This window comes from Orbicella faveolata, unplaced genomic scaffold (genome assembly GCF_042242905.1).
Source record: "Orbicella faveolata isolate gen_17 unplaced genomic scaffold, um_ofav_v1 contig_1, whole genome shotgun sequence".
Classification (NCBI taxonomy): domain Eukaryota; kingdom Metazoa; phylum Cnidaria; class Anthozoa; order Scleractinia; family Merulinidae; genus Orbicella; species Orbicella faveolata.
This window is the reverse complement of record NW_028301536.1, coordinates 4,095,983-4,167,303: the sequence shown is the minus strand read 5'-3', so window position 1 is coordinate 4,167,303 and position 71,321 is coordinate 4,095,983. Positions and strand designations below refer to the sequence as shown.

At 38.7% G+C, this 71,321-nt stretch overlaps 5 protein-coding genes and 2 pseudogenes across 6 annotated transcripts in view; 2 read left to right on the top strand and 5 right to left on the bottom strand.

Moving 5' to 3' along the window:
* The window catches only part of LOC110052443 (cilia- and flagella-associated protein 99-like), a 16,263-nt gene extending 9,770 nt beyond the window's left edge, over window positions 1-6,493 (bottom strand). Inside the window, exons 1-7 of the mRNA XM_089285849.1 lie at window positions 6,172-6,493; window positions 5,939-6,013; window positions 5,617-5,686; window positions 5,369-5,463; window positions 5,149-5,202; window positions 3,320-3,378; window positions 336-424 (exon numbers count right to left, since the gene is read on the bottom strand). Of these exons, the coding sequence (XP_089141975.1) occupies window positions 336-424; window positions 3,320-3,378; window positions 5,149-5,202; window positions 5,369-5,463; window positions 5,617-5,686; window positions 5,939-6,013; window positions 6,172-6,279 (550 nt within the window). The 5' untranslated portion in view covers window positions 6,280-6,493. The remainder of the gene's footprint in view (window positions 1-335; window positions 425-3,319; window positions 3,379-5,148; window positions 5,203-5,368; window positions 5,464-5,616; window positions 5,687-5,938; window positions 6,014-6,171) is intronic.
* A 454-nt stretch (window positions 6,494-6,947) lies between these two features.
* Window positions 6,948-15,735, bottom strand: LOC110052525 (uncharacterized). Its single transcript, XM_089285844.1, has 11 exons — window positions 15,352-15,735; window positions 13,640-14,666; window positions 13,054-13,196; window positions 12,505-12,595; window positions 11,313-11,398; window positions 11,154-11,187; window positions 10,104-10,150; window positions 9,620-9,711; window positions 8,723-9,028; window positions 8,477-8,579; window positions 6,948-7,559 (listed from the first exon to the last, which is right to left on the bottom strand). The coding sequence occupies exons 1-11, from the start codon at window positions 15,531-15,533 to the stop codon at window positions 7,373-7,375; spliced, it is 2,298 nt and encodes a 765-aa protein (XP_089141970.1). The 5' UTR covers window positions 15,534-15,735; the 3' UTR covers window positions 6,948-7,372.
* Window positions 15,736-17,782: 2,047 nt separating this feature from the next.
* Window positions 17,783-21,579, top strand: LOC110052519 (Golgi-associated plant pathogenesis-related protein 1-like). Its single transcript, XM_020758648.2, has 4 exons — window positions 17,783-17,918; window positions 18,706-18,773; window positions 19,564-19,803; window positions 20,736-21,579. The coding sequence occupies exons 1-4, from the start codon at window positions 17,861-17,863 to the stop codon at window positions 20,985-20,987; spliced, it is 618 nt and encodes a 205-aa protein (XP_020614307.2). The 5' UTR covers window positions 17,783-17,860; the 3' UTR covers window positions 20,988-21,579.
* Window positions 21,148-23,046, bottom strand: LOC110052518 (NK1 transcription factor-related protein 2-like). The gene is made up of 2 exons (XM_020758647.2): window positions 22,687-23,046; window positions 21,148-21,991 (listed from the first exon to the last, which is right to left on the bottom strand). Exons 1-2 carry the CDS (start codon window positions 23,009-23,011, stop codon window positions 21,681-21,683), a joined length of 636 nt encoding a protein of 211 aa, XP_020614306.2. The 5' UTR covers window positions 23,012-23,046; the 3' UTR covers window positions 21,148-21,680.
* A 1,952-nt stretch (window positions 23,047-24,998) lies between these two features.
* Window positions 24,999-37,624, bottom strand: LOC149117769 (uncharacterized; annotated as a pseudogene). The gene is made up of 13 exons (XR_016206223.1): window positions 37,563-37,624; window positions 37,425-37,452; window positions 36,640-36,818; window positions 36,352-36,483; window positions 35,085-35,226; window positions 33,185-33,280; window positions 31,786-32,051; window positions 31,326-31,470; window positions 28,946-29,575; window positions 27,842-28,480; window positions 27,248-27,493; window positions 26,607-26,987; window positions 24,999-25,952 (listed from the first exon to the last, which is right to left on the bottom strand). The product of XR_016206223.1 is annotated as an uncharacterized LOC149117769 (transcript).
* Window positions 37,625-39,726: 2,102 nt separating this feature from the next.
* Window positions 39,727-52,040, bottom strand: LOC149117768 (uncharacterized; annotated as a pseudogene).
* A 1,900-nt stretch (window positions 52,041-53,940) lies between these two features.
* Window positions 53,941-71,321, top strand: part of LOC149117767 (uncharacterized) — an 18,334-nt gene continuing 953 nt past the window's right edge. The window contains exons 1-12 of the mRNA XM_089285831.1: window positions 53,941-53,991; window positions 54,096-54,123; window positions 57,338-57,516; window positions 63,230-63,361; window positions 64,239-64,380; window positions 65,325-65,451; window positions 65,702-65,927; window positions 66,863-67,004; window positions 67,094-67,726; window positions 68,559-69,200; window positions 69,791-70,036; window positions 70,295-70,663. Of these exons, the coding sequence (XP_089141957.1) occupies window positions 53,941-53,991; window positions 54,096-54,123; window positions 57,338-57,516; window positions 63,230-63,361; window positions 64,239-64,380; window positions 65,325-65,451; window positions 65,702-65,927; window positions 66,863-67,004; window positions 67,094-67,726; window positions 68,559-69,200; window positions 69,791-70,036; window positions 70,295-70,663 (2,917 nt within the window). The remainder of the gene's footprint in view (window positions 53,992-54,095; window positions 54,124-57,337; window positions 57,517-63,229; window positions 63,362-64,238; window positions 64,381-65,324; window positions 65,452-65,701; window positions 65,928-66,862; window positions 67,005-67,093; window positions 67,727-68,558; window positions 69,201-69,790; window positions 70,037-70,294; window positions 70,664-71,321) is intronic.

Below are 71,321 nucleotides of genomic sequence, written 5' to 3'. Positions count from 1 at the left end.
TTGCAAATGGACTGTGACGCAACTTCTCTGACGGCAGAGATTCTTTCATCACATGATCATGATTTCAATTCATCATCATGTGATCACTTTTTTCGAATCACGTGAATGAAACCAATGGTGCTTGCAATGGCATGAAAAAAAGGCCATTTCAACAAATGTCTGGGATCTATAGTAACCAGGGTTTAAATTGGAGAGTTTGGGAGTAGACACACCTGAGAAAGTGTAAGGCTGAATGGGTGGGGGATTCAAACCCAAAAAATCATGTCTGCAGGACTAGTACTTAAGGATATTTTATGGGACCACAACACACAATCATGACATTTACTGAACATTACCTGTGGCTGGTTTTGGTTTGCGTGGCTTCTGTTTGTTTGCTAGTTTATCTCCTAAATCCTTAACAAGCTCATTCAACTCTGGTAACCACCTGGACAGTCAAAACAATTAGAAACAAATAACTTAACAAATCACGTTGTCTGTCTGCTGTTCCTAATAACAGCCTACATTATCCATCAACTGTCCACAATGTGTACATACAAAACAATTGAAGGGGTGAGTGCAAAACCATGCTAAGTGACGATTTGGGTGAAAAAAAAAATTTTCGCGAAAGGGCTTGAATTTTTGCATGCGGTCTTCAATGTAATAGAAAAACGTGGTCCTGTATTTTTGTCGCTGGTTTTTGCTTCGTTTATAAAGACGCCGCTAGGAAAACCGAGTGGTTTTTCTGCATACGCAATATCTCGAAAACGAAGCGAAGCTTAGCGGAAAAACTACGGGACATTGTTAAACATACCTAAACAAAACTGTATGGGAAATTTGGAGCGTTTTCGACAAAGTTCACTTTTGATTAAAATACCTAGCGCCCTTTTCCCGCCGAGGTCTTCAAATAAACGAAGCCGGGCCTTTGTTATGATAAACAGAGCCGACCCTTTGTTATAATAGCCAAGCCAAGCCTTTGTTATAAGTCGAAGTCTTGCCTCGGTTTATTATAACAAAGGATCGGCCCGCCGCGACCGCAAGGACTTTGATTTTACTTAGAAACCAGCAAAATGTCAATTTCACGCAACTTATAGAAGCTCAAATTTATTGATTTCAGGTCAAAAGTGGTTAAAACGTTGACTCATGTTAACGCGCGACGGCAAGGATGTTGATTTCTCTTAGAGAGCAGCAAAATGTCAATTTCACGCAACGTAAAAGCTCAAAAATGTCAATTTCAGGTCAAAAAAGGTTTAAATGTTGATTTCACGTTAACCCGTGACGGGAAGGTTGTTGATTTCACTTAGAAAACAGCAAAATGTTGATTTCACGCAGCGTATAAGCTCAAAAATGTTGATTTCAGGTCTAAATAGGTCAAAATGCTGATTTCACGTTAGCGCTTGACGGCAAGGATGTTGATTTCGCTTAGAAAACAGCAAAATGTTGATTTCACGCAGCGTATAAGCTAAAAAATGTTGATTTCAGGTCTAAATAGGTCAAAATGCTGATTTCACGTTAACGCGTGACGGCAAGGATGTTGATTTCACTTAGAAAACAGCAAAATGTTAATTTCACGCAGCGTATAAGCTCAAAAATGTTGATTTCAGGTCTAAATAGGTCAAAATGCTGATTTCACGTTAGCGCTTGACGGCAAGGATGTTGATTTCGCTTAGAAAACAGCAAAATGTTGATTTAACGCAGTGTATAAGCTAAAAAATGTTGATTTCAGGTCTAAATAGGTCAAAATGCTGATTTCACGTTAACGCGTGACGGCAAGGATGTTGATTTCACTTAGAAAACAGCAAAATGTTAATTTCACGCAGCGTATAAGCTCAAAAATGTTGATTTCAGGTCTAAATAGGTCAAAATGCTGATTTCACGTTAGCGCTTGACGGCAAGGATGTTGATTTCGCTTAGAAAACAGAAAAATGTTGATTTAACGCAGCGTGTAAGCCCAAAAATGTCGATTTCAGGTCTAAATAGGTAAAAATGTTGATTTCACGTAACGCGTGACGGCAAGGATGTTGATTTCACTTAGAAAACAGCAAAATGTTAATTTCACGCAACGTATAAGCTCAAAAATGTTGATTTCAGGTTTAAATAGGTAAAATATGGCGGCCGGAAAATAGTGTTAACATCTGGAACTTACTTTGGTTATCTGGGACAATGACTATCTGCACTGAACAAATAAACATCAAATAAGCACTTTTCCAAATACAGCAACGTCTTAAATGGCTAAAAATCACGAGATAAATACATATTTTTCGACAAACGCGATCGTAGCTTTATGTCACGCACCGCCTAACAGTTTAACAAATTAACCCTTCTGCGCAACGTACGGGTCTCCATACATCTGCATGTCCGCTGATCCCAGAAGTTCAAAACACTACAAATCATGCAGATATGAAATAAAATCAAAGCAACCTGGATCACAGATCTATGTTACAATCGATCGCTACTTGTTGGCCATTATTATCTTTAAATGAAAAAAGCCGAAACAATCTAGTTACCAGTTCGAGAAACGCGAGCAGAACGTGATCGCAATGCATGCCGGGAAGGCTCTTTACACCTCGTGCGCGGGAAAACATGGCGGTCGATACAAGACAAATTTTATCACTCAAAAACCAGTTCTCGCTTTCCAAACTTTGACACTAGCAACGCTTGGCAAATGGGCCACAACTCACGAGAGGGTATTTTTCTTGGGCAAGAACTGCTCTTGGACTTTGCTGCCTGGCTCGATCTGACTTCGAACGCCGATAACACGATTACGGTATATCAGCTACCTTCGAAGTTTCAGAACACATTTTGATTCTTTAAAACGTGCTGATGACTTACGGGTTTATCGAGGCTTTATGATGCCTCTCAACCACCAGGCAGGCACACAAGGTACTTTAACACAATGCTTAAGATATTAGTTGACAGAGCTCTAATGCGGCACATCTCTTTTTAGTTCGATGGTATTTCGTTTGCCGCTCGATCGATTCACGTGTTGTGCTCACGTCACAATAGCCGATGTAAACAATCTGTTCCCAGATTTCCGCTCTATATATGCTGCGAGATTTGATTTTGACTTCATACACTATAAACAGTCTGCCTGTTTGCTGTTCAACAAATAAACTCCTAAAGACATGGCTAGGAAAAGCCAAGTATTTTTGCATACGTTATAACTCGAAAACGAAGCAAAAACCAGCGACAAAAATACAGGGCCGCGTTTTTCTATTACATTGAAGACCACATGCAAAAATTCAAGCCCTTTCGCGAAAATTTTTTTTTTCACCCAAATCGTCACTTAGCATGGTTTTGCACTCACCCCTTCAATTATAGTCAGTAAATTATTAATACTTGCCTCAGCAGGGGAGATATCAAGTTTGTTTGGACATAGCTGTGCTCATAATGTTTACACCACTAACAATTACAAAAAAGAAAAAAAATATTATATACTTGTTTGAACTGATGCAACTTAAAGGAGCTAAGTCTTAAAATGTACATTTGTGTCTTGTGTGGTTCCAGAAAATATCCATACCCACCCCACGGAGGTTTTTTTCTAGTTTGACCCCCTACCCCAAGGATTTTCCATTCCAAGGGGCTTCACAGTACTCCCCCTACCCCCTGGAATTGCCATGATTTTTCTACTTGGGCCCCCCCTACCCCTCAGAAATTTCGTATCCATAAAAAACAAGACTTAACTCATTAATTGTAATAAAATTTAGCCGCAGCTGTTTATAGTTACATTGTAGGGAAAGACATACTTTTTCACCGTAGACTGCAGATGCGGCACGTTCTTCATGTCATGTTAAAATGTTTGAACCTGTGTTTAAACTAATAAACAACTGACTTAGAAGCGCTTCACTCCCAAATGGCATAGCAGCTGACTTTTTCTTCATTAAAGGAAGTTTTCATAAAAGAATCTCTTAACGTACATAAAGCTCTTTCAAATAAGCGAGTCAAAGTTTTAATTTATGCATGGTCAAAACAACATATCGAATTACTTTACACACGCAGTAAAGTCGTCACGCAACATTTTTTTCAAAACAGCTGTTTCCCGAATGTCGCTTTATTTTTTTGTTTCACCAAAGGAATACATCAATTAAGTCATACGCTTCGTCTCTGTAGTTTGTTAATGATAGTAAATTCATTTTATGCCTTAGTTTTTTGAACTGTCATACATTTCATACGAGAAACACGCATTGATCAGTCAGTCTATAAAAGACTGAATGAAATCTTGGCTACCGCTCCAATTACAACGCTCCTTGCCGTCCACGTTCACATATAAATTATAGTTCAAGACAAATGGCTTTGAATTGACTTTGTTCACTTAAAGCAAACTATTAACTACATGGATAACAATGAAAAATATGTGATAACTTCGTTACGGCAAGTCTGAAAGGGGGAATAATTTTGTATGAGTATCAAACGAAATAAACAAAGTGCAAATCGCATTTTAATTGATGGCATGATTAATGCTGGAAAAAGCATCTGAGCTGCGTTTAAGCTAAATACAGCACAATCTTCAAAGTATAAAATATCATCAACTTAATTGTTCATGTATGGCTGCACCTCTTCGTCGGCATTTTGTTCAACTTGACATCCAACAAACACAATACTCAGGATTTCTGTCTGTCATACGATGTCGGCAGAAACATGAAAAATATATGACAAAGAATCTAACATTTATTTCTCAATGGATGGAACATTTCTGTTGGTTTGGTTACCTGAATTGGGAAAGTACGGTAGTGTTCATTCAATCGCATTTCAAACTCACTGGAAAGAAAACTCCTTTGGTAGCCTCCCTCCCCTTCGGAAATTTACCTCTTTCAGACCCCCCTACCCCTCACAATTTCCATAACCCTCCGTGGGGGGGGGGGGGGGGGGGGTATGGATATTTTCTGGAACCACACATTGAATATTTTCCCTGATGTACAGTACAAAGGTTATCTACAAATCAACATACTAAAGAGGTAATATTATTATATACATGTAAAAGACCAAGGTCATTGTAAATTGCAACAGAAATAATACAATTTGTTTATGATAAAGAGCAATGAAGTTGAAAAATTCATGCTTATTTTCTCACGATGTACCATCCGTGAATACGCTGTATATAGCCCCTTTACATTAATCTGACTTATCTCTCTTGTGAAGATAATTATACATGTAGCTGTTGTGTGTGCTAACCTCATGTTTCATCCATGTTGTGATGTTCTCTTCATTGAACAAGAATGACAGAAACTGGAAAGAGGAAAGGAAATAAATTTCTGATGTGATTTATAACAGATCTAAACAGTAAAATGGCCATAGCAAACAGTGGGGTGAGGGGTTAGTTACACTCGATATCTTGAACAAGTGTAGACTGTGTTTAAAAAAAAAAATCACTACAAATATTTCTCACCCTTACCTTGAACATTTTATTTGCTTCATGGCTCACAACAAATTTTCTGAAATGTGCAATCCCAAGTTCATCAAGTCTGTACAGTGCTAAATACACCAATACTGAAATTTAAGAGAGATGTACAATGTTAAAAATTACATCTACTCAATTCACTCTTGTTTATTTTCTGCTGAATAAACTTATATAGGTGTAGTTTACATGCTAATCAAATAAAGGGAGCAAGAGCAAGTGACTACAAATACACATAAACTCACCAGTATAAACATTTCTGTCAACACGAAGGGAGGTCTTGCCCACTTCGGCATAATATGCATCGACAACAACCTAATGAAACCACAAGAGAATAACTTAATTGAAATTTAAACCCTGTATTAGCAAACTTTTATCGTATTGATAATTTACGACTGCTCTAACATACATTCTTTCTCTACAGCGTTGAGCCCTTAGAGCAATTCATCGACTTATGCCAACCACCTGGAAGCTTGTGAAGTACAATGTAACGAGTACAATTCTTGTATCTAGCTACGGCTGCAGTGGAAGTTATACGTTTTCATAGTTTTCATGAGTCTCACAAACCTTCAGAATATTGGTATACTGCACACATCCCGAGAAAACTTCTGTTATAAATGATTCATCGCTTTCAGCAAGATCCTGAACAGATCAGAATTAAATCAGAGATCAAATTAGCCGGCAATAATCAAACAAGAAAAAGAAAAGAAAACTCGGCCTTGACGCAAAATGTTTACGCCTTAACATTAAAAAGTAAGTTCCCAGACTGATTTCCGTATTATTGAAGAACGATTCCTTACCAATTTAGTTGCTAAACAAGAATTTAGGTGTTCTAAAACGCCATGAATTCTTGGATTGAAAGAATCCAACACCTCCACACAACAACTCAACAAACGTTTGTGGTCCATGATATTTTCAGCTCGCTAAATTGTCGACGGTCTTGACGAAGATTAACGCCTCAAATGCTCCGTTTCTTCTTCTCCTTTACACAAGGTTGCAATGATCCACCCTGATATGTAATTTCTACACGGGTAAAGCAAAAAACCTCACAGATTCACAGGAAGATATGTATCAACAACGGACGCCATATTGTTTGTCAAACTGTACTAAGCAACAGACTAGTGCCAGTTTCTCTCTTAGTCAAATGATCGAGCCAATGATGGTAACTGTCAGCGGCATGCAGCATTGAGAGTAACACACTTGGTGTAACGGAAGTGTAGCGTACCTCCCGCCAGGGATGGCTTACTCATGGTATGTTAGTATGTTTTGTTCCAATCATTTACTATCGGGTTTCTTGGACTCCCGTTATCTTTTCCTTTGTTAGCTTTTTCTCGGTTCGTTTAGCTTGAGGTTTCGAGATAGCGGAATTCAACTGTATTTTACATGTAATATGAAGCGTCAGTAAAGCGCGCGGGGTTTAAACAGTTTTGAGTTTACCATAGCCGGGCCATTGTCATTTCAAAACTCACATTGGAACTGTTGAAACCCTCCTTTTTACTTTTAGTAAAAAATACATCATCCGTATTTCTCTAAAACAACTACAGTGAGATCGAAAGAAAAATCGACTCTGGACTAGTTTCTTCAAAATAAAAACTAATTTTAATAAAAGCTCACTACTATGTACACTTTACAGCAGCTGTTTTCTGGAAGTCCACGTCTGTATAATGAAATATATTATTGATTAGCACTAAAATCTAAAAATGTTTCTTGGCTATTCAAAGCGCAAAAATCCTCTACGAAACTTTTATGTGGTTGATTTCTTTAACCGGCAGAACTAACTGATTTCCACCAAAACACCTTTGATTTTACCCCACTAGTATATCTTACAAGGTCAATAAATTTAAACTTTACATATTGTGTCCCGATCTCACATTGTCTTGTAACTTTCTGAGTCGGCGAAGGCTCGCATTGTTTCCACCCACCACTACCTCAAGTTTCACAGAAACCGTATTGCTACACCGCATTTGAAAAAAATCACTACAGTACTCAAAGTCATTTTTCTCAGTCGAAACAGTCTTGGACAATTTCCGTAGCAGAGGAACACTTCTTTGCTTGTCTTAAGAATCGTTTCAGCTTGGTCTCTATTTCTTTGTCTTTTTTAGGATATTTCTTCTTCTTTAACAGTTTGTCGGCGAGATAGTGGAGCCACAGCGCGTTTGTGTAAGGCTCGAATGGTTCCCAGTCATTCCTGTCAAATGAAAAAAAGATGTTTAATTGTCGAGAAACACTGGAGAAATTCTTCTCGATGACTATTGGGCTACTGCATCTAAAATCTGCACCCCTCCTCGTCCCCTACCCCCGGTCAAAGGTCGGGTGTTTATTCCCTACCCCTAAAGAAATCCGTTACAAAACAAACATAAACTAAGGAAACCCCTCACAAATACATTAAAACGGCGTACATGTAAAACGTAAATGGTATAATAGTGTTCCGTTTTCCAGAGGGAAGCTATTTTTGTTGCCGATAACAAAATGAAAGGAGATTTAACAAATTGACGTCAGTTTTTTATGCTTCTGACCTCTTATTGATGATAAATTGCGTCATAACATTGTCAAAGAGGCTGTGGAACCACGAGCCGCAGGCGAGTGGTTCCGCAGTAAACTTTGACAACGTTATGACGAAATTTATCATCAATAAGAGGACAAACGCATAAAAAAAACTGATGTCAATTTGTTTTTTTTTACAATAACAAGACCCCACACTGGTCAAATGCTGGGAATAAACGAGGGGAAAAGACGCTTAAACTTGCTGTAAACAAAGATAAGTGAATTTAATTCAAAATGACGCGAACATTGTCAATAGCTTTTCTCGCTCTTTGATTGACTACTTAAAAAAGTCCATAAGATCTCATTGGCTAAAAAGTTGACAGCTTGACAGCTGAAAGTTGAACTTGAAAGCTTGCATAAACTTAAATTTTATCCGTCTGTACTCTTATTGATGATAAAAATGAGCTAATCAGCGCACGAGAAATTAGATAGTTATTGTAAAATATATTGTCCGCGAGACAGAGCACCTTGGGCCTCTCCTCCCAAACGCAAGTCATTGTGAAGTCTGCGTGACTTCCAAACGCTGACGTTATGCTTGTCACACTATAGCTTGGTACTTACTGGTTGGCCTTTTTCATCAGGCGATACACATCAAACTGGTAATCTCCTTTGCCAGTAAACAAAGACTCATCCTCTGCCAAGTTACAAAACACCGTCACACCATCTACACGTAAAACGTAAAATAACCGCATAAAATCAGGACAAAGCTTTCTGATTGGTTCTCGTGTACAGCTGAAATTTCTATGCGCCTCCAACCTTAGCTGAGTAACGAATACTAATTTTTTGTGTCTAAGTTTAATTTACTACCTTTCTTTAGCCGCGAGAGAGTGAAGTCAATTAAGCTCACTCGAACGCCATGACTCTCTACCATCTTCTTCTCTCCAAGTAAAGCACTCTCTACAAACTCGTCACCAGTCCTACAGATCAGGACATTACCCCAGTGGAGATCACGGTGCTCAAATTCAAGTGCTTTCTCGGCCACCGCCAGTCCGAGTGCCGTCTGGCGCAATACGCTCCAGGCCTCCGACAAGGCATCAAATTCAAAGCTCTCAAGGTCTCTGCCTCCATTCGAGAACTCAAAAACGATAAAGAACTGGTCACTTGGGAAGATATCTGAGAAGGAATGCCATTACATAAGTCATGTACCAGCCATACCAACAACACAATGGAGAATTCAGCGTTGCCCATAATTTAGCTTTGGAACTCAAACATGCACTCCTTCTAATTTATGATTGTTAATCTGGGAGCCAAATTTCTTGCAATAGATGTTGGGATAGCCCTCACGCCAGAATACCGCACAACTATAAGGCCCCAGTTAGGTAGGGGAAACAGTTCAGGTAGGGGAAAAAGGCGTCGTTTTAGGCAAATTCTCTTGGAGGTACAAGTACATGCGCAAAAAAAAAAAAGCGTTTTTCTTAATTGTCCAATACACAGGCAAGCAGCTACAACAATCAATGCTTGTACAGATTATCACCCCAAAGAAATGACACGTTTCTCAGTAACACTTTTGGCGAAAGTACTATTGTAATAAGATGAATTGGGTAAGACTAAATCAAACAACAAAGTGATTCCAAGTATGTACTATCTGTATTGTCCGACTGTATCATCTCTGCAACATCACATCTCTCGATATGGCTGCAGTACACTTGTGAAAGAGCTCAGCCAAAGTATAGTTAATGATAGTGCTTATGATATGATCTTTACCTGGTCTATCGTTTTCTGACGTGTGTTGCTCGTTCCATCGGTCCCATTCTGATATAAGGTGACTGGGGTATTGGTCGCGACAACACGTTACACTAAACAAATACATTTGCGATTACATTGATGACTGGAATTAATGCAACACCGATACAAGAAGGGTAAATGAACTTTAACCAGATAGGACGCGTCTTGGGACCTCAGAAATCAACATTATTTTATTTCAGTGAAAGTAAGACTTCAAATTACTTGGAAGTCAAAACAAGAACGGAGAAATTAATAACAACTAACTACATGTCGCTAAAGACAACTAAACACGATTACAAATAATTATGTCCGACATAATTATTTGCAATTGGGTTTAGTCGTCTTTAGCGACATGTATATGTAGCTAGTTTTGTGCACGTCATTATGGTCAGGTTCTCTTGCGACGGGTTCACGTTATTTTAACAAAATATTTGATAAATTCTACATAATCTTTGTGTCAAACCTGTGGACAGTGATGAAGCTTGTAGACATGTTCTCCATTTGTTTGTCCTTTTCAAATGAAAAAGTGTAAAGTGAGTGAACAAATTAATTGATTTGCAGAGGATTGAATGAGAGGGAACAAAAGGAGTGTGAGCTGGGTAAAAGAACTGGTAAAGAGAAAATAGTTGGTCTGTAGACACTCACTCTACTCACTACAGGGTAAAGAAAAGAAAGGACTGTGTACAAACTACAAGTTCTGACATCTGAAACTAGAGAGGCTGAGTAGCCTGACAGCTGACTTTTAAGTCGGGACACGTACATACGTGTAGATGAAAGACAAACTAACTGACTGATAGACTAACTACAGCTGTAACAGGTTTTCTTTTTTTTTTTTTTTTTTTTGTATTTTTTTTTGTATTATTTTTTTTTTGCTAACAGGTCGACTGTCTCTTTGACAACTTTACAGACTGATTAATCCGCTGAAGGACTCTGTCTCAGTCTAACTGTCAAACTGAGCATCCATCTGTCTTAGTAGCAGACTGTCTGATGAATTCACTTAAACACTGTACTGTCGCATTGGTTTACTCAGCTGCACTGAATTATGCCTAGTGCTACATGAAGCTATAACTGACTCTCATAAACATCTACTGTCTAAATAATACCACCCTGTCTTACTGACTGAGTGATGTCCACTGAATAACTGTCTGACACTGACTGCAAAGCATTATAATCCAATTGGACTTGATTCGTGCAAAGGTATTCACTTGAAGAACTTGTGATCCTTTGTTATTATGCTAATTCGTAGAGACTGTACAGAAATCAAATCTTTGCATCATTTATTCACTTTGCCTTGAGAACGGTGTCACAACGACGCCAAAACGTCGGCTTTTAACGTTAATATTTGCCTGCTTATGTTTTAAGAAATCATGAATGATAATGATAATGATAATGATAATAATAGTGATAATAATAATGTCTATGCAGGACAATGAGTTGTCCTTTATCTAAAAATGAGATTGGCATACATGTAACAAAATGAACACCAGTCATCTACATATTAACTTCAACTTACATGTTTGTGGGCATCTCCAAGTAAACTCAGCTCCCTAGTAACATATTATTGAACATGAGAAAATTCATATATGTGTAGCATTTTCATTTGTGTTTTTGTTCAATCTGAATGGTACTTCAACTTATATGTCATAAAATAAAATATTGCAGGAAACCTTACTTGGAAATAACAATCTCTGGCAAGATTTCCTCAAATGACTTCTGTGGTTCATCATTTACTAGAAAATCACCTTCAACTGGGATAATCTGTGTGTGAAGAGACATTAATTTAAATTTAAATAATAATACATGGTATCATTAATTATGCAGTATTAGTAGCAATAGAGATGGTTGGGTTCATACCGTAACTAATGGCAATACAGTCGAATTTCCACTAACGGCCGCCTTCCTAAAATGGACACCTCTCTACAATGGCCAATTTTGTTTTTTTTTTTTCCGTCCCAGAAGACAGTTCAGGTACATCATTTCACTCTTGTTTTGACCTCTCTATGACGGCCACTTCTTCACAAGAGCAATGGCCACTAAATCCATGTAAGTGTGTCCCAAACTACCAAAATTACGCCTCCGCAATGGTCAGTTAACCAACAGCTGATGAATGGTGTTTATTGTAAAAGGTCCCCAAACTTGATCCATACTGTGTGTTTTTGGTCTCTGTTTCTGTTATGTATTTTGATTCTGTTAGGAGGGAGGTGGCCTCATGGTTAGTGCGCTCGTCTCCGGATCGAGCGGTCTGGGTTCGAGCCCTGGCCGGGGACATTGTGTTGTGTTCTTGGGCAAGACACTTTACTCTCACAGTGCCTCTCTCCACCCAGGTGTATAAATGGGTACCGGTGAACTTAATGCTGGGGGTAACCCTGCGATGGACTAGCATCCCATCCAGGGGGGAGTAGAAATACTCCTAGTCGCTTCATGCTACACAAAAAACCGGGATAAGCTCCGGCCTGATGGGCCACTTGGCTCACATGCAGACTTCACCTTACCTTCTGTTATGTATTTTGATTCTGTTAGGTATTTCTGTGCTACAGTCAGCATTCTTTTAAAATACCGGTATAAACATTTTGTACCCCCACTTTAAAAAAACAGATGTCATATTAAACTCCTACACCTGTACTTCCCCATAATGGCCACCTCTCTGTAACAGTCACTTTCATCTGTCCCCTAAGGTGGCCATTATAGAGAGGTTGACTGTAAAGGCCAATGACTTGAAGTCAGCAAATGCCAATACCCTTTTCCATTTGGCAATAGAATTTTAAAAATTTGTTATCTAGACTTATGGGGTCATGCAGTGCGTGCATAGAGCAAATGCATGCAGCCAAAAAAATATTTTTATCAACAAATACACAGTCATGTACCTTCAGTGCAATGGATTGTCCATTTTCATACTGTGCTCGGAAAACCTCGCCATAAACCCCTTCTCCAATTTTTGCACAGCTCTTTAGCAAACTGTAAGACAATAATGGCCAGGAATGAGCCTAATTTAATACTAACGTTGAAACAAATACAATAGTTATTATGATCTTTTCAAAAGTTGCAAATGGGCTATTTTACATGTACCAGTCTGTGAAATGTAACAGTCAGCTCCTGCGTGAAAGCAAGATTTGAGTTGGCCTTGTGATGGAACAAAAATCTGTTCCTGGAACAGATTAGAAAGTAGTTAGCCTGACTAATCCCAGGTCCTAACCCCACAACTGGTTTCTGAACCAACCAGAAGCAAAATTTCACGTTTCCAGATGGCTAAAATGTGGTGGAAAAAAACAAAAAACAAAACAAAAACAATATCTAATTTATTTTTTCGATTTCCATATCACGATTGTTGATTCCATCAAGCAAATAAAAAATATCTGTCATATACCCCTTAACTTTCATAAGTCCAGCAAGCATTTACTGTACTTGTCACAAACCTTGAGTCAAGGAATTCTGTAAATTTAACAGGCCCTTCTTGATCACATTCCAGCAAGACCTTATCAAATGCACTCAATTCTATTGCTTCCTCCACTTCAATGTTGCAGTTTGTTTGGTTCTTCTTGCCAGGAGTTAAGGCTTCCTTTAAAACATAAAATTTCACAATGATGGTGATGATGTGATACGTTAAATTCAGTGTGTCAGTGTAGTTGCAGATCCACCCTTTCTGCTTTTTTCGAGGTTTTGAACTCTCTCCAATTCTCTCTTGCAGTGCATTAATGCAAGATTAAAAGCTTTGAGATCAAATTTTGCTGGGAAAATAGATTTCAAACCAGTGAGAACATGTCAAGCTATTTTTTGCATATGACTTACATGATTGTATCAAACACACACATCAAAAGAGCTTGGCTAATGACAAGGCATCTTGACGTCCCACTTGGTCAACAACCCACACAGATTTATTAAATAAATTTAACTGACTCATAATTTGACATCAGGAGACAGAAAAGATATGATCAAATAAATATTAATGATGATCTAATCATTTATATTTACTTAGTCATGAACATGTGCAATGTGACTCACCACAAATGAGAGTTGAGATTTCCCTCTGCTTGAAACATAAGATCCGTCTCCAGACAAGCTGGCCATGAGATACTTACTCCTATATTTTAAGGGTGTTATCCTTAACTTCTCGAGAGAAACCACACATTCCTTCAACTCCACAGATGATTTCTGAATGCTACATGTACTTGCACCTGATGATTTTAGTACCTCTGAATTTCTATGTTCGCCACATAGAGACTGAATGCTGTTGTGGCTATTGATTGGTTTTTCAGCAGTAGAAGACAAGGTTAATTTCTTCCACTGAATTGGTGTGATTCGGAGTGGTTCCAAGACAACTTTACCTTCCATTAAAAAGGAATCTTGAGAATCTGATTTGCATGTACTTGCAATTGCTGGACAGTTGTCAAGATCAAACACAGGAGTTGAGGTTACATAGGATGAGTGACACCTGTCATTTACTGAAGCTACCTTGTCACTTTTCATGTCAGATGTTGAGTTAAAGGTGCATTTTCTGATTTCTAAGCCATCTCCTTTGCTGTCTTGTGAATGTGACGTACGATTACTAAGCCCAGCACTATCATTAAAACTGAGACATTGATTTGGGGAACCACTGGTTGAATTGTGTGGGTCCAAAACTTTGCTGGATCTATATCCACGAGATAAATTGTCTCCACTGTCCTCGACATATATAACTTCATGAACATGAGAGTTCCTTTCGTCGTTCCTTTCTAAAGTGTCATTAACCAATATAACTTCTTGTTCCTTAGTTCTCACATTTTTGCTATTGTCTAATCTAGAATGTCTCGTGGCTTTCTGTGTTGACACCGGTGTACAATTACTAAACAGAGTCTGCCTTTTCCTTTTGAGTTTTCTTTCTGAGGGTTCATGCTCATTGACGTCATCAACTGACACCCTTGAAATATGGTCATTTTCCTTATCAGAATCATCAAACAAGGAAATTTTTCCTTGATTCTTGAGTGATGCTCCAGATTTGTGGTTATTGGTACAAACTTGTGATGTTGGTACCTTTTTCAAAGGTTTACTCCTAAGCAGGAAATAAAAAGAGAGTAAAAGATTAATTATGTTCAGATCGAATGGACATTATTACTTCTACTCTGCTGAGACTGACCAGTGCAATTTTAGATGTTAAGATGGCTCTCCCTCGTGACTTTGATGATGTGTATACATTCAACAGAATTTATATTTAATGTACTGTAAGTGATCTGTCCTGTATAGGGTTCAAACCTTTTTACAGGCCATCCTTATCCTTATAATATTGTGTCTCATTATTATCGTTTTTTTGTTATCTTCTGTATTTCTTTTACATATATTACTCATTTGATTAAAATTTGTAATACACAATTAAAAAATAACGAAACAAGACATCGCATCAGGAAAAGTATACACTAAGCTAAGAGCATCATCACATGAAAATCTCTTTCTCTTATTCTTTCTTTTCTCTTTCTCCTACAAACGAAATTAGCCACGAAAATCGATACAGTATTATTGCAACCTCTTATGATACATTATGAATCCCCCGATATAAGATTGTATGCACAAACTTTTCTCAACCGACCATAACACCAGTCTCGTAAGCCAAATTACCCGGAATTACCACATTCGACCGGTATGTTTTCAAGCTCTTCGGATGAAAAAGTTCAGCTTCCGAAGTAGCACAGCAAATCAAAATCGCAAACAAGAAAATAAGAACTAACGGATATATTTCTTACCATTGGGACGACTTCGGCTTGAAAATATTTGTAGCAGAACCGGCTTCGATTTTGGAGGGAAAATGACTTGGCTTCCCAAACGGCGAACGAAAATCTTCATCAGGAGAAAGCCAAATTTGCGCCTTGACTGTCCGATATTTATGCCTTCCATAGGTCTTCACTACTGTAGCTTTCTTTGGCATTTCAATTCTTGACCCAAGACAAAACTGATGTACTGTTCAAGGCCTAGAAAGCTTTCACCTTACGACAAACAAATATTGAACACCGAACGATTTTCGAATTTTCCGCTCATTTGCATACCCAATCACTCGCCCTAGTCCTTCTCTTTCTCTTTTGCGACTTGCAATGGTTTCTGGGCTTCTCCAATGGCGATCGCCAAGCAGTGTAAGAACACACGAAAGTGAAAATTGAGGTAGCTAGCTGAGGAGTTGGCATTCGCCGATTCATCCCCATAAAAGCTTTCTCCAGCGACAACAAGCGTTATTCCCCACATCCGGTCCATATACATTCTCTACCTCGATTTTCGCCGGGTTTAAATTGAGAATGCCGAGAAATGTTTTTTTTTTTAATTTTTTTTTTTATTTTACCTTATTTTATCAGTTTACCTGTCTGTGGGTCATGGCCAGCCCGTTTCTCTTTATACAACCCGGAGCTCCGATTCAACTCGTCAACAAAAAGGTCATAAATTACGAGCGGGATCATGGTAAAAACAAACAAAACAGGAGCTCTTCGTCATGTACAGAGCACTCTAGCTCTAGACTCGATTTGCGCCGCTCTCTCGCGTCCGGGGGGAGCGTGGGCTCGTTTCCCGAACAGCGGCTGGAAATCGAGCCTAAGAGCACTAGTACTCCGGCCCTTTTTAAAAACATCACTAGACTGTAGCCTGTTGAGGGGAGGGGGACGACTGTACACAGACTACTAGACTGGTGCCAGGACTTCTTTGTTCGAAAAGTCATGTGACAACCAGACCAGCAGATCTCCAGTGAAGTGAAAATGTTACCTTTATTAATCACAGTCGTTTCCCTTGTTCCAAACTTTGAAGGTAAGTCCGCGAAAGTTTCTCTCAACTAGCTAGAAATCCACAATACAACTTTTCCATATGCTCTTTTAAGAGGCTGCTAGTTGCAGAGTCAAAGAACTGACTTGGACACGCTTCGTCGACCTGCTATAAATACATTTGGCCCTATATAAAGAAATGCTGCTTGCAAACAGGATATTTTTTCTGCCGTATTGGGGGGTAAATTACTGTATACTTGTTCAACTTGGACAGAATTTCTTGTTTTATACTCTGACCAAGAGAGTAAATTCCAATCAGGCTGGATTACTCGCCGAAAATTTAAAAGAACAAAATTTCTGAATGGTGCAAGAATGCATTTTAGGGGAGCGGTGCGCGTGTTTATTTTTCAGCCGCAGGAGGTGCCATCGTAAACTATGATTTGATGAGTGATAAGGGATGAAACATTATTTTCGATGGAGGATTGGACAATGTTTTCTGAGCCGTAGATTTTTAATTTTTTCAGCACCAAGTCACGCAAGAATTTTGTTTCTTTGGTTCTATATGTTTCTTCTGCGAGGCTCGCTTTGCCGATGTTTTTTGTATTTTTCCTTGCACAGGAATTTTTTTAGTAATTGCGTAGCTTTTTAAATAAACAGTAATGATTTAAAAACGTGACGTTTCGAGACATGCCACCATTGTCAAATGTAAATTATTTAGTACAAGATTTGTATTTTTAAAGGGAGAAGGGAGGTGGCTGGCACCTTGGGGTAGCAGAATCAATGGGGCATGTCCCCCGAATGTTGCAATTTGAGAATTAGAGGCTAATTGAAAACTGTACAAAAAATTACAGTGAGGTATCTGAAAGGGTGTTTGCTTTTATTTGCCATAATATTCACAATTTTTCAATCATTTTTTGTTTCTCCAAAAAGGGGGTTTGTTAGCCACCAAATCGACTCCCTCTAAGTTTGTCCCTGTTGCTTTGTACTACTTCTACGCCAGGATCTGGAATAATGGAGGAGAAATCTTAAGAGGTTTAAAACAACCTCGTTCCCACCCCCAAGGCGAGACCGGGAGAGGGACTCTTTGAACGAAGCTGGATTTAAATCGTTGACAGATCTCATCGATATCTTTTGTGTTTAAAGCATTTATTTGTACCCCTGGATGTCAGCGAAAGTAAAGGACTTATTGAGGAATGTACCTATTACTGAGGGCTACAGAGCAAAAGATCATAATTCTAAGCTAAATTGTTATTCCAAAACAAATCATCGATCACAAAACACAAATCATGACTACTAAAATTGCAAACTAAAAAAGACACAAAATGGCTCAAATGGTGAGTCAATATTGCAAAAGCCGAATCACAATTTACTAGTAAAACGGCAAAACAATATCACCAAACGAAAACAAAATTCCTAAGTGCGATCATAAATCAATATCACAGCTTGAAATGCTAAGTAGAAGAAACTGGCTGAAGGGAAAATACCGATTTGTTGAGGTTATTTAGAGGAAGAAATGATGCAGGGATTTCTCATTTCTACGTTTCTATTCCTTGGCATTACATTCACAAACGGTAAGACGACAGCGAGGCATTGAGGTCATGGAAGACTGTTTATAATTCTTTGAGTTCTCCCATTCACGTCGGCAACTTCCGTTTCTGAACATTTGAGTGAACTACGACGAATTCGAGACTGTTCACCTAATTCGCTCAATTAGAACCCAGACCGTCTAGGAAATTCTTATATTAACTTGAGTAATCGAAATGAGTCGAAGAATGAAACAAAAAAGAAATCGTGCTGTATCCTAAACCTTGAATTCATACTTGTCACAAAGTTTTATGCGCTCAAAGTGATTTACCTTGCGTTTGCAGAAAAAGTTATACACAGGCGTACTGAACGGAAAAAATACTTTCTCGATACTTTTGTGTAGTAAGGAATTAGAAAACGGTACTGTCAACAAAATGAAAAGTCGTATAACTTTATTGATATCTGGGTTTGTTTTCAAGAAACCTGCTCTGTTATAAGGCATTGTGTTTTGTTTGATAACAAAATTTATTTACATATTTTTATCCGCCCATCCACTATCGACGGAAACCAGTGTTGATTAAGCGGTTGGCAATTAGCTCAAGTGGGTCACGAAATACAAAAACAAAACTTATATATATGTATATATATTATTCAACCGTTACCTCCTTGTTCAATGTGGCAACGAAACCGTAATACGTAAAAAATTACAGCACGTCTGTGCTTGTTTAATTTACAAAGGCTTGTAAACCCAGCTAACTTCGAGAAAAACTCTTTCCCCATTTTTTTTTATTATTATTAAATCTTTTCCTTTCGTATCGTTTTTTTTTTGTCTAGTGGAAGCCGCACTTCCTTTCAAAGACCAGTGCGTGAAGTGGCATAATACATACCGCTTAAAACACCAGGTAAATAACAACTAGTATTGCATTTTAATCAAATAATAACTTCGTAAGAAAAATCTTACGTTGCGCATTCTGTTGTATTAACAGAAAGACATTCAATTTTGCAGTGCTTCCTTAAGGCGTGAGGCGGATTCGGGGTGGGTGGGAAGGATCGTGACTAAAACACCACACGAGTACATACGAGTAACATATGAGTACATATATATTGTATATTCCTATGTATTCGTATGTAACCAATGTATTCGTTATATAACCTGTATATTACCGTATATGTCTGTATGCAGTCGTATGTTACTCGTATGTAGTCGTATGTTACCCGGTCGTATGTACTCGTATGTTACTCGTGTGTTACTCGTATGTACTCGTATGTACTTGTATGTTACTCGTATGTACTCGTGTGGTGTTTTAGTCACGATCGGGTTGGAGGCGGGTGCGAGGAGGACGAGAAGGCTGGCGCGAGGCGGGTGCGAAGCGGGCGCCAGGCAGGCGCCAGGCAGACGCCAGGCAGGTGAGGGGCATACGCGACTACGGTTCACTCGACCAAGTTTTCACTGGCAACCCTCTTCACCTTTGGGTATGAATGGATAGCGATAGATTCTTGGGCAACCTGACAGGGTGATGATGGGGAGAAAGCTGTGATGAACTAGCCTCACACAGCAGTTGTCTTCGCAATTCCTTTATACTCCGGAAACTCGCGGTATTTTGTCGTGTCATCTTATTCATCTCATTTAACTTTGCTTATCCTCCAAGAGAGCTATATATAATTTTATACGGAAAACTGATTTTATTGTAGGTTGATCCAGTGACATGGGATACCAGCCTTGCCAAAGGCGCGGAGGACTGGGCCAAGTATTTAGCGAACAATAATTTATTCCAACACGCTCCAAACATACAGGCTGGAGAGAATCTTTACTGGTCCGCAAATAAACCCGACGAGCCTTGTACTGCGGCTACAAAAGCTTTCTATGGGGAGGTTAAATATTATGATTTCAATAAACCTGGATTTTCAAAGAAAACAGGACACTTTACCCAGGTAAATCCGCGCTATAGCAGGAAAACGAAGCAGTCGTAGATATTTAAGACACTGATCAATGTTTTAAGTGAACAAACGGCACGTCCACAAGATTTATTTTACCAGTCTTTAAGGGAGCTCAGTCACTGTATTTTGATTTATTTCGGTCACGCACAAAATTTCCTTTTAACTGAAAATAATAGTTTACTAAGATAGAAAAACACTAAAGAGATAATGAAAAACCACAAAGGAACAAGGATGGTTAAGGATGGAGAAGATTGGCACGGATTACAAACGACGAACTTGAAATCATGATTTAAGCTAAGTTTTTCAAGATGCACAAGCCGCGACGTAGCTCCTTTAAGCACTATAACACGGACTTATGTAGTTTAACAATCCCACACTGAACCACTTGAGACAATGGACGAAGAAAAGAATAGATGTTTAGTCAAGAGCCCAAGGCAAGTGATTTGTACGTCACCCTGGGTGTCGAAGTAGGCTTGTAGTAAATGCCATAAACTTTCAATCCAGACCTCCTGGTCGAGCCTTGGCGAGTCCAATTCCTGAACTCACACTTCCCCGCTTTGTATAGGTCTATATAGAGGGAGAATTCAGAGACTGGACTAAGCCATTGTACTGTCACAGTGCACCCTCCCCCCCTAATCTAACTACCTAGTCACCTCTTTTGACGGATAAGCTCGATTCAGACTTCAATTTATGTTAATTTTATCTAAAAGCATCCTTAATGAGTTCACGAGCCGATGAACCCTACAAACATGTGGTATATTCCTAGATAATAATTCCACGTGCCTTATTGGCAGAAAATGCAATAAAATAGCTAATGCAAAATCAGAGCACCCGCATTACCTTGAGGCGTTGCATAAAATCTGTAAACCCGGCGTTGTTTCTAGCTTCTAACAGATCTGCTCTCTTTGTACTGTTGTTTGAATTAGGTTGTGTGGAAAAACACCAAACAGATCGGAGCAGCACAAGCGACCAGGAAGGATGGCAGACTAGTTGTGGTGATTCGGTACTCCCCTCCTGGAAACTTCGTCTCGAAAACGGCTTTCATGAAGAATGTTCTCCCTGTTCAGGAGGGGACAGTACCTCCTCCCCATGCGGGTGGACCCGGTCAGATGTGTTGCTGCCTTGTTTGCAAATTGCTTATGAGTTTTGTGGCCATGGCTCTGAACTTTTGCTTTTAATTTGATACCTAGCGTGAAAGCATTGCCGATAACCTTTTTAAAGCGATAGAATTTACTAATACGGACTCACAAAAAGTAAAATATCTGATACGATATAAATAGAATATACCGTATTCAGGCGATCCTGTCAAGTTCCTTATAAATTTTGCCCCTTTAGAGAAATTTCAACTGCATGTGTTGAGAAAACAACAAGTTAAGCGAGAAAGCCACGGGTAGAATGAATATTAACTTACACGCATTATAGAAAACTTTACTCTAGACTGAAGGAACTTGAAAACAGAGGTTTCACTCTGACAACGCATCAAATGTTTTGCGTCCACATTACGCCGGATGAATTTAAAAACGTAACAATCACCGATCATTTTCGATGTGTATTTGAGGAAAACTCGATCACGAAAATCACTTAATCAGTCGTGACGCCATCGTTTTCGAAAAGCTCCGTTTTCAAAATGCTTTCCGTCCACACGAAAACGAAAAGCTGGTGTTTTCAAATTCTTCCGGTTTGGAGAGGGTCTTCGAAACATGCACTCCGTTTCATGACGGATTAATGTGGACGGCAGGCCTAACCGTAGAAATAAAGCTGCATTTTCAAGTTTCTCCGACGTCGTTTTTGTTTGGGCCCCTGTCGTAATAAAGGCCGAAAAACTTTGTGCTTCTTGTTCAAAACCGCAAAGAGCTTCCTCTGGAGCAATCCTAACGTTGCTTCTGCAAATTTCTGTCTTTTTCTTCTTCTTCATCGCTGTCAATTCCGCTTGTCTTTGAGTTTCCCGCAGCATTCAGGTTCTGTCGCCTCCATTTGATTCTGCGATTCTGGAACCAGATTTTAACTTGTGTTTCATTGAGGCCCAGGTCGGCCGCAAGATAGAACCTTTGTGTGCCAACAATGTACTGTTGACGGTCAAACTCTTTTTCCAGTCGTTCTAACTGATCTGCTGTGAAGATTGTGCGGTTTCGTTTTGGCTTGCAACCAATTTTCGTTTTCCAACTCGTGTGTTCTCGATCATCTGAAAGAATAGCACCCACACATACTCATTCGGTGTTGGTTATAGGGGACGCGGGAGGTCAACTTTCGAAAATTTGCACTTGCATGGTAAAACTGGTTCCTTCATCGCATGAGGCAGCGCGAAGTCTTGTACTACCTCCCAAAGATGTTATGTTACTTAGTGCATGGCGCCAGGTTCCCCCGTCCACTCCATGTCTTTAAAAATGACTGAGACAAGGCTTTTGTTATTCAGATCATCACGCCATATTGAGGTTCCTCTTCCATGAAGAGAAACGACGTAGACCAGCAGAAGGGTATGCCATAAACAAAAACCCTCAACAGTTCAGTTTCTCTTTTTGATCACTTTTCATGTCCTTTTTTGACTTTTGTATCAATGAACAAACATCAAATTGCTTTTGATATAGTAGTTTGTGGATTTCTTTGTTTTGGAAGGAATTCCATAGTCATTCTATTATATTTCAAGAAACTCTGCGATATCAAATGGTTCTCTATAAAACGTATTAAGACATCCAGGTTCAGAAAACGCATTTAAATCGTTTGAAATGAGGTCAAACCTTTTAGAACTGATTTTTGCACGTTTAAAAGCTATGTGTAAAATAATGCAAATAAATAACGCAGTACACTCTTCAAAAGAATGTATCGCTAGAAAAGCACCTTTGATTCCTTAGCTAATCGAAAAAAAGAAACCTTATTTACCTCTAAGCAAGGGCGATGCCAACAGCCTTTCTTCGCCAATTTCGTGGCGGGAAACTCCACACGCTGCGGGTCGCTGTCTGTAAATGGCGGGAAAAACCACGCGGCATGGACAGTCACTTTCTCCCTCGTGCGATATGTTCCGTGACGCATGAGCAGGTTGTTTTTCGTTCTGTTCTGGTAAAACAGGGTCGTGTTTCAGAATTGAGCTGGTGTAAGAACTAGGAATTGCTTGTAAGCCCTGTAGCTGATTATGACAGTAATCTTCGGGGCAGCATGGAACCAAAATATAACCGTGAAAATAACGTTGTGATTGTTGGAGATCCATTTTCCATGCGCGTCTAACTTCTTTGAATGAATGAATTCGCTGAGTGGAATAGGCAAAGGCGAACTTGACGCGGATTTATTGAAGAGTTGAAGATCAAATCGATAAATTAGCGCGCTAATAACACAGTATTAGGAAATGAATTGGTAATAACGCATCTTTATTGCTAGTGAGTGTTAACTTTTTGAGCCATAAATCGTACACGAGTCCTGATTATTGTGATACGCGATAAAGCAAAACTCAGACTTAGACACCCAAGCAACCTACTTTGAAAGGAATTTGTGACACAAAAGGCTCCTCAGGGCTAAAAAGTTCCGTAATTACAATAAATCGATCAAAAACACAAACGTTTTCTTTTCAAAATTGTGTCTATCGCAAAAAATTCATTGTTTTGCGTTTCTTCCACTAATTTAGAATCACTCTGTTGTCAAGGGAACCAGTCTTACCAGTATGTAGGTTTTATTACTTCCCTTTTGGAAGCATAAAATAGATAAACTCTATTATGTGGGCTTAATGACTTAGTTAATTGCCTTTCAGGGACATTAAGTGTAGCCGTGAGGCAAATGATTTATGTCAAAAGCCTTTTAACGAACAAAACATAATAATTTAACAAGAGATATGATGCTGATTACTTATTAGAGAAAAATAATTAAACTGAAGCTTAAATAGCGTAAAACTACATTTTTTGTTGTATATTTTTTTTTCGGAACACTATATGACCTGTACGTAAAAACAGGTTTTTCAAACACGAATAAACTGTACAATTGGACTCGGTCTTTCTTTCCAAAACCCATTGTATTGCGGAAAACCCCGTTTCTCGGGTTACGTTTTATGAACTTTGTAAGCCTTTATTTATTTGAAGGGAGAGATTCTGAGTTTGTTTCAGATAAGTTTATATTTGTTGGTCAGTAAGGCTTATAGCAACAATTCAATTATTACCGAAGGAGACTATTTAAAAGCGACGGCTTAAATCATTCAAATTTTACTTACTTCCCATTGGGACATATTTTTTACCCTAATAATATCGTATCGTAGACGACATCAGTGTAGTCTGACATGACTAGAACAGAAAAATAGTGTAGTAACTACAAAGTGCCAAAATACAGCCAGAGGACACAGGTAGTGAAGTTGTAATAACCAAGAAATAATAATACAATAAAGATTATTGGGAAAAATAATCGTCAGCCCAATATTATATTTTCTTGAAGCTTATAAAGATATTGTTGACTACAGCGGAGAGATTCGCTGACGAACTGTTCATTTTTTCGCATGGTGAAGAAAAAAGGTAGCATAGTTATGAGCGCAACAACAAAAACAACAACAACTTTATTTGTACTCACTCAGCTAAAAATTAAATGAAAAAAATAAGTTTAAAATAATAAAAAAAAGAGTACATGGCTGCCAAATATAACCTTAATGGGCTAATAAGACTGGTCAGCCATCCTTTGGTTAGTGATGTTTCTCAAAATCAATGGCACTTATACAAAATGTTAAAAATGTTACCTTCATAGCGGGTAGTAAGAGGGGAGAAGGTAATCTAAATGTGCATGACGTTTCACGAGCTAAACAAAAGGGCCATCCCTATTTTAAACCAGAACTTTCTGGATCTTTAATATACGATAAATGTACTGCCTGTGTTAAGGCCAAGAAATCAAGATTTGTGCCCGAAACTAAACCAATCAATAACCATATCACAGATAAATTGTGGTCGTGAATTAATTGAGGCTAATGCCTTTTTAGCCGATCAGGATATACGCGAAAAGAAAAAAAACAACAACAACAACAACAACAACAAAAACATTAGACGTTGAAGCTTTCAGGTAAAAAAGAAACGAAACGACAACTTTTGTTCATGCAAATATCCATGACAACCCTCTCCATCATTAAATTAACAAGTTTTCTTAGACACAACAAATATTTTCGAATTATTATTGCTCGTAGCTCAGGTTTCTTCACATAGTGCATTGTTTGCAAAGGGGAGCTAAGAGCGTTTAATGTATTCAATTTTATTTTTGTCATCGACTTTTACATTTTAAAAACTTGTTTCGAATTATTGGCTTGTAATCCCGGGCTGGTAGTTGAGGAGGAGTTGGAAATTTTGTCGTTGTTTATCTCTATAACTTATTTTTAATTATTAATTATTCCTGATTATTACAATGTAGCAATAAGTTCCTGTCTTGCTCATATGTATACAACTTAACCTTTCAGGACCAAGTGAACTATCTGTGATAACAAGCCTTTATACAGGGGCAGTTTTAAACTTATTAAATGACGGTATTATTTCATGAATATTACACATCATGAAGAGACTAATAACGCAACCGTACTATGGTCGCCTTTCTTCTTTCTTAAAAAAGATCAGGAACAAATCGGTTTGGAGTCCAATGCACTACAATATTTAGAGGAAAGTGGTAAAAAAATATATTTAAAATGTCCCGTGCAGGTTGGACAATAATTAGCGAGCTGATGGCTTCCTACTGTCCCGTGACAAATGCAGGCGTATAATAAAGAAGTTAGTTTATGAATTGCTCAAAAGTTTTACGTTGCAAATGCAAGAGTTTGATGTACTTCTTCTTCTAGAACAAAGTCTGACAAAGTTCGTCTCTTTATCTTAACGCTGGACGAAAACAAGCCTCGATAGTGTTGCAGGCTTGTCTCTATGGCAACATTATGGGATCGGTTTTGGTGATGTAATAGTGATTGTATCTCTCTCTTGGCTTCATATCGTCAAGTTCATTTCGTCCTGTCTCGTTATTCAACTGACATTCACCTGTCATCTTGTTGTGGTTAAATGATTTACATTGTCCATTCGCCATGTTTGCACAATATTTCATGCACTGCAGTGAGCTTTCTACAGACTTCTCAGACGATATCACGTGACTAATAAGAGTGTGGTTAGCTTTGGTGGATGTGAACATGACGTTTCCAAGTTGATCAAGAAATTCTGCAAAAAGAAGAAAGCAAACAAAGCCATTGGACCAATACGATTTTTTTTTCACAGTCTTGGTTCAGTATTAGCGAATTTTTGTTCAATCATAGCCTTGCATAGGCGACTACGCCCGCAGTACGAGCGAGAGTCAAATCCGAACTGTCCTACCAAAACGTAACGATAATAGTCGTTTTCTTCGCAGCTAATTAACGAAAATAAAGACAATGCTAAATTTGCCCTGGCCTCTTCTAATGCTTAACTCGAGAATCAATTCTGGGTTTGATTTGACGAGCAGCAGCATATTTTGTTTAAAATAGCGCGACTACTATCCCACCTGGTGACACTACGACAAACTACGAGTGAGTTGCCGGACGCGGGCGACCCATTTTGGGTACCAAATTAAAACTTGGAGACAAAATATTTTTCACATATTAAAATCTGACATGGTTTCGTGAATTATTAATTTTTTTTCGTGAATATTCAATGGCGTCTCCTGCGAGAAAACGGTTGCCAGAATTCAATACCTTTCCTGTTAAAATACATCATGTACATTGATGCCAGTGCAGTGTTTCCCGCCTTTTGATTCCTGATTGGTCAATTCAAATTTCAGGTGCGCCGTATGCAAGGCATGGCCCTAGTCTGCCATATAACATTGCTGTGGGAACCTACCTACTGTGTTTGTTGTGAAGCAGTATTGCCCAGGTATCAGAGGGTCAATTTCCTTCAGCTTGTAAACAAAGAAGTCAGAACATTTCTTAATTTGTACTGGTAATGAATAATAACAACAGTCTTTACGAAAGTTGAAGCAAACTTGACTGTGTACAATACCAGCCTCACGCGACGGAATTCGACCGTTCAACCAACCAGGAGCCTGGACACCGCAGCTCTCTTTCAACACACAAGCACTTTGCATAGCAGCACCTTTGTCAGCTCTAAACCATTTTCCTTCGTAAATTGCACGGAGACGATTTAAGTGCAACACACTCCAGCGCTTCCATATACTGTCGGATTTGTAATCCCCTTTGAACGAGGAGCAAAGGAAATTCGGATCTGAAATCAAAATCAGGACAAACAAATTTTCAGAACCACAGTTACCTTAAAGAATACAACTGGAACTATATTTGGATACTCCGAGTAAAAGTCATGGTGAAATTACCCTCTCGAATGCAACTGTCAAACTCATCGTCAGCTGTTACAGAACGTTAAAACATTAAGAAAGGAAATAAACAACGTTTTTCATAACCATTGAGACTAGATTTGTAGCAACTCATTTGTCCTCTCTTCATATCACAAAAAACCTTCAAACTGACCTTCTACTCTCAACGTGATATTGTATGATGCCTGTATCCCCCCTGTGCTGTTTATAATATCGCAAGTGTAAATTCCTTCATCAGATTGCTGAGCAATGTTGATGCGCAGGCTCGTACCATGACCAGCGGTCTTCGTTTGCAGTACAGCGCCATCTTTCCTCCAACGCACTGTTTTACCTTCCAAAGCATTGCATCTCATTTCCATTGTTTCACCGAGATAACCAGTTTGATTTGAATGAGATCGTCCTGTTAGTATTTGAGAAAGTAGCGAAAATGCACTCAGTGTTAATGATCGCCCCCCAGGAGGATAAAAATTACCCTCATCCCCCAAAATTTCGTTTTTTACAGATTGCGTCTTGACCTAGAAATTTTCATCAAAGCTCCCGATGAAAAATTAGAGATATCTTTAACTCCCTAAAATTAATGCAAAACAATATTTCTTGATCATTTGAAATACATGGCATTCCATTTTTCCCCAAACGTTTGGGAGACCTTCGTCAAGTATTTTCTCGTGAAAAAGTAGATGAGTAGAGTATCAGATTCACTTGATTCAATAGAGTTAACGTCAGAAAGGATTCGAAGGATTACACTCACCCACAGTAAAACATGACTGTTTGGCGTCCTCAATCTCGTGTTCAGTTAAAACTCTGTCATAAAGCTGTGCACACGAAATTCTCCCCTTATATTTTTCAGCTTGATCTGGTACGGCTCCCATAATGACACTTTGTTGAGTTGCCAGCTCAGAAGGCGAATCAATGACTTTTTTGTTGTAAACACTCCCATTGATCCATAAAATGCACTCTCCATCGCCGTAGTTGTAAGACGCGCCAACAAAATGCCACGTTTTAGGTTCAAGAATGCCACTAGTTAAAGTTTTCAAATGAGAAAAGGTCGAGCTGCGTAAAGTTGCGCGGAAACGGCCATCATCAGTGAGCATAAATTGAATGCCGTTTTTTGCGGGACCGTCATAATAGAAGATCGGACCTTCAACTTGTTCGTAGTAAATCCAAGCTAAGAACGTCATCGAGAACCTGGTGTCCAGACCTCCGTTATTTGTGAAATTAATGAAGCTGCTTAAGTTTCCCGAGAACTGGTACGAGCCTCCTGTACTACCGTCGGGGCCTGGCGCTAATTCAACGCCAGGCGCATTCCCTGGGAGATTGTGGCTGTGACTGATGTCTGTTGTTTCCTATTGTCCGTTCAGAGGAAAAAAGGCCACAGGATTTAGTGGAACTGAAAAAGCATTTACGATCATTAGTATTATGTATATCCGTTTCTTAATAGCGAATGGGAAAAGGGGTGTGATCAATTAGCCACAGAATTTATCTGTCGGCAGTGAGTAATCCATCACCTGTTACTGTACAATTTGCGTTTTTTTACGTCTCCCTTAAATTCACCAGAACTATAGATATTCCTGGATGGAGAATGGCTCCAAGAGAGAAAACGAAGATACCCCCAAACCTGCGTACATCGACCTAAAGAAGGGCTTGTCTCTTTGACGTGATTGTTGCTAAGATCTCACTGATTTTCAGTAGCCACCGATCTAAAACGAACACGGATATTTTTGTTGAGCTACACATCGGTAAATATAGATATTTATTCACTTCCAATTTCAGACCTCTTCCGAGCAAGAGAAAATTGAAGGCTAAGAAAGACCTATGTTAGTATTTGATTGGCTATGAATAGCTTCAAACAAACCTTTCTGAAAGCAGAGTCCTCTGACAGCGTGCACTTCTCTCTCCGTCAAAGCCTTGTTGTACACTTGCATACAAGATATTCTTCCTTTGAGAAGTCTATCATCTCCAGTCACCACGCCCATTCTAACAGCCCCAGAAGTGTTCAGCTCATGTGTATTTATATTCTGCTCTTCATATACTTTGCCTTCGATCCAAAGTTTTGCGAAGCCGGAGTGATAATCATAGGACGCACCAACAAAATTCCACGCATCTCGATTTAATCTGCCGCCTTGCAGCATGCTGGAATAGATTCCGGATCTTGTAACAAATTGGCAAAGCATATTACCTCCGGAAACCCAGAAATGAACGCCGTAGTAGTCAGCTCCATAGTTAAAGACGGGACCATCAGTATTTTCCGGAAACACCCAAGCTAAAAGAGTCATGGAGTACCTGGTGTCCAATCCTCCGTTGTTTGGGAACTCAATATAGCTAGTAGAGCTTCCGGAGAACTGGTACGAGCTATTTGGCTGTCCAAAAGGGCCTGGAGCGAGCTGTACGTTGTAGGGGACGCCTGGTGGATTTTCGTGGGCACTCAGGTCTCGTGTGCCAAACTGACCGTTTAGAGGATACACGGCAGTTGGAACTGGAGGGTCTAGGAAAAAGATAGATTAAGCTTTATTTGAAAAAATATATAATAATAATAATAATAATAATAATAATAATAATAATAATAATAATAATAATAATAATAATAATAAGGAGGGTGCTATCAAGCTAAAACTGGCTTTCCCCTAGTGCCCCAGGACCATGGTCTGGTCTCGGCCCTAAGGACGCTAAGCAAACATTACGTGAGGACGATAATAATAATAATAATAATAATAATAATAATAATAATAATAATAATAATAATAATAATAATAATAATAAATAAAACCGCTATATTTCGGGCAAGTCAATTAGTTAGCACTTTTTGCACTGACCTAGACATTAAGTTGGTGTTAACCCCGTTTAAAATCAGGAGTTGGTTTGGGGTCAAGGATCCTATCCCTGCGGATTTACGATCGCGAGTCATTTATAAGTTCATTCATGTGCAGGCTGTAGTGCCTGTTATGTTGGTGATATCAACAGACACTTCGCCACTCGCATCCGCGAACATCTCTCCTCTGACAAACATTCCCAAATCGTTAAACACCTGACAAGTTCTGAAAATTGTCACTTCCTTTGTTCAGAAGATTGTTTTAAAATTCTCGACTCTGCTTCTACAAGCTTACACTTGAAAATCAAGGAAGCCATGCACATCCTTTGGGAGCAGCCGTCTTTAAATTCCTAGGTCAAACATCTTAATTTATCCCTTTTATACTAATTAGTCTCCTTTCTTAGCTTAAATAGTTATACTCTTTTTTTTTTCTGGTTCGCGCCTTAATCCTTAATTATTCTTGTTAATATCTCATTTTGTCATGCTATTCATTGCATATTTTAATTCTATTTCTCACTGTACAACTAACGATGGATGATGTCTCATCCGAAACATGTATTTTCTTCATTAAATAATGAAAACATCGTGTGGTTCATCAAAGCCATATCTTACTTCGTGCTGCTACGAAGCCTTGCTAATATTAATAATAATAATAATAATAATAGTAATAATAATAATAATAATAATAGTAATAGTAATAATAATAGTAATAGTAATAGTAATAGTAATAGTAATAGTAATAGTAATAGTAATAGTAATAGTAATAGTAATAGTAATAGTAATAATAATAATAATAGTAATAGTAATAGTAACAGTAACAGTAATAGTAATAGTAATAGTAATAGTAATAGTCCTGCTGATTAAGAATTAAAAACTAAACTGGCCCTAGGCCCTATCGTTCTCCCCTAAATTTTTCATGCGCAGTATTGCTTCATGTCTGCAGTTAAGTGACGTCATCTGCGAATGCTGCAACATCATTTGACATCTCCCTGAGAATCGCATTTTGATAAGTATGTCAAGTTTTGTCTTATTTGACATAATTCATCGTTTGCTAATTTTCTTTAACATTATCGCAAAATTACTATTTTTGTTGCATACAATTACCATTTTCGATCAATTTTCCATCGATTCACGTTATTTTCTGAGTTTCTTGGAAAATAAAGAAATCCAAGATGGCGGACCAAAGATGGCGAGATTAATGACGTCATGCGTGTTTAATAGTTGAATATCTCATCTTGTAGAGAGAGGTGATGGCTATCTATCGAGGGTAAATTTGTTAATTGTTGTGGTGCATTGCAGCAAAAACCCAAGGAAGGGGTTTCATCCTCATGCAAGATGTCGGCAGACAACAGAGATCTTCAAGAATCACGATCAACCTTTTCCAGTAATTGTTAATTCTCATGATATCTATGCTGTATTTCTTTACCTGGAATGCAGCCGTAGAAATCCACTCTCAGTGAAATGTGACCATACCACGTGACAGGAAGAATACGAACATACCGGGCAACGATTGGCGGGTTCGTAAGAACGTGACTTACCACCGTATGCGTGTCGGAGTTGCCAAGGAATACCTATTGATTTGAGAAATACAGAAAAAACACAAGAGATTACGCTTCCTGATGGAAACACAAGATGCAGTTTGGTAAGTCCAAGCCGGAGGGCGAAGATTGATATTAACACATATATTAGGCTATGTAAACATGAAGAGGTCGTTTACTATCATACCTCGCAAAATAATCGTGCTTTCTCCATTAGTATACTGAATGGGAAGTGAACAACTCTTACTGAAAACTGTATATGCGTGAGCCAGCTAAGGTTCGAGAAGCTCAAATTAAACGGCACTGGAGGAACATTGGAATTAACAACACATCGGCAAAACTACTCACAGTTTGATTTCTAGTTGTTCGATATTGATAAAACAGTAAGCCATTAGAGCTGTGGTTTAGCGCGTAACTTTGCACCCATTGGTTAGTATATCTGTGCCGTCCTTGTGTCGCCACTCGTCTAATCTCAACTCTTTGAGCAAATTTTACTTGGAGCCACTGATTCTGATCGTTAGTTCTTGCACACCAAGCATTTTGCAGCAAGTATAATCTGCAAGAGATTTCCATACGTTCAAAAGGTTTGGGCTTTGCAAAACTGTTTTTTGTGACTGGCAAAAAGTAATCAGTTCAAATTGAAAATCATTGCGGTAAGAAAATCCAGTCATGCAATGAAAGCTGGGTGTCACTTGTACGGGCATGCGCATATAAAACAGAGCATTTTTAGTGTAATTTAAATAAGTGTATGAATAATTTTACAAGTGATATGTAATTTTCATCGAGTTTCTGTTCTGAGCAGGGTCATTTGTGCAGTCCACTATTGCGCGTTACCCTCTACAAAATATAGTTTGTACTTTATTACATTGCATTGCATCATAAGATAACGTTCCTTTGCATAGAATAACCGTGGTTACTGGACAGCATTTAATCCAGGAACTGCTTAAAGAGTAATATTCCCATCTGAATGTTCGATAAACGCAGTTTACGATAGCGTAATTACCCAGAAAAAATTTTTCATCCATACCGTGAGAAAACATGGCGGACCGTTGACGAAAGAAAATTTTCATTTCACTGAAAAAACATTGTTCAAACCAAGAGACTATAATAGTTTCTTGTCAAAACCAAGATTTCTCGGATGGCCCTATTCTCCTTGTGGAACAAAGGACCATTGCTGAAAGTGAAACAGTTAAAGGTCGATTTTTTTCTAATTTGCGTGACAAAACTCCTGTCTCCAATCGCTGGACCCAGCGACGCCAACATAACACATTTTCTGGTTACTTGTGGTCAGTGATAGGCCGTTCAGTAGAAAATCACTGCTTTAATGAAGTTCTAGTATATCATCGTTATGAACAGCGGACTTTCTAAAAGTCCATAAATAGATAAGCGAAAGATTTTGTCAGAAAATGTAAGCGAAGGATTTTATATGCAAATGTCGACTTGTGGTATATATAAGTCTACATTTATTTATGAAGCACGACCCAAACCTTGAAAACTCTGGCTTCATACCAGAATCCCAAAATGTGGAAGCCACATTTCTCGGGTGGCCCTATTCTCCTCGTGGAGAAAAGTACCACTGCCGATAGTTAAATACAGGTAAACGTCGGTTTTTTTCTCATGATGTGACAAAGCCTGGTTACTTGTTGCTGAGAGGACGACTAGTACAAAAACACTTTCATGAAGTTATATCATGTCATCATTATGTAGCACGGCTCAAACCTGGACTTAGATGGCCCATAAGCAGGACTCCAAGATGTTGAAGCCGTGATGTCAGAGTCTGGTATTTTCCCAGTTTCCATTCCAAGACTTTCCATGCACACGGGGCCTGGTGCGAGCGTAAAACCTGTTCACAAAAAGAAGAAGAAATACAGAACACAACAAGGCGCTGTTTCTGTGAGATCCTTACACTTGTTTTGGATTAGCCTGCAAGCAGGCTCACTTTTGAGACACACGCGCAAGCGGCGAAAAGCAAAGCAATCCGGCGGGAAGGAGTCTGGTGAAGAGGCGTCAAGAAAGTGAGCCTGTCTTGATCTCTGTAATTTTTTAAATTTCTTCTTCACCTGAGCGACGTAAAATACCATTGGTCAAAAAGTGGGGGCGAGAAAACTGTCAAATTATTATGTTTGACGAGGAGCGGTTCGATCCCCATGGAGTCGGTAATTTATCGCGGCTTCTCACAATAAAAAATATAAAGTCGTCCACATTTGGAGTCAGAGATGTGCCTATTACTGATGTTTTAACAAAATTCTAGTATATTTCTGGTTAAATTTCAAACTAAAGAGGGAGCACAAAATAGCAGTTGAAAGTATGTTAATGAATCAAGACGTACTTGTCGTGTTGTCGACTGCATATTGGAAGAGTTTTAACTCTTAACTCTTAACGGGCAAACGCCTTTGTGTTGCCGGTTTCGTTGCCCGCTGGCAATCAAATACTTTTGTAATATTTAGAAATATTACAAACGTATGTGATTGCCAGCGGGCAACGAAACAACACAAAGGCGTTTGCCCGTTTACCAGCATCATCAAAGACCAAACTGCCAAAGCAAGATCACTTGGAATCAAGTGCGTGTCTTTGCTAGACATAACCTTTGACGGTTCTTCTTCGGCAAAACTTTATAAACAACGGATATCGCACGCCGCGCGGGCTTGTGCTCCCTAACGTCAACCTGCTCGAAGGCTAGTTTTGGATCAGAAACAGACCAAACACAGGTTCAGAAAGAAACCGGTTTTTGGATTCGCAAAAACCGGTTTGGAACCGGAAAAATGGTTTTGTTCAGTTCAAGGATCGGAAAAACCCGGCTCTGGCTTTGGATAAAAAAATACAGTTTTGGGTTGGTAAAAGACCGGTTTTGAGATCGGAGAAACGACTTGACGCTTCCCAAAAGGCCGGTTTGGGATTCGTACAAACCGGTTTTACCGTGCCGTTTAGACTTTTTATTATCATAATTTTTCTTGATAATAGGTAACGCCCGTTGGCTGCAAAATGGTATTTGATGCAGTTGAAGAATAAGTGTTTATCTCTCTACAACTATCAGGAAATGACTCTGCGGCGACGAACTTTTGAGTTACGTAAGTTTTTGTGCTCCTATCTTTAACCCTTTTGAATGAGCTGTCAAAGCCGGTGGGTGCCATAAAAATAAAAATCAAACTATGTGAGCAATGTTATGGACAGTTTAAGAGTAAACTAGTACTAACAAGACCTGCACCTGCCACCACATGGCAGGATAACGTTTGGCATGTAATTTTCGGGATGTATAATGACGCTAAAGTTATGCAAAATGCACATTTCGAGACCAAAAATCGCCATTGCTCAAAATAATTTTCGAACCCGATCAAACTGCATTTCGGTAGATACTAACCACTTTGAATTCAACTCACACTCAAAGCTACAGGAAAATCGGTTCTCTAACCCAAAATTGTAATGAGGAGCTAATGCGAAAAGTGAGATCCACCCACAAACTCTTTCATAACAAACGCAAAACAACAGCAGAAACAAGGAAAATAATTTAAAATGCGTGATAGTTGAAATGACAGTCCAGTGAAAAGTAACATCAAACGTATCAAGTCACTATCAATAACTGTATACACGTTTTCTAAACATTTACAGAAACTGGTATCTACTTTATATTGTTTTAAATACTGGCTCACCTTCCTTGCAGCCATAAAGCTCAAATCTCATACAGTTGCGATTGTGCCATGTAAGAGGAAAAATCCTTACAAAGCGAGCATAGATAGGTACTGTGAAGGTGTGAGTAACCGGTGTGTTTTTGTCTGAATTTCCCTGAAATACCTACGATTGATTAACAATTGTTAATGGCAATGACAAATTACGAAAGGTGCTATGCAAAAATGTTAATAAATGGCTTATAGCTTAAAAATAAATATTTGTGTTCATCTGCACCGTTCAAGGCTTTGGTTAAAAGAAAAAAAATGAGTATTCAAGCTTTTGCAGGATTTTACGTGAACTTTTTAACGTCACTCTGCGGCGTTGTTTTATGGTCCACCTTCTTTGTTGGACTGTTTAGGACGCAAAATGTCAGTTGATTATGTCACCTATTGTTTAATACTTTCCCTTTTACATTGCAGCGAGTTGACATTTGGATGGTTTATGAGTCATAACATTCCTATGGGCTAAAAAAGCAAAGGGATCATTATACCTGAACAAGACACATTTATCATGTTTGTAAGCTCTTCTCTGTTTATTTTCACACAAAATCAACTTAGCGAGATTGTTGAAGTCGAAGTTTCGAGTGTTTAGACCTTCTTTATTTCACTTCATTTCGTTTTATGTTATCTTAGTGTTATTATAGCTATTTCAGTGCCAAAAAATTGACGATAAAATTACACACGAACAACAATACTAATATCAAGGGAAACAAAATTTATTACAGTGGCAAGTGGAAAGAATGTCTTGAAGAAACTGTAAAGCGCAATATATTAATTTGGTCCTCTCTGAATCTATAAATAATGTTTAATTTGCACGTTCTCAAGCCGCAGATTTCACGCTATCTACATATCATTACAATATGAAGCAAATCAGCTAAATACATGCAGGTCTTTGCAGATAATATATTTGTGTGGGGCATTAAAGTTAATGTTGTATTTATATAACAACCCATCCGGGAAAGAGAAGATGAGGTTAAGGGTAAGAGAGTTGATCTTATTCACAAGTAATCCCCCTCAAGTTATTTTTAGGGCACTCCAGAAGGTTCACGCAATAAACAAGCCTGGACGACCTAATCGGCTTAACTCGTACTGATTTTCGTTTCCCTTGGAGGTTCGAAAGTTAATATATGGCCAGGACCGAGAATCAACTATCTTGCCTTTCATCCTTTCTTGATCAGGTAAAGCTGATATTTAAAATTTATAGCGAGAAATACCACTGTTGATATGGTATATTTTCTTGTTAAATTACCTGATCAAGTAGCTCACAGTAACCATCTAATTTCTGACCATAACAAATCTTGTATGACTTCACCCATTGTCCGTAGTCCTGTCTTCCTTGAGTGGCAATTGCTGTAACCTTGGTAATCCTCCTTAAGTTAACCTATTAATACAATAGTAAGTGAGAAATTTAACTGAAACATGATATCAATAGTTTATGCATCGCGACAATTTTTTTGCTTTTGAATCGATGCACTTTTTGATATTTGACTTCAAGCTCATATTTTGCTAAAGCCATAGCAATAAGTAACCTCTATACCTGTATCCATTCTCCTTTTATCGTGGCTGAAGGACACCAGGCACCTTGGTCACTACCAGACTCTCTGTTATTCAGTCTGCCGAGTCTTGGGGCATGATATATGCCATACTCTGAAGAGGCCGTGATGTCTGAGTCTGGAATGGACCTATCCTCTACCCCCAGAGGTGAACTGCATTGTCCTTGATATACAAGAAAAACAGCGTACTGAGAAGGCTTGAAAAGGTAATGCCGAAACACGAGCGGCCTATCGATTTTGTTTTTTAGAAACGCAAAAGGAAACTTCTAAAGCTCTGTAACTTACGACTTATATATCCTATCTTTATCTACGAACATATGTTTCAACGTTAAAATACTCCGTTTATACGACTTGTGAACTTAAAACTGATTTTCCCTCTACCCTCTACAAAACATTCAACCCTCCAAATTTGTTTTGAAAGTAGAAGTCAAAACAAGCATAGTCAAGTTTCGACGTGAGTCCACCAAAGAAAACAATTAGATCAAAGGGCCTTGGAAAGTCCTTCTGAAACGAAAAAGCCTTTTGAAAATCTTTCACCACCCTAAACCACTGTCTTTTGGTTTGTTCTATCTTCATTTTTAAATGCAATCTTACTTCATTCTGTTTTCAGTTTATTGTTTTACAGGACATTTCTTATCCTTGAGGCAATCTTCAATATATCAGTTTAATTTCGTTGTTCAACAATGGGCTAAGCTCACTCTCCAGTTCTTGTCCTGTCCTTGATCCATAGAAACGGCTAAACTTACATAATGCTTAAACTAAAACCTACCTCCAGCTCCCCAAATACCAAAATGTTCCTAAACGTTGGTGAAGATAAAATAAAACAAAGATGGAACTCTGGCTGCTTGACAGAACGTTGTATCTTATAAGTAAATTGCACTTGAACTTGAGAATGAGCGATGCAAACCTTTTGAAGCATGAACAGCAGGAAAATATGAATGAATTGAACCAGTTTCATTTTCGGCAGGGCTTACTGAGGTGAGTAAAAAGATTGAACAAATAGCATCCTTGAGCGCCGGATAAAACTTGCCACGATTCACGACTTAAGGAGCAAATTAAATAAATAATTCATGCAATGTTTAATGGTTACTTAGCATAAAAAAGCACTTGGCTGTATTACCAAAGTGGAAAATGAAATATCACAATGCCAACTAATGAATAGATAATATCTTATATTACTGGCAAACCGTCTTAATACAAACAAGGTGCATGTATTACAGAAGTGAAGACCATATTATGAACTTTGTTTTCTCAGCGCCAACTCCAATGTCTTTAAAATGTCTGAGTTATTCTGTTATACTTCTTGTGAATACTGGATCCGCGTACGATCCAGGGAGAAGTATTAATATTCCAAGCATATATGGTGTAAAATAATCCGTAATTATTTAGTATTGTCTGGTTATATATAGGATTTCAGCACTGGCAAAATCAACAGAAGTCTTTTTTGTATCTTTTTTGATCTTGATCAATAAAGATCTATAACTCTCTTAGAGGTTTTTCTGTTTCAGCAGTGTTGTTTTTTATTTCCGTGACCGGCCTTGTCCTGTAAGTTGTTTTCACTTACTTTCTCAAAGACATTAATAATCCATCTTGGATATCGATCTTAATTAGCATAGATTTTTTACGATTTTATTTCTCCATTTTCCCCTCAGTTTTAGTTTCGATTGAGAAGATACATCAAACACTCAAGACTGTGTTTGACCACATTTCCAAACACCTCGAGGTTCGTCAACTCTCTTCTCAGTGTTTGGTAATATGGTCAAACACGGTCTTGACCTCACACTTGGTCAATAACCTATATATTTTGTTTCTCAACTTAAAAGCTTTATTCGAATCGAAAGAACCAAAACTTATGAAACGATCAATTTTCTGTTTTAGACCACAGTATAATTTAGCCAGCCTTAAAATGCATTGCCAGTTATATTTTTACAACGACAGCATTTTATATGTTTTGCATCACTTTCACGGAGCGACAATCCTCGAAGGCTACCTCAACCCTGACAGCATAACAACACCACAGAACCCCTGCGTTTTTAATTTATGAGGAAAGTGTTTGATTTTATCAAACATAGGGTATATAATGTAAAACCTCCTAAAAAACACCACCCGCCAGATTGAATGTCAAAAAAACGCCGCTTGAGGTCAATCTGGTGGGCAAGCCAAGAAGTAATCATTGCAACGTTCATTAATTTTCGAAATTTTTAAAGGAAAGGATTGCTGAATATCGATCAAACGTTGCAATAAATTGAAGAAGTATAATGTTCAGGAGAATTCTTCCTTAGTCAAGAGCTCATACGCGAAGAATACAACTTGATTACAACGTAAAACGAGAAATCAAATTGTTCTCCTTTTTAAATATTGCGTTTTTACTACTTCCTTCTTAACTGTTGGATAAACACTCTAGTGAATCGAATCTTATGTCAGATAACCTATTCGTTGGTGAAGTAACGCCAATTACTCTTGGAAGCGTAAAGTCTAGCGAGCATCCATTGATTCAGGTACTGGTACGTGAAGATAAAACAAGTGGGAATATCATGAAACTGAGGAAAGCTGTTGATCCGAAGTAACAGCGGTCGAGTAAAACCCGCACATCGAACAAACGTTGTTCTTTGGCGCGAAAGACAGGATAAAAAAAGTTTGAACTAGGAAGGCCGACCATGGCCGATACATAAGTGTGGCAGCTCTCAATAGCTTGAAATTCTTTTGCTCGTTAGCAGCTGTTGTTGTTTTGGGACTAGGGGCAATGTTTCTGTTGTTTGTTCTATTGTCCTCTCAAAGGGTATCAAGTCATTCATGTGAGACCTTGGGAAAGCTGCTAGCCGACCCGAACGATCAGACATCTTCATTCAACGTGAGGTTGAATAAAAATGTTCAATCATTCATCCCGGACTTACAGCGGTTATACTCGATCCCAGACCTATCGATACGAGGACCAACCTAATAATAATTTTTTTTTGTCACTGCGCCTCTCACGTTGAATATTACAAGGATTGTTAAAACATAATATCGTGAAATTAACAAATACAAAATTAACTGACAGACTCAAATATTTTAATCTGGACGAGTTTGGAATTAAGTGCCTTTCTTCATATTAACTCCAGTCGGAAACAACTCGCTCTGTTGTTCTTTACGTTCCAGGCTTGTCTCTATGGCGACATTATGGGATCGGTTTTGGTGAGGTAATAGTGATTGTATCCCTCTCTTATCTTCATATCGTCAATTTCATCTCGTCCTGTCTCGTTATTCAACTGACATTCACCTGTCACCTTGTTGTGGTTAAATGATTTACATTGTTCATTCGATGACTTTGCACAATATTCCATGCACTAAAGAGAGTTTTCCACAGATTTCACAGACGACATAACGTGACCAGTTAGAGTGTGTTTAGCTTTGGAGGACGTATACATGACGTTCTTAAGTTGATCAGCAAATTCTGTAGGATTAAACAAGCCCACAAACATTAAAAGCTGATTTTATATCAATATTACTCCAAGCTACACTATAAATGCTCTATGTGATTTGGGGTTCCTCGTAATCTATACGTTGGAGAAATAAAGGGGAGCTCTCCGGCAATTGGTTTCGCTGATCATCTCTTTAACCAGCATCAAACTTGGTTAAAACTGATGACTTGGCGAAAGTTTCTCGATAACTTTCGTCATGCTTCATCAGTATTCAGAAATTCGTTTCCAGATCAAACGAAAAAGTGTCTTCTTCAATATAACATAGAAAAACACAACCAACTCAACCGGCCGTAAACAGATTACTCCCAGCTAGTTGGTTGTGAAGAAAAGACTATTAAGTTGTCGTTTCGGTTGGACAGTTCGGATTTGACTGCCACTCATCCTGCGGGCGCAGCCACCGTAAACAAGAATATTGCTACTTATTTAATTCTCAACCTCGGATAATGCAATTCTAGCTTTCTTATTGGTTCACTGGATCTCGGTTACCAGCCATTTACCTGCGTTTGACCTTATATGGAAATGAATGCGGTAAATGTCGCTCGGCATAAACTTTTTCGCGGGAAGCCAAGTTTCGTCGAGAAAAACATGGACGAAAAAAAAACAGATTCGGTGAGCTATCTACAGATGAAATACAGGAAATTATGGACAATGCCGTCCCAGTAACAACAAAAAAGCCACAAAGTTCGAGATTAGATTATTTAACGGTACGTATACGTTAAGTTTCCTCGAAAAGTTGCAAAATTAAAATATGACAGTCGAGATTTTACGCACTCATGAAGATTATGTAACAAAAACAATGTTTACCTTAACAGAATGGCTTGCTAGTCCTGGTGGCACCAAATTTCCGAAACCGATATAAGCAATGTCAAAAGAAGAACTGAATGTTTGTATGAAGTGTTTTTACACGTCTGCGAGGAAGAAAGATGGCACGTATTGCAAAAGTTCATCGATTAAATCCATAAGGAGAGCCGCCATTGATCATTTCCTTCGCACGCCGCCGCACAACAAACCGTTTTCCATTATCTCTGACCAGGCAAATAAATTATTAGATGTCCTTGCGAAAAACACCTCAAGGAGTTGAGTGTTTTGAGCTGAACCGAAGTAAGCCCGGTTCTTTACCAGCCACGAAAAACCATCAGGGTGGCCTCGGAGATTCTGAAGATGAATCTGACGCTAAGATAGTTTCTGTCTCTGACTCTGAGTCTGGCCAACAATGAGCTCCACACATAGAGCTCGAAATGTCATGGCTTTCAAAGCAAGGGAACTCCGAAAGAGGTCTTGTCGAGCATAATTTGGCACAACGTCTGTGTCACATGGCGATCAAAGTTTTCCGCAGCATTATTACAACGGCAATGTGCAAGTACACAATTATTCGGCTCTTCTCCATGACTCGAACTTGAACGCTTTTCAAACTTTCTGAACAAGTTTACATCTCCTTCATTTGATATACGTTCCTTGAATTCCACTTGATTGTGAATTTATTCAGCAAATTCGCTTGCTTCGCTTTCAAATTTTTCATTCAACTAATTTTACAAACGGCGCGCATGTCATGTGATTTCCCACTTGTTGTTGTTTTCGTCACATCGATTTCCGGTCGCTTTGTAAAATTAAAACCCAATAAAATTAAGCTATAATTTCCAAGTATACAAACGTACCGAATTTAATAAAACAATTATTCCATTCGCGCTTGTTGGATATGAGATTAGTCATAGCCAACTCGGCCCTACGGGCCTCGTTGGCTATTTACCATCTCATATCCAACGCGCGCTCATGGAATAATTGTTAATTATACCAACCTAGTGTGTTTGTCGTGAAGCAGTATTTTCCAGGCATAATAGGATGAACTTCCCTTAGCTTGTAAACAAAGAAGTCAGAACATTTCTTAATTTGTACTGGTAATGAATAATAGCAACAATCTTTACGAAAGTTGAAGCAAACTTGGCCTTGAACAATCCCAGCTTCACGCGACGGGATTTGGCCGTTCAACCAACCAGGAGCCTGGACACCACAGCTCTCTTTCAACACACAAGAACTTGGCATAGCAGCTCCTTTATCCGCCCTCAACCATTCTCCTTCGTAAATTGCACGGAGCTCATTTACGTGCAACACACTCCAGCGCTTCCATATACTATCAGATTTGTAACCACCTTTGAACGAGGAGCAAAGGAAATTTGGATCTGAAAAGGAAATCGGAAGAAACAGCTTTTGACTTTACTTCGCGGTTACTTCAAAGAAACTGTCTCGACATGTTTTCTTGTTAAGTTGCAAAAGTTGGACAAAGATGCGCCTTGGAGGATTATCATTCCGAGTTAATTTTTGTGTTATTGTACACCATTTATAGCGAATAGAAGACAACTGTAAGTAAGTAACTTACTCACGTTACAAGAGAATAACTAGAAGATGATCATGAGCGGACTACATTTGGATTATTCTAGCCTGCGTTGTCTGCTCTCGCTCTCGCTCTCTCTCTCCCTCTTCCCCGTTCTACGCCTAAGATTATTCAAAACACTGACCTTTTACTCTCAGAGTGATATTGTATGATGCTTGTACCTCCCCTGTGCTGTTTATAATATCGCAGGTGTAAATTCCTTCATCAGATTGCTGAGCAGAGCTTATGGGCAGGCTTGTGTCATTACCAGCGGTTTTCATCTGCAGTACAGCGCCATCTTTCTTCCAACGCACTGTTTTACCTTCCAAAGCATCACATCTCATTTCCACTGTTTCACCACCATGAACAGTTTGATTGGATTTTGACCGTCCTGGAGACAGTGGAAAAAGGAAACAGATGAACTGTGTTATTTACTGCGGTCATATGACAACAAAAAGCACCTCTAAACCACTGTTCATACATCCTTGATAAAAGAGTACGAAAGTAAATTAGTTTCAAAAGACACTGGAGGAACGAAGGAATGGACAGAGGAAAGCAGGAGGGCGGGGATTCGAGGGACAGTAGGCAGACACGAAAGGGAGAGCTAAAGGGTATTGATGGACGGGTGCCGGAGAGACAGAAGGCAGGCAGGCAAAGGTATAAGTAGCCTAATTAATATTAAGAAATCATTGCCCTGCGTCAGTGAACAAGTGAAACATTTAGCTAGTTATCAACTTGAAGTTGATAAAGGTAATTCAACTTTGATAGTGAGTTAGTGATGCTGACGTTTTCGGCGTCAGCCCTTTCGGCAGGCAAGCAAGCAGACAGGCTTTGAAGAAAAAAAAAGTCAGATAAACACAATGAATTCACGTATATCAAAGGGACAGAATAGAACAAAAGAGACTGAGAAATGTCTCACTTGTTATAAAGCACAACTTCTTCGCATCTTCGATCTCGGATTCAGATAATACTCGGTCATAAAGCTGTACGCACGAAATTCTCCCCTTATAGTTACCGGCTTCACCTGGTACGGCTCCCATAATGACACTTTGCTGAGTTGCCAACTCGTCAGGCCAAGCAACGTCTCTTTTCTTGTGAAAACTTCCATTGATCGAAAGAATGAGCTCGCCACTGAAGTAGTTGTAAGACGCGCCAACAAAATGCCACGTGTTAGGCTCAAGAATGTCACTTGCAGGGCCTTCCATCAAAGTGAGGTTTGAGCTACATAACCTAGCGTTGAAACGATCATCCTTGAGGAGAAATCGAACGCCATATCCTGCACCGGCATAATAAAAGATCGGACCTTCAGTTTGTTCATGGGAAATCCAAGCAAGGAACGTCATTGAGTACCTGGTGTCCAGACCTCCTTTGTTTGGAAACTGAAGGAAACTGCTTAATTAAGTTTCCTGAGATCTGGTACAAGCCTCCCGTACGACCGTCGGGGCCTGGCGCCAGTTCAACGCCAGACGCTTGCGCGGGGGGATTGGAGCTGTGACTGATGTCTGTTGTTTCGTATTGTCCGTTCAGAGGGAAAAATGCCACAGGACTTAATGGAACTGAAAAAAGCATTAGCGATAGTGAATTTATTAAGGATGCTATAATGCTATTGCTCCACATGAGCCTCCATTGCAAGTTAGTTCCAGTCCCATACCGAGAATAAGAACATGGTAAGACTCCCAAATTTACTGAGAGGCAACAAACTTTGTTTAAATGGTGTCTGTCATATCGTAACTCTTTTGAAAGAGCAGTTCCTCAAAATAAAAATAGATGCTTAATGAACTTGAAAAGGTCTAATGTTATGAAATATCACACATACGTATATTTTAAGTCATCGTTCGGAGAAAGGACTGGTGCTGAATGAAGATCTGCAATAACAAGCAACTGCCATGAGCAGACCTTGGCCTGTTATCCTGCACCCACCCCGGGAGGGAGGGTAGGGTAATTTGGTTACGTAACCAACAGAGTCTCCGCCCCTAGGTCCACAACCAGGCTCCGCCCCTAGGTCCATATACTTACATTTAAATAATACTCATTGACACAAAATGCAACCTCTTTCATTACAGCTTTCGTGGAAAATGGTAGCCTTTTCACATACTTACAAAAAACACACTGAATCTCCTTCTTCAATAACCTTAGATTGATTCCAGGTATTTTGAAAGGGCCTTTTTCTTTAATAGCAGCTTTTGTCACCTTTATCTATACTTTATGCAACTAGGGAGATCCCAACTCTTCATTTACGTGCAGGGTGCAAACGTTTCAGTAATCGGGGAGGCTGGCCGTATAGACCGTTACAGGGAGTATCTCCCGATCCAACAGTTGGCATTTTGTTAGGTTTTCATGCTCATATCACAGGCACCATGAGAGTGAAATCAATCACCCAGGAACACCGCACCCAGGGCTCGTCTTTGATTGGTTCCTGCTGGGTTTTAATTTTCAGTAACAGCCCTTCCGACAAACTTCACGGATATTCTGTAAAGCTACACGAATATCACGGGAGGGAAGCTGTTTGCTTTCAACAGCCTCCTTTGAGTAGGGAAAAGTTGAACGATAAAGATGTCTGTTTCCTATGGATAGTAATAGCACCAAACAAACCTTTTTGAAAACAGAGTCCTCTGACAGCGTGCACTTCTCTCTCCGTCAAAGCCTTGTTGTAGACTTGCAATTAAGATATTCTTCCTTTGAGAAATCTATCATCTCCAGTCAGCACGCCCATTCTAACAGCCCCAGAACTGGTACGAGCCATTTGGGTTTCCAAAAGGGCCTGGTGCGAGCTGTACGTTGTAGGGGACGCCTGGTGGATTTTCATGGGAACTCAGGTCTCGTGTGTCAAACTGACCGTTTAGAGGATACACGGCAGTCGGAACTGGAGGGTCTAGGAAATAGATAGATGAAGCTTTGTACGAAAAAAAGGAAGAACGGATTTCACAGACAACTGCTTATTTATAACGGGCATTTTTCTGATGTTTGTGAAAAGCACATGCATCTCTTCCGAATTAAACTCTCCTTATATTTTGCCATTTTCTGAAAAATCATTTCTTTCGAAAACATAAACTCACTCATAATTAGAGCCATCGCTTTTGTACAGATTAGTACAGATCATTTTGGCGAATTGTACAGCGCCTAGAGCAGGCATGGATAGGCGCTATATAAATATTTATTTATTATTATTATTTATTATTTGTGAATCTCGGGAAAGAATCGCGTGAGACATTCGTCCAGTTCTTTGGCTTCGTATTTGACAATGTCGTCGTTAAGACCCTTGCTTTCGGCCCACGACTTCCAAACATTCATCCATGTCTTTTTGTTTACTGCTTTTTCGGCGAGCTTTTGAATATCCTCCCCGGAAATTTCTTACAGCAACTTTTTTACACAAAGGCAAAAACTTAATTGTGCCCATTGTTGTCATGGTAACCTTGTTATACCATCCCTTTTTGCTGTTATATTACTATTACGTAGAAATAGGGGTACTATCAACCAATCAAATCCCCGAAATTTCTCGGCTTCTATTATAATCTCTGTTGTACAGCCTTTCATTCATTCCTGGCTGAAATTTTGGAGTACTAATTGTTTCTCCACGTCATTTCATATTTCCATGGTAATGTAATAGCATTTTGAGATGTCAGATTTCAAGACAGATTTCATCTTTTTGACAGTATTGTTTGGGTTTATTTTCTAGTTTTCTTGACCAGTATCGCAGAATTACCATTTCTACATTCCATTCCATTTTGAACCAATTGTCCATCGATTTACGTTATTTTCCGAGCTTCTGAGAAAATAATGAAATCCAAGATGGCGGGCGCATAAATTATGGCGTCAAAAAATATTGGTTTCTTGTAGAGAAAGCCACGGGCTATCTATTAAACGGAAAAATAATTGCAACGAATTGAAAACACGAGGAAGGGGCTCCATCCACGTGCAAGGCTTCTACAGACAAAAGAGATCTTAAAGAATCATGTTTTGTTTTATCAGATAACTGTAAATTATCATGATATATCTGCTGTATCACCTTACCTGGAATGCAGCCGTAAAAGTCAACTCTCATTGAAATGTAATTGTACCACGTGACAGGTAGAACACGAACATACTGAGCAACGATTAGCGGGTTTGTAAGCGCGTTGCTTACCACCATATATCTATCTATCTGAATTGCCAATGAATACCTATTAGATTGAAGAAGTACACAATAGCACATGTGAATAAGCTGCCTGATGGAAAACTAAGATGGAGTTTAGCCAGTATATGAAAACCCAAGGTGGTGATTGATATGACATATCTATATTACGCTACGGAACAGAAGAGGTGATCTTTCACTATCTTGGTCTTGCAGTATAACCTTGCTTTCCATCAACCATGTTTATATGGCGCTATACAAGTCTATTATTATTATTATTATATTATTTTATGAGCCGAGTGAACAGTTTACATTGCAAACTGAAAATGCGTGAAATAACCAACAATAAACCAACCGGCATCCCGTCTAGGAGGAAGGTTGGGGTAATTTTCTGTCAACCTACTAAAATTGCGCTTTCTTGCTGAGTCAGTTAGGTTTCGAGTAGTTGAACTACGTTGAGAAAACAAGGAAGTAACCGTCAGTGCATCAGCAAAACTACTCACAGTTTGATTTTTGTTGGTTCGATATTGATAAAACAGTAAGCCGTCAGAGCTGTAGTTTAGCTTGTAGCTTTTTACCCACTGGTTACTATTTGGTCTTCCTTGTGTCGCCACAAGTCTTATTTCAACTCTTTGATCAAGTTTCACCTGGAGCCACTGATTTTGATCTCGAGTTTTTGCAAGCCAAGCTCCGTGATGGTGATTTGAATCAGCCTGCAAGTATAATGTGCAAAAGTTTAAAAGGCATTGTTAAAATTTGCGCCAATGAAAGATCGCTCGGACTAAATTGTCACTTGAAATTAAAGTTTTGCGTGCGCGCGCATCATTTTTTCAATAATTTTAAGTTCTTTAAAGTCAAGAAACCGTTAATGTCCTTCTTTTAGTCTTCTCCGAAATTTAAGACCTCCAGTCACTGCACACTAATGGCAGTTAAATAATTGCACCGAGAAAAATATTTCAAACCAAGATTAAGCGGATGGCCCTCTTCTCCTTGTGGAAAATAGGACAGTATTACTGATAGTTAGATTCGTAAACATCGGGGTTTTTGTCCCAATTCAAAACTGACAAAATTAATTATTTAGAAACTTCAATCGCTGGACGCATTGCCGTATAACCACAGGCGACCCAAACTCACGATTAGAGGTGTTTGTAGCATTAGAAAGCTGCTACAAACACCTCAAATACCCCCAAAATGATGCAATAGGCCAAATGGACAACAGAAACCACGAAAGGTGAGTAGATTTTCTTCATTTTATTTTAGAAAAGTAACATTTTATATTGTTGCGCGTTTATATCCTTCGTTGTTTTGAACTCCAGACAATGCCTTTTAGAGCGCTCAAATTCTCAACGGCCAGAAGGGTGACTCAACACCGCGCACTTTAGGTGGTCACGTCCCACTCGATGCGCGTACATAAATCATAAATATTTGATCGATTTCTTGAATCGTGAGTTTGCGACGCCTGTGGTGTAACACGCTTTCTGGTTACTTGTTGTCGGAGGCTGAAAAGGACGTTCAGTAAAAAAATCAATTTCATAAAGTTATAACATGTCATCATTATTTTGCAGGATCCAAACCTGGAAAAATGTGGCTCAGTACCAGAGCCCAAAATGTGGAAGCCGTGATGGCAGAGTCTGGTATTTTCCGAGTTTCCATTCCAAGACTTTCCGCGCACACGGGGCCTGGAACGACCGTAAAACCTGCTCGGCAGTCACAAGAAGAAATACAGAACACAACTTTTAAAAACGAAATCAAGTCTAAGGGGGAGATCCACCAATAAACTCTTTAGTAAAAAGCACAAGACGACAGCAGAAACAACGAAAATAATTAAATTGTGTCATCGTTGAAGTTGCTGTCTAGTTATAGATAATTCAAACGTATCACAGAACTGCACACCAGTTTTTTTAAATACTGGCCCACCGTCCTTGCAGCCATAAAGCTCAAGTCTCATGCAGTTGTAACCATACCATGTTAGGGGAAGAACCCTTACAAAGCGAGCAAGATAAGTACCGTGAAGCTGTGAGTAACCGGTGTATTTTTGTCCGAATTTCCCTGAAATTCCTACGATTGATTAACAATTGTTAACTGACATTGACAAATTACGAAAGATGTATTCTATGCAAAAACTGTGGGAAATGGTTTGTAGCTTTAAAGAAACCTCAGTGTTCATCTGCATCGTTCAAGGTTTTGGTTAAAAGAAAGTCGATGACGCAAGCTTTTGCACGATTTTACGTGAACCTTTTTATGTCTGATGCGTTTTTTTATGGTCCACTTGCTTTGCTGGACTGTTAATCAACTTCTCCTTGATTCCTCGTAAAATAAGAACAACAACCCCTTTGTGTGGCTGAAAATGGGGAAGAGGGTAACGAAGTGCTCAATTACTGATTTAGCCCCATGGACCCCTGGAGAGTGAAGAAAAACAAAACCTACAGCCCAAGGGGCTGCACACGGTGGATAAAGAGGGGGGAGGGGGTCTTCTCTCAGGGCCACTGTGAGCATTCCTGGGTAGAGAGGATGGAGTAATGGGTCTCCTCTCTGATTGGAGGGAGTGGGCTTCCACTAACCTAACTCCAAGGGGTAGTGTGGACTGTTTTCGACGCAGAAAGTCAGTTGATTATGTCACCTACTGTTTAATACTTAAATTAGAATGAGTACACGTCCAGAACGTTTGCCTATATTTCTGCCATAACATTCACAACTTTTGTTAAATTTTTATGTTTTGCTTCTCCAAAATTAAAGGGGTTGACTAGCCACCTAATCGGCACCTCTCTCCCCCAACCCGCCCCCCCCCCCCCCCCTCAAATCCCCTCTGCGGTTCCATGGGTTAAAACACAAAAAGATCACAAGGATGTCTTAAATAAACCAAAAAAACCTAATATATTGTCTCAAACACTCTGAATTATATATAATGTTTAATTTACACGTTCTGAAGCCCTATTACATATCACTACAAGGTGAAGCAAATCAGCTGAATACAGGACTGTGCAAACAATAAATTTGTACGTGTGGCATTAACGTTAATGTTATAAATTAAGAACATGACATTTCAGCGGGACAAGAGAGGAGGAAGGGTAATCTTATGCCCAAGGTAATCCCGCTCATCGTCCACCTATTTTTAGGTCACTCCAGATGGGTTTAGCAATAGCCAATCTTGTGACAGGGATTTTGGTTTCGTAAACTGTATAAACGGCTTTAAACGCATTTTCATTCCCCACGAAAACAAAACATTCACTCTTCATCTCCTCTTGGGAAGAGGCAGTTGAAATTTAGAATTTACAGCTAGCAATACTGCTGTTGATATGATGTGTTACCTTGTTGTATTACCTGATCAAGTAGCTCACAGTAACCATCTAGTTTCCGACCATAACAAATCTTGTATGACTTCACCCAATGTGTGTAGTCCTGTCTTCCTTGAGTGACAATTGCTGTAACCTTGGTAATCCTCCTTAAGTTGACCTTTTAATGCAATAGCGAGGGAGAAATTTGGGCAAAATAACGTTACCCTTACTTCTGACTGTCATCTACAGCTTGTCAAACATAAGTACATGATCCTCTCATTGTCTTGAACATTGAAAATTCTTACTACTACTTTTATCATTATTATTATTTCTTTATTTTACATTAGCCCTTTCTTGTCCCCATTATTTTAATATAGCTCTAGGGTAGGTATATGTTGTAAACCTTCTCACCGAGACTAAAAGTGTATCTTTTGCTGTTGTTGTTGCTATTTTTGTTATTGTTTCGCGTCTCGATGCAGTTATTTTTATTCTGGATCTGCATTTAAACCTCTTGACTTAAATATTGTATGCATCTTGAACGTTGTTATTGTTATTGTTATTGTTATTGTTATTGTTATTGTTATTGTTATTGTTATTGTTATTGTTATTGTTATTGTTATTGTTATTGTTATTGTTATTGTTATTGTTATTGTTATTGTTATTGTTATTGTTATTGTTATTGTTATTGTTATTGTTTGTGATAATGCATTGTTCGTGGCTAGTCTTACGCAGCTCGTTTCGTCCCGGCCAAGGGACTCATCAGAGACCTTTCTGCTTGACAAACTCGTTGGGCATCGCGCCCAAAGTTCCGTTCGCTAACAAAATGATGACAGCAATCTCGCCTTATATCGCACAAGGATTCCCGACCGCTCAAATTCACGACTGAAAATTGACGATATTATTACTATTATTATTAGTTACTTTCTGCTTCGATACAGATATCGATATTTAACTTCAAGTTCACATTTTAGCGGGGCTGGACATCCATGTTATGATCAATTGACACCTGTCAAAACAAGGTATCCGCTGACCAGTATCACGTGACCGTATCGCGGGCCTAAGTTTACAACTAATCGAGGCCACGTGTTTTTTAAGTTGACCTCTGATCAATTGCTGGTTTTCGATTGGATCGTGGGCTCATGTCAGGTTAACTTGTTGAAAACAGGACTGGATTGTTCGGAAGCCGGTTAACGCTAACACAGGATGAAAGTTAACCGAATTATAACTTTTTCTTCTATACAAATGTTTTTTGCTGCTTTGTTTTGTGTATATGGTGATTATTAAAACTCAAAACAGAAGGCCAAACGATATACAGAAAACCTCACAGCAAAGTTACATGAAATCAAAATTCTACGTTTTCCTGGGTTAGCTTAATCGCGCTCTGAACAACCCGGCCCAGGAGCTACGCTTTTAGGCTGGCCTAAATCCATTTATTAGCAATTAATAAGTGACATCTATACCTGTATCCATTCTCCTAGTATCGCTAAACCACACCAGCCACCTCTGTCACTACCAGACTGTACCTTGTTCAATCTGCCGAGTCTTGGGCCAAGGTGTATGTTAAACTCTGAAGAGGCCGTGATGTCTGAGTCTGGAATGGACCTATCCTCTACCCCCAGAGGTAAACTGCACTGTCCTTAATATACAAGAAAAACGACACAGTGAGAAGACTTGAAGAGGAAATGCCAAACAACTGATCTGTAAATCTATTTTGTTCTTATGATTAGGGGCATTGTTGTGTTCTCTATCCATTGATTCGTTTGCTCAATCATAAAGAAAACATTGTCGACCAATCGAATTTGTTTAAGTAACGGAAAAAGAAACTTCTAATTAAAGCTTTGGAACATACAACCGAAATATCCTATCTTTATCTATAAACAAATGTTTTAGCTGTTAAAAGACGGATCGTTCATACAGCGTTTACAACTTGTCCCATCGTTAATCCACTGGAACTAAACTTACAAATGCCTAAATTAAAACCTGACTTCAGCTCCCCAAATACCAAAATGTTCCTAAAAGTTGATGAAGATAGATAAGACAAAGCTGAAATTCAAGCTGCTTGAGAGAGCGTTTTAGCTTTAGTAAATTGCACTTGAACTTGAGAATGAGCGATGCAAACCTTTTGAAGCATGAACAGCAGGAATATGTGAATGAACTGAGCCAGTTTCATTTTCGGCAGAGCTTACCGAAGAATGTTAAAAGATTAAATAAATAGCATCCTTGAACGATGAAACTTGCCACGATTCACTGAACGACTTAGGGAGCAAATTAAATAAATGATTCATACAATGTTTGGTGGTTACTTAGCATAAAAAGGCATTGTATTACCACTGAAAATGGAAAATGAAATAAATAGAGGATATTACATGGCCGCCCGAAGACACAAACTTTTTCAACTCGAGAAGAGAGATTTAGTATCTCCAAATGGCCATGTAATGTTCAATGAGAGATTGGCTTTCAAAAAGTGCAAAACTTCTGGGTGGCAAAAGGGCCTACGAGCTCACACATTCTTTGTAAAATTTTGAATTTTTAAACCCACGTTGAACAAAAGATATTCCATATATCGTACTCGAATTTAATTTTGCTTCTCTTTTCAATATTCAGAACTGATGTTTGTTTAGCTTGATCAGAATTTGAATCACTTACGCTAATGAGACAAATGTTATAAACAAAGATTCCCCCACATGCAACCGAAAGTAGCACATGCCTTGGCACTACAGGCCAATTGGTATATGTGTAAAATATTTATTTTTATTTTGTTAAATTTCAATTACATATATAGTACAGAATTATCCGTAATTATTATGTAGTAATAACTCATAGGATTCGAGCACTGACAAAATCAACAGAAATCCTTTTTTTGATAGCTAGTAATTCACTCACATTCATAACGTCAATTTACTTCATGAACATCTGAGAATTTATTTTGTTCTAGTGGTGTTGTTTTTCAGTTTAGCACATTTTAACTGGGATTTGTTTAAAATACCTTGACCTTGTCCTGTAAGTTGTTTTCACTTACGCTGCATTCAAGCGTAACAATTAAACATTTTAACGGTCAGAATATTTCATATGCAAGTCATGCTGAGCATCTGAAAGAAGTTTATTTAATTAAACAAATGTTTAAAGTATGCGTGAGATAATTACATACAACTTGTTCGCAGTTATAAGCACAACTTAAGCAGTTGTGAAATTAAAGCCTGAAAAAAAATTCAGGCCTGAACGGGATTCGAACCTATGACCTTTGCGATACCGGAGGTCATGGGTTCGAATCCCGTTAAGGCCTGAAATTTTTTTTCAGGCTTTAATTTCACAACTGCTTAAGTTGTGTGTATAACTGCGATGATCAATCATGTCTTCATATCTTTCTCCGCAGTTCAAATATATGATCGTTCATATATTCACTTAAAATAGGTCACCTTTATAACATAACTCAGTATCTAGATTTACAACATGGACTTAAGTTTCAAGGTGAGTGACCTACGTCGCTTAAGTATATTGTTATCAATAATTCAGTATGTTTTTCTGGCGACTAAAATCTTTATTGGAATTGAAGGAACCAAGCCCTATGAAACGATTTTCTGTTTTATGCCACGGTATAACTTAACTAGCCTTAAAGTATAGTGCGAGTCATATCTTTACAGTTAGAGTATTTGATATGTTTTGCATCACTTTCACGGAGAGAAAACCTGTAAGGGAACGCAAACCCTGGCAACAAAGCAACACCGTGGGACCCCTACGCTTTCAATTTATGGGGAAAGTCCTTGATGTTATCAGTAAAACGCAGGGTATTTAAAAGAAAATCTTCTAGAAAACGCCAGAAGCCAGATTGAATGCCATAATACGTCGCTCGAGGTCAATCTGGAGGGCAAGCCAAGAACTGAGCATTGCCAACGTTCATTAATTTTCGACATTTTCCATCTTGGACTTTAGTCGAACAATGTTTATGATTTCTTATTCCACGCAAACTATTTCAAAGTTCAATACATAATTTATAAATATTATCAGTCAACTCGTTTCATCACTCGAGGAGGGAGTTTGTCACATCCAACCTACTTTAGCAATCTCTAACAATGAAAGTGAAACCATTCATTCACGTTCTATTGCTGTTTCTGCTTCAAAAGGTTTGCATCATTGCATCCTATAAATGTAATTTGTTAAAGCCTAAAACCTTTTCTCGAGTACTTTGATTTATGCCTTTGTTTTGTTTATCTTCGTCACATTTTAGGAGCATTTCGGTATTTGGGAAGTGAAAGGTAAGTTTTCGAAATTTCTCGCAGTTTTTAAATGTATTTGTTACGACTCAGGGATGGAAACGTTTTGAAGAAGTAAAATTCGTTGGATTACATGAAAGGAATTGAATAGCAACTGAGTAAATTCACGAACGCAAACAGTACGAGTTAAGATTGCCTAGGAGATCAAAAAATGAAGATACCAATAATGTCAGAGTTTATGGAGGAGTTCCATCTCTTAAAAATTGGAGTAAGTTATTTTCCTTGCTAGAGCGGCTATGTAATGGTCGCCAATGACTTTGGGCGGATTTCTGACAAAAATCGATTATCCCTGCTTAAAGTCTTCACTTCCAAGTTGTGTTTTGTTGCGTCTAATAATAAGGTCAGAGAGCAAGCTGACGGATACACACTTTTTTTTCAGTCTGTCATATTTTAGCTGAACATCAAGACAAAATTTATATTTTTTCGTGGTTGATTCTCTTTATTCTTGTCGCTTTTCTGTTTGACATGCGTTGAAATTCTAGAAGCGTTGTTCTGAAATGTCCACAGAACATTCTGTAGTAGAATTGTTTTTTTCTAGAACATTCTCCTGAGAGAATATCAAATTTCCAAAATTGCATGATACAGACGTTCACAGCTCTACTTTATTGACTTTACAATAGGAGTCCACTTCAATGTTGTTGATCTATCAAAGTTCATTTTTTGATGCCTGAAATGACACGAAGAAAAGAGAAACAAGTCGCCTTTGTTGTGCGCTTAAACCTGAGCATAAGTTAAACGAAAATCTGTCTGCTTGAGAACCTGGTATTTCAAAACCACTTATAATGGACCTTTTTGGCGATACGGCAGCCATTTTGGATTCTATTGTTTAAAACAGCTATTATGGTATGCTCAGGGGGCAAATTAGTATGCACTTCCCCCAAATGAAAAGGTCCATTGACGATTGACCACGTATTTCAATCGGATAGGGGGGAATGGGGACTTCAAAGTGGGTGAACGTAATTCTATTACAGAAGCAAATCTCAATACAAGCAAATTAATATGATGCCGATTTGAGACCAGTGCCTTTGTGCCAAGGGAACGGGACATTTGACACACACATTCCCTAGAAGTACTGTAATCCTTTACAAGTGGGCAAGGGCCCAGATAATAGTCTCAACATAACGTCTTTCGTACCATGACAGAAGCAAATTTTGCGATTTTAATATTAATACATCTAGATCTACATCTACTTGCTAAAGGTTTTTAAGTTTCCACGAGAATAAACATGTGAAAACCAGAGTTTGAAACCTTCAATGTTGAATTTGAAATGTCGTTTTGAGATTCCGTTTCCGTCATTCGCAAAATAGAGTACACCAAGCTTACCTCATTTGTGTATACGTATTAATTCCCAAAATTTGTGTAGCTTGCCGCAAGAACGCACAATCATGATTGCAGGTTTTTCCTTTTCCGAGGACTACACAACTAAGTAACGTTACTAATATCGTGCGTTGCTCAAAGCTGTAAATCTAATCACAACCATTCAATATATACAATCAAGCGTGCGGTTGTCACCTTTGCTCGTGCATTTTAAATACTGGACGCATTTCGAATTCTGAGGCGTCCTCTGCGGAACAACACTTTGAACGAAGGACCGATCTCTGTGGGCGCTTTCCATTCGACCAAAAATTTCGGTTTGCATTTCCAGAAATTTAAATGCAATGGCGAATGGAGTAGTATTTTCCACAATTTTCCGAAGAAGAGGACAACCTCACGAGATACACGTACCCGTAGATTTCCAAAAGAAAATGTCTTACCGAGAATTTTGTTCCATTTGATCGTCATTCCGGAATTTTCGGTAAGAGGCTGACATTTCAGAAATTTGATAATTATCGGATTTTCCTCGAACATTTCAAGGAAATTTCCGTACCTCTTGCCCCTTTTCCAAATTTCTGAAATATTTTGTTGGACCCTTTCTAACGTGTTTACATCCTTGTGCCACCCTATTCAAACCACGTAATGATTCATTTCGGAGGTTATAATTGTGCATATTGCCAGAATAGTAACTGAGAGTATGTGCAAAACGAACAATTGTAAACTCCCAACTGAATATCACATGACTTGAATTGGGAAGCAGCAAGGTTGTGAACAAGTTAGCCGAATCAGTCTTTCTCAAAATTTCGATTTAGAATTGAAACCTGTCCTTATGTGTTAATTTCAGCCTAGTACCTTGAACACAAGTAGACGCAACTCTAATATTGTCCCCAATTAGTCCACTAGCTAGGGCTAAATTAAACATTTGACACTTAAATAAAGGTTCTTATCTTATCTTAACTAATATTATTTCCACGAGTTCACGTTTCCAGTGATTACGGCTTACACATCTGTAATACATGTAGAAATTGTTCCTTACTTGATTTATAGAAGGGTGTTGCTGTGGGTAACTATATAGAGTATAATACATATGGAATTTCTCTTCGAGAGTTCAACTCCATATGAAGTTGAACACGAAGAGGGAAATTGTATATCTACAAGCAACATGCATTATTTACTAATGACGACGTCTTTGAAGATTTTCCGAAGATTTCAGTCCCACCACTTTCCAAACAGTTCCGAAATTTTCTAAAGATTACAGAAGACTTCCGTGGAAGATCAGGAGATTTTTAGATCATACACTGACAAATTTGATATCAAACATTACGTTATCGATATCATCACAGTAAAATTATCGTAATTTTACACATGTTCAATTACGGCTTTCCTCAGGGTTGGAAATCCTTGTAAAACATTGCAGTTTATATAGTCAATACTAGTTACATAAGCAACGCTTTCGAATGTTATATGGAATGTATCACTTTCTATCATGTCATTCTCATGTAACAAGTAACTGAGTAACTTTATTAATATATAATTGAATTACAAGCCTTAGTAGCTCACAGCTAACAAATTAAGTTATTCTGGACGAACTGCTATTACTTTAATAGTATTATCTAGGTAGTTAAAGGAGTGAATAAGAGAGAGAGAAAAAATGAAATTAAAGAAATTCGAGTAGATAAACAAAATTAAGCCGAAATATTACACATAACACATAATGTAGAAACTAAGTAGCGAAGCGAATTAACTTGGTTGATGTAAGACAATAGAGCGAGTTAACAGTAATAATCGAGAATGAAATGGGAAAAGAGGACCTTATACTAATACTAATTAAAGAGCGAGAACTAATTAAAGAGTGAGAGATACTTAGAGATACTCTTTCCAGGACAGTGCGATTTACCCCTGGGTGTAGAAGATAACTCTGTTCAAGACTCAGACATGACGGCCTCTTCAATCTGGGACTTCAATCATGCTCCAAGCCTTGGCAGACTGAATAACGTCAAGTCGGGAGATTACATAGGTGGCTGGGCTGCGAAGGTCGCTCTACCCGGAGAATGGATGCAGGTATAAATTTTGTGTACTGTTGGGTGCGTATCGACAACACTACGCTGGATTTGATGCGTTTTCAGAGTGAAACCTCCGTTTTCAATTTCCTTAGGTATAGTGTGGACTGGGCCTTGGTTATAAATCATTCAAATCGCTCTTGACACTTTTCAAAGAATAACACTGCCAGGTTAAGCCAGGATGACGTCAATATAGCCGGCTGTCGTATAGGCCTAGACACAAATATCCGGGTGTTTTCTGAAATATCTAGAATTTTCCCATATATTTAAAATACCTGAGGAAATTTGGGGACAATCAAAGCTTTTTCTCTCTGAACTTTTTGTTTTTCCATGGTTTTCAAGAAACGTTCTCCCTTAATTCATTTCAAGTACTATCCAATTTAGCGGTTCCCCAACTGGAACTGAATGGAGCGCTTTCATTTGGACGAAAATTTCTGGTGTGAATTCCCGGAAATGGAACAAAATTTTGTGGATTTTTCGGGAAAAAGAAAATTTCGCGAAGTATATTTCTTACCCGAACTTTCTGTTCCATTTAATCCATGCAGTTCCTCCCGCAATTTTCGGTTGCATTTGAGTGGTTCGGTTTTCGGAAATTCAACAATTTCCGGATTTTCTGGGAACTTTCCCAGGAAATTTTCGTACCATTTGTCCCCTTGTCAAAGGTTTCGGAATTTTTGGTGGAATTGAAAGCACCCACGTATTCCACAACAGCCATGTTTCAAAATGGCGTCGCTAAGCAGTGTTGTTTTGAAATATCTTAGGATATTTTTTAGTATCTCTATTTCCGCATAAATGATGAAGAACTGTTTTTCATAGTTAGTCAGCTTCCGCAAGCGAGAATGTTGGCCCCAATTGGTTTAAGATGTTTGTTTTAAAACAAAAGATAAAAATGAATTTAGAGTAATTTTCAGGTTATTAAGAGGCTGTCTCTGTAAAAACCGACCACTGATTTTACTTCGAAAATTCGATATTTCTCATAAGCTGGGATTTCAAAGCCCTTACCTAGTCAATCACTAAAATGAGTTTTACTTGATTAAAAATTCTAATCGAAGTTTTCTAGGATTGATTGAAGTTCGGTCCGTTCGATACAAGTTGCATGCCTGCCGAAACTGGAAAAATAGCACATATCGCCGGCGCTCTAAAAAAATAACATTCGCTCAAAAGTCATAATTCTGCTTTTCAACTATAGATATATCATAGCAGTTTGTTTAGCCATATTGCAGTTATAATTCAATGTTGTTCCTTCAACGGTTAAAAGAAGATTTTCTACCCGTTAAATCGAGTTTTGAACCAAACGCGAAAATAGCTCTACTTTGAAGCCACGTTTCAAAAACGTGGCACCTGTTTGAATCTGCTGAACTACGTGAATAGAAAGTATAAATGTACCTTAATTTTAAACAATAAAAAAATTTGTCTGCCCACTGGGTTTTCAAAACTAACGACCGCTTAAGGGAGTAGGTCACTCCAAAAACCGTGTATTTTTTTCCATCACCAAAGAAAAGTTCTCATTGAGTTGAGTTACTCACCATTGTTTTAGCTTCTGAAGTGGATGTGATCCTAGTGAAAAAGAAGTAAAAAATTCGACACCGGGACCCGCCATTTTGAAAGGATCTTGAAGGCCAGGCCGCATATCCGTGACATCATTCCGTCCGAGAATGTGTTTGTTCGTTTGAGCTTTAGTATGGCAGCGCTTGAAGCTAGAACGTGCTAGTGATTGCGGGGGTGATGATAATCAAGTTGAATGGAACGATTGGTTGGAAAATGCTCTGTGGTGTACTTGTGAGAGATGTGCAACCATGCTGACGCAAAGAGAATGTGTTTGTTGCCGAGAACAGCCGGAGTAGGTCACCAAGATGGAAGGTACATTTTGCAGTACAATTGCAATGGACGCAGTTAGCAGAAGAGGAAGTTTATTTTTAACTGTACATTGCTCTCAGAATTGAATTGGTGGTTTAAATCCCCAGTATAATGGGAGTTCTGGTACCGTATCACAGAAGCTGACGAGTTTTCAATGGCGTGTTTAAATCGGGCGAATGCTTTCCACCTCACAAGTCTGTGTTTTTACTTATAAAATTTGGATACTTTTTGCCCTTGCTCGTAAGTGTTTGCCAGGTTTCTTTACACTTATGGACAACGTGGACTCTTGTGAAATACGGAGTGACTTTACATGCAAGATGCGAAGTGAAATCGACGTCTTTGAGGTGAAATGTGAAATTGACGACATTCCTTATCATTACGTAAGATTTTTTGTGAGAATTGTAATTTGTATTGTTGGAAAGCTAAGCATATGTAATAGATTTTGGATAGAAGGAAAAAGTACATGGAACTTTTACATGCGTAAACATTAGCTGATGAAGGAAAATTCACTCTGCTAGTGTGTTTACTGTATCGCATGTGTCGTGTTTACTCGCCTCGTTACTTGACAAAGTATGCAGTAAAATAAAAGCTTCATTTTTACCGTAGATTTGCTTTCATTAGCAACTGTAATTCCAAAAAATGATGTGAATGCAAAAACACTATCCTTAATTAATAATGAATCGTGTTGATAAAATTGACAACAAATTGCAACACATTTCAGACAAAATATTATTCACATGCGGATATCGGATTTGGCTATAGCAGGAGTTGTTATCGGTAATTGTCGATATGTAGATAGGACTGATGTACAGTTAACTACTTCTTCCGATGTATTCCAAATCAAATTAGACAGCATTTAAAAATTTGTAAGTATTTTAACTCATCCTTAGCTGTCAAGGCCGATTATTAAACACGCTCTGATTTTAGCCCACACAAGAGATTTATAAAGCGAAAAAAATACTTTTTCGATAAAAGAAAACCGTACCTGGTTAGTCTGACTTGTAATTTTAAAGAAATCTGCAGGGCATTTGAAGTTCCCACGGTGCCCTAAGAAATTTAATAAATCACTTCCAAAAAACGCATGCAGTCGCTATGCATCAATGAACACGAAAACACGAAAACCCTAGCACCAGACTACGAAATATAATGAATTAAAGCTTGTAACATAGAAGCTTTTTTTTTTTTATAAATACTGGTAAGACTGGTAAATGATGAACAGAATTTCATTCAGCCATTTTCCCTGTTATTATGGAAAAAAAAGCGGCAAACTGATTATACATGAAACTGACCCGTGATTCACGCCGTTTTAGCGTCTTTTTCGTGAAAATATATTGCCTGAGGGGTCGAAAATTTTTGGCGACTAAAATACTTGTGCTGGCGACCAAACCTGAAAACTTAGGGGCCAGCTGGCCCCAAGGTTTTTTCTTGAAATTCGAGCCCTGCAGTCCAGCGAGGAGCTTCAATTTCTTGCGCAGAAATAATATTTACCCAATCAAGTCAACGACAGTTCTGCCGGGCAAAAATATTTTAAAAAATGAAAAGTATAACTGATAGCTACCTCTTTTCGTTCCTTGCGATGCGCCGTTCGCTTGCAATACGTGCCTTTACAAGGGCCTTCCATTGAAAAATTGTCGGAAAGCATTTTTCTTCAATGACCTCCTTCTTGTGTTTCCAGCCACAAACTCAAATCGGTATTGAGTTTTGAAACAGTCGTCTGTGAAATGCTCTTTGCACACATACACATTTTCGAGTTTTTTTGGCACAAATCTCTCATCCCGACGTAGCTGTTCGAACCACTTCTTTGGCAATTTTTTTTTTTTTTTTTAAGGCAAGTTAAGGAAAGTCACTCCTCTTTCCCTATTCTTTTCGGTTCCGGTTTTACAGCCCGGGCCGAATTTTTTTAGCTCACAACTGAATTTAGAACAGAAAAGAAGAGCTTTAGCCTTTGAGCTTTGCGCCAATTCGGGCGGAATGATGTCACGGATATGCGGCCTGGCCTTCAAGATCCTTTCAAAATGGCGGCTCCCGGTGTCGAACTTTTCACTTCTTTTTCATTGGGATCGCATCCACTTCAGAAGCTAAAACAACGGTGAGTAACTCAACTCAATGAGAACTTTTTATTGGGGATGGAAAAAAAATACACGGTTTTTGGAGTGACCTACTCCTTTAAAGTTCAGGAAATTTTGAAAATATTTCAGCGAGTAACTATCACACTCTCGCCATCGTAAAGTGCTCCGTTAAATTCACGTAAATCTCTTACCTGGCTGCAAGATTAAAGTTTTGGTCCTTTGTAGCGATCCTTGAAAGCTAGGTAGCATTAAAACTGCGAGCTCTTCCTTCCAGCTGAAGGTTTGTATATAAAGTACATTCATACGTTCCTCATCCGTGTGGAGCGTGACGATCAAATACTTGGATGTTCTTTGTATTACTGACCATTGTTTTCCTCGAAGCCGTTTTAATCATGTAGAGTCCTCTTGAAAGGTGTGTAGAAGAACTCTTTTGGACAACTCTCGGCACACATACATGTATGAACAGTAAACGGTGATACGGGGAGCCAAGCAAGGATTGATAAATGCAACGGCCATTTTGTGTTTACAACAGGTGTTTTAGTTCCCAATCTTCCCGTGAGTATCATTACTCACGGGAAGATTGGGAACTAAAACACCTGTTGTAAACACAAAATGGCCGTTGCATTTATCAATCCTTGCTTGGCTCCCCGTATCACCGTTTACTGTTCATACATGTATGTGTGCCGAGAGTTGTCCAAAAGAGTGCTTCTTCACACCTTTCAAGAGGACTCTACATGATTAAACCGGCTTCGAGGAAAACAATGGTCAGTAATACAAAGAACATCCAAGTATTTGATCGTCACGCTCCACACGGATGAGGAACGTATAAATGTACTTAATATACAAACCTTCGGCTGGAAGGAAGAACTGGCAGTTTTAATGCTACCTAGCTTTCAAGGATCGCTACAAAGGACCAAAACTTTAATTTTGAAGCCAGGTAAGAGATTTACGTGAATTTATCGGAGCACTTTACGAAGGCGAATGTGTTAGTTACTCGCTGGAATATTTTCAAAATTTCCTTTAAGCGGTCGTTAGTTTTGAAAACCCAGTGGGCAGACAAATTTTATTATTGTTGTAAATTAAGGTACATTTATACTTTCTATTCATGTAGTTCAGCAGATTCAAACAGGTGCCACATTTTTAAAACGTGCCTTTAAAGTAGAGCTATTTTCGCGTTTGGTTCAAAACTCGATTTAAGGGTAGAAAATCTTCTTTTAACCGTTGAAGGAACAACATTGAATTATAATTGCAATATGGCTAAACAAACTGCTATGATATATCTATAGTTACAAAAAAGAATTAGGACTTTTGAACGAATGTTATTTTTTTTAGAGCGCCTGCACATGATATGTGCTATTTTTCCAGTTTCGGCAGGCATGCAACTTGTGTCGAACGGACCGAACTTCAATCAATCCTAGAAATTTTAATTAGAATTTTTAATCAAGTAAAACTCATTTTAGTGATTGACTAGGTAAGGGCTTCGAAATCCCAGCTTATGAGAAATATCGAATTTTCGAAGTAAAATCTGTGGTCGGTTTTTACAGAGACCGTGAGCCTCTTAAGATTGTTTTTTTGAGAATCTTCGGAAGATATATATTTGGGCGATTTTACATGATATTTGCGTCAAGGCCTAACTCGCTCCAGTATGACATTTCCTGATGGTACAGTGTAAATAAATACAGAGCCGCGAGAGGAAACCATCGCGATTTATTTGGAATGTGTCTTACAAATAACAACAATTTACATCGTTGAAAATAATTTGAATTCTATCTGTCTTTATACTAATAGATTAACTTAAGGAGGATTACAAAAGTGACAGCAATCACTACACAAGGGAGGCAGGACGAGGATCAATGGGTGACGTCATACAAGATCTGTTACAGTCAAAAACTAGATGGCTATTGTCAACCCATAGATCAGGTACCATTATTTCTAGAAAAAGTTATAGCAATAGATCGAGGACTTTTTCCGTGTTTACATAGTCTCATCTAAAAGCTTGGGGGGCTGGGAGAACTCTCGAAAGTTATGCAAACTCTTGACTGCGTCTCTGGTTTGAGTACTTTCGTAGTTCTTCCAATTCCCTTGGCTTTTAGATGAGGCTATGTGAACACGGAAAAAGTACTCTATTGCTTTTATAAAATATTTCCCAAAAATACACACGAATCTAAAATTTCTCAATCGTGTTTATGTACTAAACACAGCTATCGACCAATGAGAGCGTGCGTAGTATCTCAGTTACCGCATTATATCCATATAACGCGGTAGTTCTTTTTTTTTTCTTTTTTTTTTTCTATATGACTGATTCTAATTCTAAACTAATTTTTGACATCTATTTTTTAAGAGAATCTTCATTTAGTTTGGAGTTGAGTCTAAATCAAGGTTTCGCTTCACTTCACTTTCCTTTCCTCTTCCATACCCACCTTACCCCACCCCCCACGAATATAGGCCGATGGACTAATACTTTACCTTTTTGAAAAAAAATTAACTTTTGATTATACTTCTCCAGTCGGAGCTGGGTTTTTGTATTTTTTGTGTTTTAATCGTAAGAGAATACAGGTAGAACTTCCTGCAGTGTTAATTTAACTACCGTAGCACTTGCTTTTCGTGTCATGTTGTTACGTTTAGAGAGTTTACAGTGTTCTTGGTCACAGCCTGAATTTTTCAGATGCAACATCCCTAAGACGTTTTCGTCGATAAGGGTCTTCTCCCATTCTTGCCCGTCAAATAAGCTCGCCAAGGAAGACAACGGAATTTTACAGCATTTTATAATTTCATGAATGTTTGATTAATAACGCAGGAATTTGTGGGAAATTCTGACAGAAATACGCTAGTTTCTAACACCTTCACAACCCCTGTCTACGCTCGCTTGGTAAGAATTCTCCCTCTAACATGGTATTGGCATATTTCTTTGAGGCTAGAGCTTTATGGCTGCAAGGAAGGTAAGTCAGTGTTGAATAGAAATTTATTAGCTAATCTTTCTCTAATTAAATGTGTACAGCTCATGGAATATTTCTTCACGCCTGGTAGCCGCCAAAACGACATCTGAGTAACTTCTGCAAAACTTTCACACTGTTACCCAGACGCTGGTTGTGATTCTGAATGCCGGTTTAACAAAAACAAAACTTGATAATTAGTTAAATTTAGTCGTTGCTAATCTTTTTAATGTCATAATTTATTAAATTAATTTAGTGGCCTGCCCTACAACGATCGAGAACCTTTTTATAATTATTACAGTCATTTCTGATTCCTGCTGTCTGTGTGTTTTCTCTCATAACCGTACTCAAATTCGCAATTAGCCATTAATCAGAAGCCATGTCTACTGTCCTGATATCCTGCGATATCAAGTCACTGACCTGATATGGCTACAAGGCCGAATCTAGGTAAAGTAAATACCTAATCGTACCTTGTTTGGTACGCTTCGGCGCCATATCAGGTTTGTTTGGTCTAGCCATGGGTATTTTGGGGAGACCACGTTTCGACAAAATACGAAGCATGGCTCGACCAAACTGGCATGATATGCCACCGAAGCCTGCCAAAAAGGTACGATTAGGTATAAAAGTACGCGACGATTTAAACCTTAAGTTAACCTGGCTAATTAAATCAATCACTAGATCAAACAACCATTTTTAATCAGTATCCGAGCTTTCTCCGAAAGTTTCTGCTTTATCCCAAATATTTGCGACTACTTTTAGTGAATTTGCATATTTTCCTGAAGATTATCATTCCAAAATTTCCAATCGTTTACTCAACATTCAAAGGGACCTTGCTTGAACTATTCGCAGGTGTTTCCAGCTTATCCTCCGTTCTATATTAAATCTCAGATTAATTAAACCATTAAGTGTTTGAATTATCCTTTGCTATTTCTTGTTGTTCCCTTTAACAGGTTTTACTCCTATCCCAGGCCCCGTGTGCATGGAAAGTCTTGGAATGGAAACTAGGAAAATACCAAACTCTGATATCACGGCTTCCTCAGTTTATTCCTCTTCTCATCATATGCCGCAGTTTTCCAGGTTTGGAAAATAATGTGCTAATGTTAATAAAACATAACCTTATGACCCGGCAACTTTTGCTTGTTTTGTTGTTTTCTTTTTTTGTGTCAGTGCTACTTAATTTGTTGCACTATTTGTGGCTGCATAAATCAGCACTAGTGATGCTTTGAGTCAATTATAAAGTCATGGTAGATAACGAAACGGTTTAATTTGTGCATAAACTGAAACAGTTCCACAACCCCTCTGATGGTCTTGTGAATATCTCTTGCAGATTACACTTGCACGATACTTCTTCCCACCACGGAGGTTGGTCTTCATTAACTAACGATCAGAATCAGTGGCTTCAAGTGAAATTTGGTCAACGAGTGGAGATTAGACGGGTGGCGACACAAGGAAGACAATCACCGGGTTATACCCAGTGGGTCACTAGTTACATGCTTAACTACAGCTCTGATGGCCTACTGTTTTATCAGTATCGAACAAATAAAAATCAAACGGTGGGTAGTTTTACCCACAAGCCATACGATTCAGTGTTCTTCTAATGTTTGTATAGCCTGTGTCACAACTGTGACACAGGCTACTGTTTACACAGTGCATGATTATAGGATAGGATGTAGCGTGAGTGATAACAAACAGTAGTGAGCCTTGCTATCAGAAAACAATACCCAGGAGGGACTCGTAACAGGAGAACTGCCTGCTTTAGGTTAAACAAAATACATTGCCATCCACATCAACTGGAATCTGTCCTGTTAGTTGACATCAGCCCTTTCACAACTACTCTGTTGCATTACTAATCAAAACGGTTCTAAAACTCTGACCAAGAAGTTCCAATTATTCACAAGATCCGCCAAGAACACCAAGATGAAGGGAGTAGGTGATTTATATTTAACTCTTTGCGATTTTCCCTAATCACAAAGTATAATTTAAAACAAAGTATATTCAACTTTTTCAAGTAATATACCAAACACGAGAGACCGTGTATCATCGGGACATCCAAACACCGAGAAGAGAGTTAACCATACGACGCGCAGCGGAGTATTTTTGGCGCGAAATTCGAGCTGTTTGGATAGCCGATGAAGCACTGTCTCGAGTGTTTGATATGTCTTCTCAATTGAAACAAAAACTAAGGAGCAAACGGAGAAGAAAAACCATCAAAAGCTTATTAAGACCGGGTATCCAAAACTCCTTCAAGGTTGTGATTTTCTAAGTTTTAATTTGATGAATTATTAATGAGTTTGAGAAGTTGAGTTCAAAACCTCATGCAGGTTAACACCTATTTTGCACTTTAATAGACTAGTATAGTAATTTTTAACCTAACTAAGTTTCAACCAATGTAAAATGTCGTTACTTTAGCAAGCTTTGAAGTGCTGCTCAAGATAGTGTCCGATTAGCAATTATGAACTTAAACTTCCGCACCTTGTGGCTTCAACAGGTGTTCAATGGCAACTCAGATCGGAGTACTGTAGTGAGCCACGAGTTCAACCCGCCAATCGTTGCTCGGTATGTTCGACTTCTGGCTGTCACGTGGCACCATCACATTTCAATGAGGGTGGATTTTTATGGCTGTATTCCAGGTAAAGTAGAAAAAGTGGCAAAAATTTGTTAAATCTACTAATTTGCAATTCACCCTTTCCTATTATTTAATTTTCTGTTTTTTCCCTAGACACGCCAGTTCCAACTGCCGTGTATCCTCTAAACGGTCAATTTGGCACACGAGACCTGAGTTCCAATCAAAATCCTCTAGGCGTCCCCTATAACGTACAGCTCGCCCCAGGCCCCTTTGGTCAACCAAATGGCTCGTACCAGTTCTCCGGAAGCTCCGCTAGCTATATTGAGTTCCCAAACAACGGGGGATTGGACATAAGGTACTCCATAACTCTTTTAGCCTGGGTTTTTCTGGAGAATACTGATGGTCCCATCTTTCACTATGGAGTTGATTACTATGGCGTCCATCTCTGGATTGTCGGAGGTTATTTGTTTTGCCAATTTGGAAGATCGGGAAGCGACATCAGGATGCTGCATGGCGGCAGTTTAAATCGAGATACGTGGAATTTTGTTGGTGCGTCCTATGATTTTGTTACCGGCTTTGCAAGGCTTTGGATCGAAGGCAAAGTGTATGAAGAGCAGAATATGAATATAGGTACACATGAACTGAACACTTCTGGGGCTGTCAGAATGGGCGTGGTGACTGGAGATAACAGATTTCTCAAAGGAAGAATATCTTGTATGCAAGTGTACAACAAGGCTTTGACGGAGAGAGAAGTACACGCTGTCAAAGGACTCTGTTTTAAAAAAGGTTTGTTTGAAATCATTTATAGCCAGTTAAACAGACGTCATTCTTGGCGTTCAATTTTCCACTACTCGAAAGAGGTCTGATATTGGAAGTGAATAAACCTCTTTGTTATACCTCTTAACTCAAATTCGTTTTCCGATTGAGGAAATTCGTGTCACGCGTCGTGGGTCAAAACTCACTAACTCCCTACGGAAACAGAAACTTGACCTTTCGACTCGCACATGATCAGATCGTGCTCCTTGAAACCGCTGCACATTTGTGAACCAGCCGGCGTCAAGCAAACGATTTCTTCGCAGTTTTTTTATTTTTATTTTTATTTTTTTTCATTTTTGAGTTAGGCGGTATAACAAAACACTTAATAACTGGTCCCTCGTGAAACAGTGAGTTTTGTTTTCCCTCGACCTCAATGTTCCCCGAGGGGAACATTGTGTGCCTCGGGGAAACAAAACACACATTTTCTCTTGGGGCCAGTCATTAAGTGCTTAACATTTACCGATGACGTATGAGTAGTTCAACAGAAACCTGTGTTCGTTTTTAGATAGGTGGCTGCTGAAAATCAGTGAGAATTTAACAGAAGTTAAGTCACAGAGACGAGCCCTGCTTTGGGTTGCTGTGCATAGTACTAGTTTTAGGGGGAAATTCGGTCTCCCTCGCGGAGCGTCTCTCTGTCCGGGAATATTTCATAGTTCTGGTGAATTAAAGGGAAATCTAAAAAACGTATACTCTGCTGTAAAAGGTGATGGACTACTCACTGACGAGAGATAAATCTAATTGATCAAATTCACAACTAGCGTACAGATGTACATTATACTAACCAGCGCAAATGCTTTTTCAGTTCCACTGAATCCTGTGGCATTTTTTCCTCTGAACGGACAATACGAAACAACAGACACCAGCCACAGCCACAATCTCCAAGGGAATGCGTCTGGTGTTGAACTAGCGCCAGGCCCCGACGGTAGTATGGGAGGTTCGTACCAGTACTCCGGAAATTTAGGCAGCTTCCTTCATTTCCCAAACAAAGGAGGTCTTGACACCAGATACTCAATGACGCTCTTAGCTTGGATATACCACGAACAAACAAGTGAAGGTCCGATCTTCTGTTATGATGGTCCCGCAGAAAACGGCATTCGATTTATACTCACTGAAGATGGCCGTTTCCGCGCAATTTTACGAAGCTCGAACTTTTCTCATTTGAAAACTCTAACTAGTGGCATTCTTGAACCTAAAACGTGGCATTTTGTTGGCGCGTCTTACAACTACGTCAATGGAGAGTGCATTTTATGGATCAATGGGAGTATTTACAACAAGAAAGTCATTGATTCGCCTTCTGAGCTGGCAACTCAACAAAGTGTCATTATGGGAGCCGTACCAGAGCAAGCTGAAAAATATAAGGGGAGAATTTCGTGCGTACAGCTTTATGACAGAGTTTTAACTGAACTCGAGATTGAGGAAGCCAAACAGTCGTGTTTTACAGTGGGTGAGTGTATTCTTTCGAATACTTTCTGACGTTAACTCTTTGAATCAAGTGAATTTGATACTTTGCTCATCTACTTTTCAGGAGAAAATACTTAACGAAGTTCTTCCAAAGGTTTGGAGGAAAAAAAGAATATCATGTATTTCAAATAAACAAGAAAAATCTTTGGATTAATTTGGGGGGCACGGAATTTCTCTTATGTTTCATCGGAAACTTTGATAAAAATTTCTTTGACAGAACAGAATTTATAAAGAGGGAACAAGAGAGAAAAGTTAAACTTCAATTCAATTCAATTCATTTTTAATTTAAACTTTCACAAACATCAATTTTACAGAGGTGACAGAAAAAAATATACTACATATAAATATATACAAATTACATATAGAAGATGATAAATAGCATTAATGAAATAATTTACAATTGTGATTAAAAAATAAAGTGTTTAAGACAGAAAGAAAAGGAAATAACGGAAGACAAATAGTTTTAATGCAAGGTTGATTGTGTGGAGTTTGGAACACCTAACTAGTTTATAATCCCTGTTAGGCGATCATTAACGCTGAGTGCATTTTCCTTACTTTTTCAAACGGTCACAGGACGATCTGATTCAAATCAAACTGGTTATCTCGGTGAAACAGTAGAAATGAGATGCCACGCTTTGGAAGGTAAAACAGTACGCTGGAGAAAAGATGGCGCTGCACTGCAGACGAAGACCGCTGGTTATGGCACGAGCCTGCGCACCAGCATTGCTCAGCAATCTGATGAAGGAATTTACACTTGCGATATTATAAACAGCACAGGAAAGATCCAGGCATCATACAATATCACGTTAAAAGTAGAAGGTCAGTCTGAAAGCTTTCTTTTGATGATATAAAAAGAGGAGATGAGTTGTTATAAATCTAGTCTCAATAATCATCAAAAACATAGTTTTTTTCTTACAATACTATTACATTGTGTAGCCGTAGACGATGAGTTTGACAATTGCATTCGAGAAGTTAATTTCACCATAAATTTTACTCGGAATATACAAATATAGTTCTAATGTATTCTTTGCGGTTACTGCGGTTCTGAAAATTTGTTTGTCCTAATTTTGATTTCAGATCAGAATTTCCTTTGCTCCTCGTTCAAAGGGGATTACAAATCCGACAGCATATGGAAGCGCTGGAGTGTGTTGCACGTAAACTACCACGAAGGAAAATGGTTCAGGGCTGATAAAGGAGCTACTATGCCAAGTTCTTGTGTGTTGAAAGAAAGCTGTGGTGTCCACGCTCCTGGTTGGTTGAACGGCCAAATTTCGTCGCGTGAGGCTGGGATCGTTCAACGCCAAGTTTGTTTCAATTTTCTTAAAGATTGTTGTTATTACTCATTACCAGTACAAATTAAGAAATGTTCTGACTTCTTTGTTTACAAGCTAAAGGAAGTTCACCCTATGATACCTGGGCAATACTGCTTCACAATGAACACAGTAGGTAGGTTCACACAGCAATGTTATATGGCAGGCTGAGACCATGCCCTGCGTACGGCTGGCGCGCGTGAAATTTTAGTGGACAAATTAAGATTCAGAAGGCGGGAAAAATGTACTGTCCTCATATCATTGTACGGAAAGGCAATGAAGCATGGTAACCTGTTTCATTGGAGATGGCATTGAATATTCACGAAAAGGGATTTATAACTTCAGAAACCGTATTAGATCATAAAATGTGAAAAATATAAAACATTTTATATCTCCAATCTTTTAATTTAGCGCCAAAAAATGGGTCGTCCGCGTTCGGCGACTCACTAGTACTTGTAGTTCGTTGAGTGTCGCCAGGAGATAATAGATCTGTTATTTTGAACAAAATATGTTGTTCTGTGTCAAATTTAAGCCAGAATTCTCGAGTTAAGTATTAGAAGGGGCCAAAGCAAATTTAGCATTGTCTTTATTTTTGTTAGCTGCGAAAACAAGGCTATTAACGTGTCCTTAGGACAGCTCAGTTTTGACTGCCGCTCGTACTTTGGGAGCAGTCGCCGTATGCAAGGTGATGATTGATCATGAATTCCTCCAATACTGACCCCAGAATATGGCTAAAGAAATAGCAAACTGATATTGATTAAAGCAAGTACTTTCCAGTGGTATTTAACAGCAAC

Bases quoted from the DNA above. Each gene is read 5' to 3' on its own strand.
- LOC110052525 (XM_089285844.1), bottom strand. From the start codon at position 15,533: ATGCCAAAGAAAGCTACAGTAGTGAAGACCTATGGAAGGCATAAATAT. The intron at 11,399-12,504 runs GTACATGACTGT...CTTCACACACAG, and splicing joins GACAATCCATTGCACTGAAG to ATTATCCCAGTTGAAGGTGA. The intron at 8,580-8,722 runs GTAGTAAATTAA...TTTTACGTGTAG, and splicing joins TCTCTCGCGGCTAAAGAAAG to ATGGTGTGACGGTGTTTTGT.
- LOC110052519 (XM_020758648.2), top strand. From the start codon at position 17,861: ATGATGCAGGGATTTCTCATTTCTACGTTTCTATTCCTTGGCATTACA. The intron at 17,919-18,705 runs GTAAGACGACAG...TTTTTTGTCTAG, and splicing joins TGGCATTACATTCACAAACG to TGGAAGCCGCACTTCCTTTC. The intron at 18,774-19,563 runs GTAAATAACAAC...ATTTTATTGTAG, and splicing joins CATACCGCTTAAAACACCAG to GTTGATCCAGTGACATGGGA.
- LOC110052518 (XM_020758647.2), bottom strand. From the start codon at position 23,011: ATGGATCTCCAACAATCACAACGTTATTTTCACGGTTATATTTTGGTT. The intron at 21,992-22,686 runs GTAAATAAGGTT...CTATTCTTTCAG, and splicing joins GGCATCGCCCTTGCTTAGAG to ATGATCGAGAACACACGAGT.